Source organism: Pholis gunnellus (genome assembly GCF_910591455.1).
Source record: "Pholis gunnellus genome assembly, chromosome: 24".
Taxonomy (NCBI): Eukaryota; Metazoa; Chordata; class Actinopteri; order Perciformes; family Pholidae; genus Pholis; species Pholis gunnellus.
In genome coordinates, this window is record NC_136551.1 from 680,999 (window position 1) to 744,793 (window position 63,795).

The 63,795-nt window shown below is 45.1% G+C and overlaps 1 protein-coding gene across 1 annotated transcript; it reads left to right on the plus strand.

The window, feature by feature from the left end:
• Window positions 1-16,454: 16,454 nt before the first annotated feature.
• On the plus strand, window positions 16,455-53,632 carry LOC306715354 (zinc finger protein GLI2-like; the record flags this gene model as incomplete). Its single annotated transcript, XM_079185687.1, has 13 exons — window positions 16,455-16,536; window positions 32,740-32,845; window positions 39,730-39,932; window positions 40,838-41,029; window positions 43,858-44,059; window positions 44,559-44,748; window positions 45,118-45,228; window positions 46,354-46,494; window positions 48,455-48,604; window positions 49,129-49,293; window positions 49,401-49,679; window positions 51,107-51,455; window positions 51,645-53,632. The coding sequence occupies 13 exons, from the start codon at window positions 16,455-16,457 to the stop codon at window positions 53,630-53,632; spliced, it is 4,158 nt and encodes a 1,385-aa protein (XP_079041813.1).
• Window positions 53,633-63,795: the final 10,163 nt, after the last annotated feature.

A 63,795-nucleotide genomic window follows, 5' to 3' on the forward strand; every position in this document is an offset into this window, starting at 1 on the left:
TGACCTGAGCATTCATGTTCCCGTCTTCATCTCAGAGCCCAGGTTCAGTTTACAGAACTCTGGTTTTCAAGAGATGGATGTTCATCTTAGTTCTCGTACACTGTTGAAAAGTAAAGCACCAGAATTTGTCGATATCCCATAAAATCAATCGGTGTTAATTCCACGGAATAAACAAAGACGTATGAAGAGTTACAAAGGCCACGTCAGGAGGATAAACAACGTAGCTAAATAACATAACAACGTAGCGTCACAACGTAGCGTCACAACGTAGCGTCACAACGTAGCTAAATAACATAACAACGTAGCGTCACAACGTAGCGTCACAACGTAGCGTCACAACGTAGCTAAATAACATAACAACGTAGCGTCACAACGTAGCGTGACAAGCGTGACAACGTAGCGTAATAACGTAACAACGTAGCGTCACAACGTAGCGTGACAAGCGTGACAACGTAGCGTAATAACGTAACAACGTAGCGTCACAACGTAGCGTAACAAGCGTGACAACGTAGCTAATTAACGTAACAACGTACGTTGTGTGTTTGGCGGCGTGTACGTTATGCGTTTGGCGGCGTGTACGTTATGCGTTTGGCGGCGTGTACGTTATGCGTTTGGCGGCGTGTACGTTGTGCGTTTGGCGGCGTGTACGTTGTGTGTTTGGCGGCGTGTACGTTGTGTGTTTGGCGGCGTGTACGTTGTGTGTTTGGCGGCGTGTACGTTGTGTGTTTGGCGGCATGTACGTTGTGTGTTTGGCGGCATGTACGTTGTGTGTTTGGCGGCGTGTACGTTATGTGTTTGGCGGCGTGTACGTTGTGTGTTTGGCGGCATGTACGTTGTGTGTTTGGCGGCGTGTACGTTAAGTGTTTGGCGGCGTGTACGTTATGTGTTTGGCGGCGTGTACGTTGTGTGTTTGGCGGCGTGTACGTCAAGTGTTTGGCGGCGTGTACGTTATGTGTTTGGCGGCGTGTACGTTATGTGTTTGGCGGCGTGTACGTTGTGTGTTTGGCGGCGTGTACGTTGTGTGTTTGGCGGCGTGTACGTTGTGTGTTTGGCGGCGTGTACGTTAAGTGTTTGGCGGCGTGTACGTTATGTGTTTGGCGGCGTGTACGTTGTGTGTTTGGCGGCGTGTACGTTATGTGTTTGGCGGCGTGTACGTTGTGTGTTTGGCGGCGTGTACGTTGTGTGTTTGGCGGCGTGTACGTTAAGTGTTTGGCGGCGTGTACGTTAAGTGTTTGGCGGCGTGTACGTTGTGTGTTTGGCGGCGTGTACGTTATGTGTTTGGCGGCGTGTACGTTAAGTGTTTGGCGGCGTGTACGTTATGTGTTTGGCGGCGTGTACGTTGTGTGTTTGGCGGCGTGTACGTTATGTGTTTGGCGGCGTGTACGTTGTGTGTTTGGCGGCGTGTACGTTATGTGTTTGGCGGCGTGTACGTTGTGTGTTTGGCGGCGTGTACGTTATGTGTTTGGCGGCGTGTACGTTAAGTGTTTGGCGGCGTGTACGTTATGTGTTTGGCGGCGTGTACGTTAAGTGTTTGGCGGCGTGTACGTTATGTGTTTGGCGGCGTGTACGTTGTGTGTTTGGCGGCGTGTACGTTATGTGTTTGGCGGCGTGTACGTTAAGTGTTTGGCGGCGTGTACGTTATGTGTTTGGCGGCGTGTACGTTGTGTGTTTGGCGGCGTGTACGTTATGTGTTTGGCGGCGTGTACGTTATGTGTTTGGCGGCGTGTACGTTAAGTGTTTGGCGGCGTGTACGTTATGTGTTTGGCGGCGTGTACGTTAAGTGTTTGGCGGCGTGTACGTTATGTGTTTGGCGGCGTGTACGTTTTGTGTTTGGCGGCGTGTACGTTTTGTGTTTGGCGGCGTGTACGTTATGTGTTTGGCGGCGTGTACGTTTTGTGTTTGGCGGCGTGTACGTTATGTGTTTGGCGGCGTGTACGTTAAGTGTTTGGCGGCGTGTACGTTATGTGTTTGGCGGCGTGTACGTTATGTGTTTGGCGGCGTGTACGTTTTGTGTTTGGCGGCGTGTACGTTAAGTGTTTGGCGGCGTGTACGTTATGTGTTTGGCGGCGTGTACGTTATGTGTTTGGCGGCGTGTACGTTAAGTGTTTGGCGGCGTGTACGTTATGTGTTTGGCGGCGTGTACGTTATGTATTTGGCGGCGTGTACGTTGTGTGTTTGGCGGCGTGTACGTTATGCGTTTGGCGGCGTGTACGTTGTGTGTTTGGCGGCGTGTACGTTATGTGTTTGGCGGCGTGTACGTTATGTGTTTGGCGGCGTGTACGTTATGTGTTTGGCGGCGTGTACGTTATGTGTTTGGCGGCGTGTACGTTAAGTGTTTGGCGGCGTGTACGTTATGTGTTTGGCGGCGTGTACGTTGTGTGTTTGGCGGCGTGTACGTTAAGTGTTTGGCGGCGTGTACGTTATGTGTTTGGCGGCGTGTACGTTATGTGTTTGGCGGCGTGTACGTTGTGTGTTTGGCGGCGTGTACGTTATGTGTTTGGCGGCGTGTACGTTGTGTGTTTGGCGGCGTGTACGTTATGTGTTTGGCGGCGTGTACGTTATGGGACCCACAGTGTCTGAGGTGGTGAGGCGGCTCTTTCATCTCTGCACCTTTCATATCGTACGTCACAAAGCTCTGATAAGGTCACAGCAGCTCATCACGCCGCTGTGACCTTTCCCCCCCCCACGCTCACAGCCACCAATGAGGACGCTCCGGGGGCGGGGCTAGACGTCGATGACATGTCAGAGCGCCGCCTGTCATCAAATGCATCTGTCCGAGTTCAAAGTGACCGCTCGTGATTGTGATTCATCGCCGACCGCGGTGTGAGAACAGAGGAGGAGGAAACAAAGCTATACTGACCTTTACACACACACACACACACACACACACACACACACACACACACACACACACACACACACACACACACACACACACACACACACACACACACACACACACACACACACACACACACACACTTGATTTGATTTGTAGCTGATCAGAAGTGTTGATTCTTTATTTGCTCTGCGTCTCTCTGGAGGCAGCGCCGTGTTTATTATGGGCTGTTCCACCAGCGAGGCCTTAAAGTGACAGAGCGCGTCCGCCGATGTTTCCACACCTGAAGTCAGGAATGTGCACCGACTCGATGCTCGCTACATCCTCCCTGTAATGAAAAGTTGGGGGTGGGGGGGGCTCAGGAGGAAATGCCTTGATCTGCGAGGTCTGTGCTGAATTATTGGGGGCCGGCGTCGGACGCACCCGGAGCCCGAAACAGACGTCCAGATGGAGGCTGATGGTGATCCTCATCTCCTCACACACACATCTGCGCTGCACTTTATTGGACGACATTTTTCAGAGATTGCTCTCTTTATGGGCTGGAATGCTGAAGGAAGACGGAGCCGGAGCGCTAACGGGACGGCTGCTCGGGTCGAGTGTCCCCGGGTGAAGTCATGCGTCCCGGGGGGCCGACACACGTGTGGCGTGTGAATCCGATAATGAGCCGATCTGTTTGTAGCGTTGCTAATTATTCCCACGCTGATGTTCGCGCTGCGCTCTGAGCGGCAGTAAATCTTTTCCTCCGCTCGTCGTCTTTCTCCGTTTCTCCTCGCGGGTCGTTAGTCATCGGTCTGTCGGGGCTGCCGTGACCTTCGACCTCCGCAATCTTCCTACAAATGACTGCTAATGGATTTAAGCTTGTTCTGTGGTTTAACTGGAGAGGACTCAAAGACAAAGAGCTCCAGAACGTCTTGAGGCCTGTGGAGGATTCACAGAAGTCTGCATTCAAGTAGTTTATGAGACATAAACTGTAAAACAGGACAGCTGAAACATTAGGCATCATTACTTTCCAACACTATTGAAGATATTTATTTATTAACATTATGTGTAATATAACTTTATATTACTCTGAGTATCATCCACAAGATTACTTTTCTATGTCGGATCTTTTTGTATCTTTCTTGTTTTAGTCACTGCTTTCTAAAACAACCCGTATTTGCCGCCTCAGCATTCGAGGTTTTGATTTAAAGAACTTGTTATTGTTGTTGTTGTTGTTGTTTCTCAGTAACAGGAATGTTTGTGGAGCTTTAGAGGCCGTGATACTTCTTCCTCGCGTCTTCTGGACCAATCAGCAGGAGCGATGGGTTTGAGAAGCTGTGACGACTCGTCTCGTCCAAACAGCAGGTGAACACACCTGCAGCAGATCCTCCGTCCTCCTTCCTCCTCCAGTCATGTTACCGCGGAGACAAAGACCGGAGACGCCTTTGATCTCACGGCCGGACGAACAAAAAGCTGAAACTGAAACACGGCTGTGGGCGGAGCCAGTCGGAGCGACCTGTGACCTTCAGGGAGCGGAGGAGGCGTGGAACACCTCAGGCCTCGTTCAATAGAGATAAACTGATGTTTGAAAGATCTCCACCTTCCTAAATATTATTATATTAATATATATATATATATATATATATTAATATATATATATTAATATATATATATATATATATATATATATATTAATATATATATATTAATATATATATATATATATATATATATATATATATATATATTAATATATATATACACGTTCAAATAAGTGAATCCTCTCATTTAAAAAGCTTTCTGCACCAAAGACTGAAACAATAAACGGATCAACTGAACAGCTGTTGATTCATCGACGCCTCTCACGGCTAATTGTTAGCGATATGTAGCATTAATATTTAAACTTGATTAATAACTGGTCCAGTGGAGCTCCAGACTTCATGCAATAATACGCAGATTAAATGAGGATTTAAGAGAAACTCTCCTTCCTGTCCTCAGGTCTGAGTATCAGACTCGACCCCTGCAGGGTCACAGGGGTATCAGTTACACCCGCTGACCTCTGACCTCTGACCTCTCCTCTATTAGTTACCTGCTCCTTCAGGAACTGTATTTAAAATCGATCCGGGTCAACAGCGTGAATTAAAAGATCATTTTGACTCACGGCCGACAGATTTGATGAATTTTCTCCTAAATACTTAATGTGAGTGATGCACACACACACACACACACACACACACACACACACACACACACACACACACACACACACACACACACACACACACAGTGATGGATGAGGCAGTCATGTGATACACTGCCGGGGTGAAGGCTTCCCCTCCTCATCCTCAACCACACAAAAACATTCCTCTTCCAGCGCGAGACTCAAACAGTCGGATCTTTAGCTTTAAACACTGGAATAAAGGAGGAAACAGATAAAACAGCCGAGAGGAACCTCAGTCTGCACAAACAGCTTCTCTGAAGGATTTCCCTTCATGGATCTATTTTCTTCAATAAGAAGTCCTTTAAAGGTTCAGACGGACCCTTATTTGGGATGTCAGAGGACTGAGCATGAGTTCCCAGGATGCACTTCAAGTTCACCGTCCCACAGCTGGTTACTGACCTCTAGTGGCTGACAGCTGCCGGTGGTTTTGTTGAACTCACCGCCTCGTCCTGCAGAGCGTCACGCCGGATTAACAAAGCCGGGTTTTCACAGCGTAACAAAAAGCTTTAGGTCAACTTTAACTCGGAGGAAAAAGACAACATTGGAAACCGTCGAAAACAAACCTCAGCTTGTCCAGCTGGAGAAATAAGCAGCTTCCTCGAAGCCAAGGAGAAGAGGAATCTCTCTGATCGTTTAAAAGTTATCAGGAGACAAATAAAGTGACGTAGAGACCTGTCAATCACTGTGTAGCCCCGCCCTAAAGCATCCCCTGCTTTATGGTCTGTTTGACTCTAAATGGACCATCATTTACTAAATGAACATCATGCTGTATTGAAGAAGACTTGAAACTAGAGATTGAGACCATAAACTCATGTTTACAATGTTTACTGAGATAATAAATCAAGAGAGAAGTAGAGTCATTTTCTCATAGACTACTATACAACCAGAGGAGTCGCCCCCTGGTGGACACTAGAGAGAATGCAGCTTTAACACATGAAGCTTTATAGACTTCTATACGACCAGAGGAGTCGCCCCCTGGTGGTCACTAGAGAGAATGCAGCTTTAACACATGAAGCTTGATAGACTTCTATACGACCAGAGGAGTCGCCCCCTGGTGGTCACTAGAGAGAATGCAGCTTTAACACATGGAGCTTGATAGACTTCTATACAACCAGAGGAGTCGCCCCCTGGTGGACACTAGAGAGAATGCAGCTTTAACACATTAAGCTTTATAGACTTCTATACAACCAGAGGAGTCGCCCCCTGGTGGTCACTAGAGAGAATGCAGCTTTAACACATTAAGCTTTATAGACTTCTATACAACCAGAGGAGTCGCCCCCTGGTGGTCACTAGAGAGAATGCAGCTTTAACACATGGAGCTTTATAGACGTCTATACAACCAGAGGAGTCGCCCCCTGGTGGTCACTAGAGAGAATGCAGCTTTAACACATAGAGCTTTATAGACTTCTATACAACCAGAGGAGTCGCCCCCTGGTGGTCACTAGAGAGAATGCAGCTTTAACACATGAAGCTTTATAGACTTCTATACTAACAGAGGAGTCGCCCCCTGGTGGTCACAAGAGAGAATGCAGCTTTAACACATGGAGCTTTATAGACTTCAATACGACCAGAGGAGTCGCCCCCTGGTGGTCACAAGAGAGAATGCAGCTTTAACACGTGAAGCTTTATAGACTTCTATACAACCAGAGGAGTCGCCCCCTGGTGGACACTAGAGAGAATGCAGCTCTGGGGCCAATCAATTTAAATGATCCAATTAAAACACAATGCAGCAATTATATGAATGTGACACACACCCAGGTACCAACACACACACACACACGGAGTTCAGAGTCACAATGTGGACTCAGACAATGTGGTTTCTCAAAGCAAGGTCTGAGGGACCTGCAGGGGTCTTTTTAGGACTGAATGCTCTACGACATTTATTCTGATGAGTGAATCGTGTGAAACAGTCACTACATTTACATTTATTTGGTTTCGTGCTCAGCGACACCATTTGTCCAATTTATTTCCGTGTCATTACGCTACAAAACCAACGTTGGGTTTTGGAAAAAACTTAATTTCTAAACAAGACTTTTGGACGATTTTATGGTCCATAAATCTGAAACAAACTTCACTTCTTTTAAATCAAAGCTGAGGACTTTGGTTTTATTTAGTTTCTGTCTTATTCTATTTCAGCTTGTTTTAGCCTCTTAAATTACACGTTTCACATGAAAAGCTCTTTAAATAAACCAGTTTTTTGGACTTTAGAAAGTCTCTCTTTACATTTCCATCGGCGTAGTTTACAGTTAACACTGAATAATGAGCTCATGCACCTTTCTAGACTTTTTAAAGTCTTTTCTTTTTGCAGGAAATAACTCGAGTTGAATAATTTTTTGCACAGAGAACCGGTGTGAACCGACGGGACCGGTCACATGTGACGAGGACCTCCGCGAGGGGGACCTCCACGAGGGGGACCTCCTCCGCGAGGGGGACCCCACCACTTGACACTCATCTCCTCTCAGATCACTCGAGTGTGACTCTGGCCCAGCGTGGAGCCGGCGTGGAGCCTCGGCGCCGCCGCCGACGGGCATTGTTGGCGTGTCACCGGGTTTTTCTTTATTTCTTGGAGAGGGGGCCACGTGCGTCCAGCCGGCCGAGACAAGTGCTGCCACACATGATGTCAGACGTGAGGACGGACGGTCCAAGAGCCCGACGCACACAAAGAGACTTATCAGCTCAGGAGGCCCCGCCGCCGCCGGAGCTGCCGGAGAATGACGTCTTCCCCAAAAGCCAACGAGGAATTTACATCTTTGAGCGTTCTGCGTGGCCGACGCGCTCGCTCGTGAGCCGCTGGTGAAGGTTGAGTGCTTGAGAGCCCTTGAGCAAGAAAACAAAACAGAGAATCCTCAATGGTTCTTTGAGTGCAGGATAATCTGTGGAACCAGCGGGAAGATTAAGAAATCAGTTAAGAAACGTTAAAAGGTTGTTTTTACACTTTTGTTGTCATGTTTCTGCTGCAAATACAAGAAAACGAGTTTTCTTCTTTGCTGGAACCGTTTACATGAACAGAGTCCTGATGGGTCTCTAAGAGACTGACAGAGTCCTGATGGGTCTCTAAAGGACTGACAGAGTCCTAATGGGTCTCTAAGAGACTGACAGAGTCCTGATGGGTCTCTAAGAGACTGACAGAGTCCTGATGGGTCTCTAAGAGACTGACAGAGTCCTGATGGGTCTCTGAGAGACTGACAGAGTCCTGATGGGTCTCTGAGAGACTGACAGAGTCCTGATGGGTCTCTAAAGGACTGAGAGAGTCCTGATGGCCTGCAGCCAGCAGACAAACAAACATTTACATAAACCCAACCCAGCATGGGAACCTTTGGGGCGGCTGGTCCTGATGAATGGACGACGGAGGACAGATTGTCCAACTATCAGTGTCCCGTTAGTCTTAGTTTAAGGCAACACAAATACTTAGTTAGTTTTAGACAACAGAACTAGTCAGGTTTAGACATATATACTCTATGATGATGTGGATTAAACTCTGATTGATGTCGTTGGATATGAAAGAGTTAAATCACTTTCCGTAGCTATGATCTCTGCTTGAGCCCGGTCCCGGTACGTCTGAACCAGAGAACGTAGCCGGTCAACCTTCCCGTTTGCTCTGACGTCATGAATCTGCTCATATTAAGGTCAATAGAGCCGGTCAGTCACAGCAAACACAGCCGAGACGCTCTGAACCCATTTATTAGTAAAAGCTGGGGTCACGGAGGGTTAAGTGAGCGGTGGCGTGTTGTTCCTCCATTCAGCATATCTGATTTAATACGCATCGCAGCAGAGGGGGGGGGGGGGGGTCCCAAATAAACTCAGCGGATATTAAAGGTCAACGGGTCGTCCAACATGTGTTTTTTCTGAGACCGGAGCAGACGAGTCACATGTGGACCGAGTGTTTCCAGCGAGACTCGTTAAACGATTCCAGCAGCTTCTTAATGAGTTCAGAGGAGCTTCAGGTTAACACCTTCTGTCTCTTTATTTGCTTTGAACTACTTTTCTTAAACGTGTTGCTCTTTGTATTATGTTCATTTTTTAATAAATCCTTAATCGAACATTAAGCTCAATGTCTGACGCATTAAAGTTAACATTTTAGATCAAAACACGTTAATGTTTACAGCACATCTTAAAGATGTGGATGTTATGGAAGCCCTGAAAGGGAAGTGAGAAACAGAAATTCTCAATTTTCTAAGAATCTGAATGTTAAGTTTCTTGTAAATTGATGTTTTTGTTGTAATAAATACGACTAAAATAATTCATCATTTATTGACACCAATGTGCTAAAACACAATAATTTATGCACCTTGTGTTTAAACTCACCTGGAAGAAAACAGGAATTATTTGAGTTTTAGTTAAACATGAAGTCGAGGAGCTCTTCAGCCTCTTGTGGCCAGAATGAGAATTACAACAACAAACGCGCACAAACATCACCGCAGAACATTCAAGTTCAAATGTTATTTTTCCACTTTGAGATCAAAGCTTTCGCTCTAACGTTGAACAATAATACAGACGGATAATCCAGAGATCATGTGACCTACAACAGGCGGCATTCTGGGAAACGTAGTCAACCTTCTCACGTGACGGTGAGATAACACGTGACCCTGTGAGTGCCTTGCTCAGAGGCACAGCTGAGGCTCTGACGTAGTTCGGGGACGGACAGGAAGCAGCTCTGTGGAACTCATCAGTGTCACATTATTAATATTATTGTTGCTCAGAGGAACGATTGTTTCCATGTGTCAGCGTGAGACCATCGAGTGTTTCAACAGTTATGATTCATATTTTCATTTCACTGAGGATGAAGAAGATCAGATGAGGAAGAGTTTATACTCTTTAAAGTTTAAAGATATTTGAGTGCTTTTGCTGAAGCTTCATTGTTAGAGACTAAACAAGAACAGGAAGGTGTTAAATACACTTTTATTTATTTTAATATTTCAAAAATAAAATAAATGTTTTCATTGAAATATAAAATTATATATATATTTATAATATTGTAATATATTTTATAATATTATATTATTATATATATATTATTAAAACTGTCCCGACGTTAATCAATCACGTCGATCAATTTGTAAGAGAGTCAGTAAATAGTTTTGATGCTCGTACTTTATTTCTTTTTATAGTTTTGCTGTTTTCTACTTTTAAGGATCTTAATAATACTTCAATACTACAATAAATACTTTGTGTTCACCTCATTCACTGTTTACATTTTATATTTAGATAAAAACAAACATATTAATCATCTGTATGTTGTAGAAACGATCAATAAATCATAAAGTATTAATTCATTAATATTTGTGTTGTTGTCTCGTTTGTCCACAGGAGGGCGCTGTTTCCTCTTTCAACACATTGAATCTGAATTATTATTATCACGTTTCAATAACTTCACTTTTACTGCAAAGCAAACAGCTTCTGAGCTCATATTAATATATTAATATATATATAAATATATATATTATACATTTATATATATATTTATAGTAAAATAAGCAAAGATTGAGGTGTTTATTAGAAATAAAACAGATCTATAAAGGACTCATCTGATTCCCTTTTTAATACTTTGATATTATTATATTATTATAATAAATCTGACTTCTAGCTGTTTATTGAACAAACATCTGAACTTTAGACATAAACGTCTGTTATTAATAATCTGTTGCTGTTTGAGATTTACATGCAGTTCACTCAGACGACCACCAGGTGTCACTGTTTCATCGCAACATCCCATCAGACACACTGAGGTTATTGATCCGGGAATCAATGTTAACTGAACAACACACACTTCTTTATGATATTTAATCTACATTAAATACATTTAATTCTCCTTTAAATATTAATTAAACTAAATTAAAAAGGCTGTTAATACTCATAAATGTGCTTCATGTTTTTACATCGTTTTAAAAGCTCATCGTGTGTTTCTGCTGCGTTACTGACGTTTTCTATTCAAAGTTGATTAAATAGAATAATTATTAAACATTATTCTCTTTAATATATTTAGTGTATAAAGGGCAGGAGGAATACAATAATATTTATATTTGTACATTTGTGTGAATCATAATCAGTAAACTTTGCTCCTAAATATTAATTAATGTTTGATTAATTCAACCTTTATTTAAACAAAACGGTGCAAACAATTTGAATATTTAGCAAAACAATAAAATAAAAATAACTATAAATACGAGATAAAGATAAATACATAATAATAATTATTGTTAATATAAATGATATTAATGGATATTTGAAGCTGAATATTGAGATGATTAATAATCTGAATCGGTTAATTGATCCCAGATAAGTTATGATGGGGGGGGAGTCAGAGAGGAGGAGGAGGAGGAGGAGGAGGAGGAGGAGGAGGAGGAGGAGGAGGGCGCTGAAGAAGCTCCGCAGCATCCCGCTAAAGTTCCGTCTCCTCACTTGTTAAAAGTCTCCTCCGTGTTTCTTTGCGCTCCGGTGGATCCCGGAGAAAAACCCGGACCCGGTGCCCGCTGCGCCCTCGCTCTGATACGGACTAAGTGCTCCAGAGAAGCCGCGCGGAGCTCCTGCTGATGGACGTTGGTTCTCCTCATGAAGTTTGACTCCGAGAACAGAGAAGAAGTTTGAAGGAGGCCGAGGAGCCGAGAGCGGAGCAGCCGGCCGACGGGAGCCCAGGACGGGACACTCAGGGTGAGTTTGTCCGCCATGTGCTCCGCGCCACGTCTCCATCAGGCACCATGAAGTGGTGCTCACGTTCATATTCATATCTACTGATTCTACAGGCTGTAGAGTGAGAAGCGTTCTTCTTCTTCATTAATAAGTAGAAGTCATGATGTGCGGTTGTTTCTTGATAATAAATGAATAAATGATAAAGTAAAGACAGAGTCCTGCTCTTCATGCTGAGGCCGCTTCCTGCTGCTGCATCACAACTAAGTTCTGCTGCTTTAGTGCAGAATGAAGAGAGACTCAATGTGAGACTTTAAAGACTTTAAAGAATCAAAGTTAATTAAAGTCTCTCGTCCCACAAAGACAAGAACACTCATGTTATCATCAGTGTGGATTCATCTGCACATAAAATATGAAATGTTCAAGAAGAGATTCTCTCTAAACTCTGTTTTAAACAATTAACGTCTGAACTGTTTGTGTTTAGACTTCTTTAGACATGAGGAGCAGAAACAACAAAGATTCTTTAAAGTTGATCATTTCATCCCAATTATGAATTTAAAACTTAAATAAATAAATCAGGAATAAATACCAATTATTCTCTGATTTCATATTTATATTTATTTCAGACGACTTTGGTTTGAAGCCGTTTGCTTTGGTAACGAGGGGGGGGACACTTTAGAGTGAGACACGGAGGGGGGGGGGGGGACACTTTAGAGTGAGACACGTCAAACATGTTCTCTGGAAGTCGGCTCGATCTCAAACCGAGCAGAGATCTCACATGAAGGAGGCCGAGCATCACGGGAGACAATCAAAGGTCCGAGGGCCACTGGGGGGGGGGGGGGGGCCGTTAATGAACTCCTGGAGGGACGATCGGCTCTGACAGCCGCCGAGTCCTCGTGTGTGTGTGTGTGTGTGTGTGTGTGTGTGTGTGTGTGTGTGTGTGTGTGTGTGTGAGGGGGCTGGGTCGGTCATCCACCACAGAAGAAGAAGAAGACGCTCCTCGTTCTTGGCCCTCAGATTTATTCTAAATAATATTAATAAACGTGGAGGAATAAAACGTCCAGAAACAGTGAAGCCTCAGTCCAGACGGTGAGAGGCCCCGGGAGGCCCCCGGTCCTCTCACCAGGTGTGACGGAGAGGATTTAAAGGTGCTGCTGGACAGGAAGTCCGTGGTCCAAACTGTGGCTGTAAAACCAGCGAGAGGCCGGACCATTTGGTCCAGAGGGGGGGGGGGGGGGGGGGGGGGGATCAAAGAGAGCCGGAGGCAGATGGCCGAGGCTCCACTTTAACTGCAGGAGTCAAAACCTCCTCGTACCTGCAGTCTGACCCAGCTGAACCAGCTGAACCCAGACCCCTGACCTCTGACCTCCTGCTGAACCTCAGCGGAGGCTCAGCGTGAAGCGGTTTACGAGGGATTCAAACTACAGACCCGGAGAGATTCACGAGGACGAGCTGCTCCTCCTCAAGTTAAGAGAGTGAAGCGGGGATAAATTCAAACGTCTATTTGTTCATCCGCTGCTCGCCCAATAAACAACCCCCCCCCCCAGGATTCTATTTAAGACTCCTCCGACCTGGGCTCCTTTTACGGGAGCGCTATTATTCAGAGGAGAATAGGTGCAGGGGCCCGGCCATAAATTCCAGCAAGTGGCCCTTAAGAAAGAGGAGGAATTGACTGCGCGCGCTGTGATTTCTGTGACCTTTTGCAGCCGAGACAGACTCGTTTGTCGGGTTTGACAAGAGCGGCTCGAGTAATTCAGGAGGCGCCGGCTGCCGCTGATATCCGGTGATGAGCCCAACGGTAGCGCGACTGCAAAGACATTTGTTTTCCCCCGAACGCTGGAGGAGGGAATGCCCCTCTTACCGCGGGCCGCCGGGACCCTCCGGTGCATTTAGGCCGTGTCAGGAGGAGGTGTTAGGAGGAGGTGTTAGGAGGAGCACTACTATCACACTGCTTCTGATAAAACGTGTGATAAATCAGATTAATATGGTACAAATGATCAAATTCATGGAAAGAAAGTCAGAATTTAGAGCAAGTTAGTGCAAATAAATCTGCAAAAAACATCATTTTGTGATAATCTTGCAGGAAATATATGCTATAAATGTTTAAATTCTAGATGGAGATCATTTATTAGTGCAAGAAATGCTACAAAAAACAGATGAATTAGTGATAATTGTGCAGGAAAGAGACGGTTTAAATGGGGTAGGTTGTGCATGACCGTGGTGTGTAGATGTGTTCAGTCTGCGGTAACGTTGGTGAAAGTTAAACTCTCAGGTGAGTCCATGTTCCTCTGAAGTGTTGACTTAAGAGAAGAAACAGAATGAAGTGACAGAACAATTGATTTGAGCACAAAGAGAGAGAAAGGCTGTTGTTCCCTTAAATAGCTGCATTGTCGGCGTCTCTTTGTTGCCTATTCTCCTCCCGTGAGTCGCGGTGTGGCCCCTGAGGGGTCACCGGTGGGAGGGGACGCTTCATTACAGCTCTCACTGAGCTCTGCACTCGCTAACTGAGTTCATTCACTCATGTTTACTCTCTAACCGCTCTCACGTCTGTTCGTATTTACATATCTGATCATCAATAAAGTCGGATTTTATCTTAAATATAAACTTTAAAGTGAACAAACTCTCTTTGCATGTTATTTAAGGGAATCATTTGCAGCATTTTAACCTTTAATTGCTGTTAAAAACGTAGAATACACGCTAACATTTTAACATTGTGTGTGTTGTAGTTTAAATCTTCCTACAGTTGGCAACAGAAGCTAAGTTGCTAACGCCCTGTTTGCTAATTTAGCTAACTTTAGTGTTTTTGTGCTATTAAAAGCTACATTAGCAAACTTTATCAGAATATACTGTTGTTAAAAGGCTGCAAAGCTAACGTTAATCTTCAAGTCACTAGATGCTAACGGCTAACAAACTCCCTGTTTGCTATTTTGTGCTAAGCTAGCTAGCTAACTTATTACCAGTAGAACATATTGTTAAAAGCTTTTCTGAGGCTTCAAAGCTAACGTTAATGTTTAAGTCACTAGATGCTAACAGCTAACAAACTCCCTGTTTGCTAATTGTGCTAAGCTAGTTGTATTGACTCGATTAAGAAGTATTGCTTTTGCTTAATAAAATACTCACCAATTTAAATTTTCAGGAATATATTTTAAAAATATAACCAGTCGTAGAACGTATTGTTGCTAAAGCTAACAGCTAACAAGTGGCCTGTTTGCATTTGTGCTAAGCTAGCTAGCTAAATTACTCCCAGTAGAACATATTGTTAAAATGATGTTTATTAGTATTAAATAAACTCATTTTTAGGAGTAACTTTTTCAGCAATATATTTTAAATGATTACTAGTAATTAAAATAAAATGATATAATATATAATATTCTGAATTATTTTTTACTTTTGGTACTTTGTGCTACTAGTACTTTTAGTAGTAAATGTACACATTCTTTGAGGCTGCTAAATGCTGAGCCTGACTAATAATGATTTGTGAGGACAGATCAGAGGACCGCGAGCGTGAAAGGCCGCCATTATGGACCTCATATATCAGTGTGTGTGTGTGTGTGTGTGTGTGTGTGTGTGTGTGTTGGGGGGGGGTAGACTTCCCATGAGCCTTCACTCCGGGCCTCTCACACCTGTTGCACTGATTCATCCTCAGCAGTAAAGACACCAAACACACGCGTCAGTCAGACGCTCAGCGTTTGTTAAACTGCTGTTTTACTAACTGAGTGGACAAACAACCATCACTGCTGCTGTTACTACCGCTGTTATTACCGCTGTTACTACCGCTGTTATTACCGCTGTTATTACCGCTGTTACGACCGCTGTTACGACCGCTGTTACGACCGCTGTTACTGGGGCCGGCCTGAAAACCCAGAAGGTCACAGGTCCGGTTCCTGGGACCACCAGAGGGTCTAGTACCTGATCTGGACCGTTAAGGACGGACGGTTTCACCTGGAGGTCGTCTAGCAGCTCCTGAACTAATACTACAATCATGTACTAATACTGCACTAAAAGGAAAAGTACTGCATTAAAGAAGTTACTTCGATAAAAGTAGAAGTACTCCAAACATGTACGAATACAGATTGTTGGTCGTGGAGCCAACATGGAGGCCAGAGGAACGTCTCAGTCTTTGAAGATTCAGCCGTATTGTCCCGTCAGTTAGCGGCACAATGCCTTGGCTCAAAGGTCCACAGTCAAATAAACTCTGGTGACCTCAGACCCCCCCCCCCCCCCGGTCCCCTTTAACCCCTGATGGAGTCGCTTCTCAGAGGAAGAGTGTTTGCTGGAGGATCATCTGAGGAAGACCAGGAGACGTGGTCGAAAGCTCCCGTTTCTACGGTCAAGAACACTGAAAGAAATCATGTAGACATCCGGCCTGAAACTGTGTTTAGCCTCTTATAAAGAATTACATTAAATTAAATCAATAAAATATATTAGGAACGTTTTTCTGTATTTTGTCTCCAATAAATAAATATAATAAATAAATATATCAAATAAATAGTCAAAATATGAAATAAATAAAATAAATAAATAGCCAAGGTTTTTGTGGTTTGCCTCCAAAATTTAAATTAAATACATAAAATGAATTAAAAAAAGGCCAAGTATTTAATAAATAAAAACAATTATTTCTGTGTTTTGTCTCCAATAAATAAATAAAAAATAAAAGTATATATAAGTATTGAGATGTAAATATTTCCAGAGCACAAATAAGACTCCTCATCTCCTCATCTCCTCATCTCCTCCACTCGTTCTGCACTAACGCGTTTCCTCTTCGTGTTTCCTTGCAGAGCTCCCTTGGCGATGGAGACTTCCCCATCGAGAGAGAAGAGAGACGACATGGACGGCTTCTCCGAGCTCCAGAAGAAACCCTCGGAGACGAGAGGTAACGCTCTTCTTGTTAAATAAAGAAAGGCTGCTGGATGTGAACGTGTCCGGGGGGGCCAAAGGGGGCCACGAACGCGGTGATGAAATATACATTTTTAAAAGATAAGGTGTCATCTGGGGAGCCGGCTCCCCTCAGTCAGAGGTGACTTACAGTAGACGTGCGGTCGGAATCCTAAGCAGCCTTTAAAGAGCATCGCTAATGTGCGGAGGCCCCCGGAGGGTCCCGCGGAGCAGCGTGGCCCCGTAAACACGACGGACACGGAGAACACGACCGCGTTTGTGTTGTTGAACTAAATGAAGAGCGGCACCGAGCCGCTCGCTCTCTCTCGCGGGCAGAAAGAGAGGATCCGTGTTTTAAAGATGTCAGTGACGGCGTGATGAAAGCTCGGCATAATGAGGCTCAAAGACCTTGTTCTTACCTCCAGAGGATAAAGAAACGGACGACACGGCGCCGCAGAGAGTGAGCAGGACGCAGGCTGACGGGCCGGCTTTGAAATGGAAATTAAACGAGTGATTTAGTGACATTTCTACTCGTTAATGAAGGACTTGGTGGCCTGCCATTATAAAGAAACACTCATTAAATGATGAAGAAGGAGCAAAGCAGAAAACTACAACTAGCATCTCAAAGAGTCTCGTCCACAAACACCTGTTTTATTTTGAAGTGACTAAATAATGTGCACACAACTACAATAAATACGGTGGACGGAGCTTCTTTTCACCGGCCTGTAGTTTGTAGGAAATGTTTAGGAAGTCATGAGGAAGTGAGCTGTAAAACCAGGAAGTGGTTCTGTAAACTAACTTTCCTCCGACTTGGTTTTGTGATGAAAGCGGTCGTATTTTTCGATGCACTTAAAGAACACGAGCAACCTGCCGAGGTGATCTCGTGGCGAACGCCTCGGGAAGTGGAGGCGGGGAGGACATGTTGAAGGTGTCAGGGATGGCGTGATGAAAGCCGGGGATAATGAGGTTAAAAGACCCGGTTCTTACCTCCAGAGCTACTGGAGGACGACGTGGATGCAGAGTGAAGGGCCACTTTTGAAATGTTAATACAGCCGGTGAGCTAGTGACACTTCTTCTCTTTAATGAAGAGCTTGGTGGCCTGCCGTGATGAAGAAATCCAACATTAAATGTTGATTAGAGAATATCAATGTGGGGCAGTTTTACATGTGGAGCCGGTGTTTCTTCACATGGTCTCCTTTAATATTTGAACAAAGGATTAGAGAGACAGGCCTTCTACAGGCTCAGTGAACAGAATAACCTCCAGGATTTACAGCGTTGGAACGGCTTTTTACCATTTATAAAGGTTCTCAGCGTGAGAATCTTCTGCTCCTCTTTTGCTATAAACTGATATTTTTTTTGTTTTGTCACGTTTAACATGTAACTGCTAACATCAAAAGTGTAACGCCCTAACGTGTAACATGAAACGTGTAACGCCTAACGTGACACCTAACATCTAACGTGGAACACTTAACATGAAAGCCTAACATGTAACGCCTAACGTGTAACGCCTGACGTATAACGCCTAACGTGTAACGCCTAACGTGTAACATGTAACGCCTGACGTGTAACGCCCGACGTGTAACGTGTAACGCCTAACTTGTAACATGTAACGCCTGACGTGTAACGCCTGACGTGTAACGCCTGACGTGTAACATGTAACGCCTGACGTGTAACATGTAACGCCTGACGTGTAACGCCTGACGTACATTTAGTTGGTTAGTTTTCCTGTAAAACTCTCATGAAGTTGTGTTTCTGAGACTCTTTGATTCTAAAGCTCAACATCCGTTTGTATTTTCAGCCGCTGACTTTTTAAAACCTCCTCTCCCCTAAAACAAAGCCTCCATAACTCTTCCTCCCTATCGGTGCGCTCCTGTAAAGCCCACGCATTTTAATCTTAAACCAACAACAAGCACCGATTCCCGTCCGCCGCCTCGACCAATCAGATACCGGGTGCTAAAAACCACAACCGTCTGCCACTGTGTGGAGACAGAGCAATTACTTATGGGCGTAATATGCATTATTATTCCTGTTGCCGGGTCCTGATAAGTGAATATGCAGCATGAGAGGGAGGCAGATGAGACCAGGTCCTTGAACCTCGGAGCGTTTTTCTGAATATACTGCTGCTGCTTTTATTCCTCTGTTGGCTGCAGGATTCCTGTCACCTAAGTCATGCCACCTCCGTAACAGCCCGCCCTGTTTTATATTCCCGTCCCGCGTTATTTATTCACAACAATTTCCTCTCTATCAAAAGCACACGGCTAATGCCGAGTTTTAATATGTTATTTACACATAAAAAAACAAGCTATTTACAGCGTGCATGTGTGCAGAAGGCAGGAAAATGAATGGGCCCCGGCGCCCCTACTCCGATCTGTTATATCACAGTTTAACAATCTGGATTGCTAATAGAACCATTTATCACGGAGCGGTCATTTGTTTTATGTGAGCGGCCCCGGGGCCCCGTTCCCAGAGGCCTATGGAAATGTGGGAGCGTATAATGAAGCTCAAGTGAGAGTCACTTTGTTTAAAGAGTGGATCCGACACGCGGGGACTCAATTAGGACGGACGCAGGTGGCTCCGGTCGCCGCGCTCCGTCCACGCCGCCGCCGACGGAGGAGCTCCAACAGGAAATAAAAACCTCTGGCACGCCGTCTTTCTGGGATGTCAGCTCCCAAACAAAAGGGGGGACTCGGCTGGCGGGGCCCGCCACTCTGCTGCCCACTAAATAGATTCAAATGAGCGCTTGTATTTCCTGTGACAGCACGCATCTGTCTGCTCGTTCAGGCCCCGCTGGTAATAACCAAAGGTATTTAGAGTGGAGAGAGAATGATGCATGTGTCAAGGTCCCCTCTGTTTCTACACATAGAAAGACTTTTCTTTAAATCCGATTGGTTAAATGGAGAGTTATTGCTTTTTGCAGGAAACCCATCCTTCTCTTTCAGTCCAGGAGACTCCTTCCTGATTGGCTCCCGACGTTTCACGGATCAATCTGAACTGGAAATCCTCCAATTGGAAGCCAATCAGGGTCCAGTTTAGGGAGAAAATACCGACATTTATGAGCCAACAAAGCTGTTCTGGAGCTTTCGGCCGTGTCACATGCTCTTCATCAGCGGGGGAAGTTTATTTTTAAGATTTGTGGACTTTTATCTCTGAGCACCTCAAGGACCTCAAGGACCTTCAGAGTCCGTTTAGCAGCAGTTCTGGAGCGTTTAAAGCGCTGTGAGGAACAATTCCACGACGGCTCCGTCTCCTGATAACAGAGCTGGTGGTGAGATTATTTAGGCATTTAAAGAAACACAACGGTGAAATCCTTCCCCCGCTGCAGAGGAAGCTTGGTTCCGGCGGTAAACTAGGCCACAGGAAGCTACCGGCTGCTGCTAATGATTTGATTAACTGGCTGTGGAGGCTCATGACATACATCCAGCTCAGAGTGAGTTTGTCATTTCAGAGGGAGATTGATGTCCCTCCCTCATCCCGCATCCCTCCCAGGTCTTCCTGCTGAGTCTGGCTGGTCCGCAGGGACGGACCCCGAGTACTTAGCACCTCCTAGCTCTGTATGTGTGGGGGGGGGGGGGGGGGCAGACCTTAACAGGCTAAACAGACACACATCTGAGGCTACATCCACACTACTGCATTTCCTTTTTAAGGATATATATATATATATATATATATATATATTCTATACTAGCAGCTGTTGTGCAGTTAAATTCAGTTTTTTATAATTCTGCTGCCGACTTGCGGAGGAAGCAGCTGCTGTTGGAGCGATCAGGGAGCGCCGTGTACGAAGTCACGGTTTGAAGCTTTGACGAGGACGACGGACGCAAAGCGGAGGACTTTCCTTTTAATGCTTCTTCTGTTCTGCACGACTGTTGTGACGTTCACACAGAAACCGTAAAGGAACAAAAGCATGAAGCGGCTCCAGCAGAGCTACGAGTGAGGCGACAACGAAAACCCAGGAAACTAGTTTCTTGATCCGTAATCTAGTAAACTTTAATATGTGAACGTGTTCTGTTTGATGGAAGAAGAAGATAGAGGAAGATCTCATGCATCAAGCACAGAGTACTACGTACTGCGTTCTCGTAGAAGAACCTGCGATGATGTGTTCGGACTCTTTAACAAGCGTTCTGAGCGTAATGAGTCAGAGAGGAGCTGCCCGTCGAGGCCCGGCTGTGTGAATAGTGTTTCTCAGAGAGGTGAGCTGCTGATAAGGACGCAGTTCTTTATCTGCTGGACTCTGAGTAATTGATGCCGCCAGCCAGCGGGCTGCACTCAGGGGGTCAGGACGCTGGCAGAGAAAGATGTGACCGGAGAAAAAAAGGCTCAGCATCCAAACCTCCTACTCCTAAAGGACGGCCACTAATCTCCCTGAGAAGAGGAGGAGGAGGAGGAGGAGGAGGAGGAGGAGGAGGAGGAGGAGGCCTCTAAATGAGGCCCTGAACAGGGAGGAGCAGGAGAACAGACCCCTGACATGAGAACTTATTTATACTGATAAAAACACAATAAACATGTCTTCAAACATTTAGATAAATATTTAGCCGCCAAATCAAATTCAACCTTTGTGTCTTTACAACACATTTAATAGATCATAATCCCTCCTCTTCATACTCGTCTTCTTTGTTCGTCCTCTGGCGTGAAGGATCAGTTCGTCACATTTGACTCTAAACATCTATGAAGGTGTCAGACGACGTTGCTTCGTTCTCTCTGTACAGCTGTAACATGGATCGTTGGTCCATTTCTGTTCTCTGGGACTCGAACCGTCGGCAGCTGCAGCCTTCACTCACGAGACACGCGATGGTCCTTTGAGCCGGATTCTTCTAGAAGCACACGTTTAAAACCAGGATGAGGAATCACTGGAACACTGAGAGACCTTCTGGTTTGTGTCCAGCGTGTCGTCTCTGGTTCTTAGTTTAAAGGTGAGAAGCATTGAGCTCGTTTCTATCTCAGATGTGGACATTTTCTTGTTTCTACTCTATTTATAGACGCGCTGTAGATTACTGGATAAATACTCTGAGAAGAGTCATTAAGGAAACCACACATGGCCTAGATATTCCAAGAGAAACACAAGCTGAGAAGAGCTTTCTTTATTCCAAATGACCTCTAAGTGCTAATAAATCAGTCAGCGGGGTGAAAACACAAACTTTGGGAGTTTTGGTGCTTCGTTCTTCAGGAACATCATTTATTTTCTGGTTTAAAGCATCGACAGAAGATAGAAACAGATGCATTTCAACTCAGAAACCGACTTCTTCCTTCTCCTTAAAGTAAAGGTCGTGCTGCGTTTGTGCGTTTTAGTGACGCGCTGCAGGCATCGATCTCTCCCAGACGTTGAGGTTTCTCCAGAAACGACAGAACACATTCCTGGAGAGTCACAGCTGATAGCCTCTCAGCTCTACACATCAAATACACTTATTTCTGTCTCATAATAAACTCGCTGTAGTTTATTTCTGAGAACTTTAAGCACAATCTAACGATGACGTGTGACGGGAAGCTGCAGGAAATGCTTTAGTTAAAAATCTGCTGCTCTGTAGAACTTTTGGCTTTTCTAACAGCAACATGAAAGTTCTTCTGAACGTCTGAAGGCATATTTCCTAAACATGGAGGAGGAGGAGGAGGAGGAGGAGGAGGACAGACTGTAACTTCTTGTGTAAACAGTTCGGGGCGTGGGACACTCTGATGAAGACTCTGCTCAGATCTGACGTTAGGAGCTCAAACATCTGCACGAGTCTGAATGAAAACACTCCACATGTGGAAGTGCTGCATGTGTGTGTGTGTGTGTGTGTGTGTGTGTGTTAGCTTAGCTTGTGACCCATTAAGCAAACAGGGGATCAGTGTTGGTGTCACTGTGGAGGCGGATCAGCGTGTGTTAAGTAAACCACTTAAATAAACTGCTGGGCCCAGTTTAGATTGAAGTTTAACAGTTTTACACCACATTTGGTTTAAAACTTGGTATTAAATCAGCGCATCCTGAGCTGTAAAGGGAGTTAAAAGCCATAAACCTCAGCAGCTGCTCAGGTAATCTGTTGGTCCTGATCAACAACCTCATAAACCTTCAGATACTTCATGGTTCTTCCTGTAGTCTCACCTCTCTGATCTGGTCTGATCTGTGCATCCAGCGAGGCTCAGCACACAGAACCGCACCGACCCGTCAGCTTGACTAATTTTATGGCCACACTTGGTAGTGACTCAGACAAACAAGGATCCTTTGAAGCTCAGACAAATGAATTCTTTTGTGGTTTCAGCAGCTCGTTACGGTTGTGACCAGTAGAACCACAGTCTGCAGGGCCACCATGTTGTTACAGGACACGGAAAACTGTATTTTCAGATCCAGGCTCCCCCTCCTCCTCCTCTCTCTGCCAGCTGATGGAAATCCCCGGCGTCTGGTCCTCCAACTCAAATACCAAACCACAGAAAGTAAACACCCACATCTCCTCACATCAGCTCGTGTCACGTTAACTCTCACTGCTGCCGCTTTAAAGCCTCGAGTCTCCGTGTTATGAGACGAAGAGAAGAACCTTTGAGAGAGCTACGCTACTGCAAACCAGTCGACAGAAGAAATGTTGCCATAGAACGTTACTGCGTTGAATGTGGAATGAGCCAAAGATACATTTCATATCAGTCTCATATCGCGCTGGCAGAATGCCACGTGGTAACGTTGTGAAATGATTGGTTAGGTTTAGACAACAAAACAATGTAACGTAGCAACGTAACGCAACAACGCGATGTAATAACCAGAGCAACATGAAGTCAATAAATATCAACTCCCCTTAACATTAAGTAACAAGTGTAACAACACAGCGTAACAATGTAGCGTAACAACACAACGTAACAATGTAGCGTGCTGGTAATCAGGGTAACAACAACTGGTAACAACACAAAATAACAACACAGCGTAACAATGTAGCGTAACAACACAGCGTAACAACACAGTGTAACAATGTAGCGTAACAATGTAGTGTAACAACACAACGTAACAACACAGCGTAAAAATGTAGCGTAACAACACAGCGTAACAATATAGCGTAACAACACAGTGTAACAACACAGCGTAACAATGTAGCGTAACAACACAGCGTAACAACACAGCGTAACAATGTAGCGTAACAACACAGCGTAACAACACAGCGTAACAACACAGCGTAACAATGTAGCGTAACAACACAGCGTAACAACACAGTGTAACAATGTAGCGTAACAATGTAGTGTAACAACACAACGTAACAACACAGCGTAACAATGTAGCGTAACAACACAGCGTAACAATGTAGCGTAACAACACAGCGTAACAACACAGTGTAACAATGTAGCGTAACAATGTAGTGTAACAACACAACGTAACAACACAGCGTAACAATGTAGTGTAACAACACAGCGTAACAACACAGCGTAACAATGTAGCGTAACAACACAGCGTAACAATGTAGCGTAACAACACAACGTAACAATGTAACGTAAATACATAACTGCCCTGAGCCAACTTTCTTACCTAACAGTAACTAACAAGCGTAACAATGTAACGTAGCAACATAGCTTAACAACACAGTGTAATAATGTAGCGTAACAATGTAGTGTAACAACACAGCGTAACAATGTAGCGTAACAACACAGCGTAACAACACAGTGTAACAATGTAGCGTAACAATGTAGTGTAACAACACAACGTAACAACACAGCGTAACAATGTAGCGTAACAACACAGCGTAACAATGTAGCGTAACAACACAGCGTAACAACACAGTGTAACAATGTAGCGTAACAATGTAGTGTAACAACACAACGTAACAACACAGCGTAACAATGTAGCGTAACAACACAGCGTAACAACACAGCGTAACAATGTAGCGTAACAACACAGCGTAACAATGTAGCGTAACAACACAGCGTAACAATGTAGCGTAAATACATAACTGCCCTGAGCCAACTTTCTTACCTAACAGTAACTAACAAGCGTAACAATGTAACGTAGCAACATAGCTTAACAATGTAACAATTTAACGTCATGACACAACGAAACAACGTAATAATGTAACATAACAGTGTAACATAACAGCGTAATGTAACAACGAAATGTTACAGAGTAACGTAACCACATAATAATAGCCTAACAATATCTTACAGCTGTAACAACGTAGTGTAAATAAACACTAAACTGTAGTCTGTGTTCCTGGAGCTGACACAGTGTGAGGTGGAGTCGGGCCTGAAGCACACAGCTGCACCGCTCTTTACAAAGTTACAGTGAAATGAGAAGACGCACACTAATTGCCTTGTAAGTATTGCAGAAAGCAGCTGGAGATTAGCAATAACAGCTAATTAGCCCGACGACGGTGGAAATCAAAGCTCGCGCATGAGGATAAACACACAGTGTGGTGTTTGTCTGCCGATTATAAATCTTTATGAAGCGCCGGCTTGTCACGTTAGTGGATTTTAAAAGCTCCGGTCTGAGAGAGTGTTGTGTTTCAAACCCACGCCTGCATCACCAGCGGCCCTTAGCAACAGTTAAAACACTGTAAATATGACTTCCCTCTTTGCTTAATGCACCATTGAGGAATATTTTCCCTCATAAACAGTCTGAAGTACGAGGGTCCCCATTAGCTCCACACTCTGAGCCAATGAAAGTGATTAGAGCCTCAATAAAAGAGCTCTGGTTGGAGGAACCTTCACTGCATGACGCTGGACGGAGAGGATGACGTCCTGATGAAGATGCTCAGATTAATTCATTTAAAAGTATCACATCCATCTCTATCATTGAGGTTTACGTCATATAGTTAGTGTTGTAATATTGATTTAAACGATCGTGTTGGAGAGAATTTACAGTAAATATTATTGAGAACTTTTATATTTAGAAAGTATTTTTTCCTCAGCATACATTAGCCGTTTTTATATTAAATGTAAACTTCTCCGAACTTAGAGTCGTTTAATTTGCTTAACTTCAAACCTTTTATAAAGTGATGTTCACAGATTGATAGTTTTAGCTGATATCACAAAAAGACGCCTGAACCCTTCAGTCTTTTCTCCGGGTTTATTTTTCAGAATTTAAACTCTGCCGCCCTTTGTTACCGCAGCGACGCCCCATCAGGACCTCATAGGGCCTGAAAACACTGAACCCTCACAGGGTCACGACTTTGCATCCACTCCTCCCTCTCCGCCTGAGCGACCAACCAACCCAGGCTTTGTACCTCCAGAAAGAGGAGGAGGGGGGGGTCTGGATCTTCCTCACAATGTTCCCATCACCAGCTCTTCATCACACAGAGAGGCTTCTGGGAAAATGTAGTGTGAATAAATAACTGCTCTCAGTGGACTTTATAACCTAATGTTAAGTAACAATGTAACAACGCAACAATGTAACAACGCAACAATGTAACAACGCAACAATGTAACAACGCAACAATGTAACAACGCAACAATGTAACAACGCAACAACGTAACGCAACAACGTAACGCAACAACGTAACGGAATGCAACAACAAGTTAAGTTATCGTCCAACTTTGATTGAAAGCCACAAGATGTTATTCTGTTATCTCCAAAGAGATGAAACTTGATCATGTCTTCGGTACGGATTTATTCTTGTGTTTCCGAAGGAGCCACAGGAGAAGTACATTGCTGAAGAAATGAAGTCAGGGGTTGGGTTTTAGTCTCGGATGAGTCCAAACCACTTCATGGTGTTTTGGTGAAACCGATGACAATAAGACGGAATGAGAGAGGAGCTTCTGCAGAAGTTTTCTCTTTTTTTCCACGGAGGGCGTCTGGAGTTAAAGTTCAGAAATCAATCAGTTTCCACCTCCAGCTCCTGGAGCACGGAGCATGTAGACCGTGGGCGTAACGACGCGTCTCTGACTGCGGGAGAAACTCGATCACAGCTGGAACCGGTGGAAACACGAGCCGACGTGACGGCGAGTGCCAACAGGACGCCTCAGCAGGCGGCCGGCTGTCAGAGGTGGGAGGCTCTCCTTTCCTAATCAAGGGCCTCCCTCCCTGAGCTTTCTGCTGCCAGCTGCATGCAGCAGTGGGACGTGATAAAGGATTCAAAGAACACATTTCTCACATCTGTGATTATCCTGATACAAAGTTACTTCAGCGTGAAATACACGAGTAAATATGGTAAAATGTGGTGCTATTTATACGCCTCATGAGAAGAGGTCGACTCGTTTGCACATAAACAAAGTGCTAAAAACAACATGATAGATGCAAAGCATCGAGTGTATCTGTGTGTGTGTGTGCAGCTTCTCCGGTCACCGAGCTAATGGCTCTTTCAGACTAATTGTTGTCCTGATGTGCTTCGTCTTGGTGGTGTTTTGCACCAAATAATTAGCCACCGAACCAGGCCAGTCCTGAAACAAGGTCAGGAGAGATCTGCATATCAGAGCTGCTCCCGTTTGTTCCATCTCCTCCTCAATAAGTCCGCACAGCCGTCACGGGACGGTGCTTCGTCTCGTTAGCGAGGAACAAAGTTCAGATTTTATGTTTCTCTCTCTCGCTCTGAGATGAGGTGCGGCCTCTTCTTTTCGTCTTCTCAGCACTTTATCATCACACGGTGCTTTGTGGCCCTCTTCAGAGGCTGAATAGAGGGGTCAGAGGTGGAGGAGCCAGATCAACCCCACACATTGGGTGGTGTTACCAGAGTCCTGGTCCCGGTGTCTGTGGTCCATTTAAACCTGACGTTGAGGGCCGTTATTCACACGTCTAGCCGTTGTTTTCCTCACAAATTCTTTCACACAAAATGAGAAAAGTGACGTCATTTCTCTTCAGAATGAGGTCGATTGTTTTAGCTTATTAATAAAGTAATTTTACTTTATCACTCCTTTCAACCTTAACGGTAGAACAGACCAGATCCACTGCTTCCCTTCTAACCTTTCACAATAAAAGCCCAAGATAAATGATATTGGCAGGCGAGTATTTCACATTTTCCTGTTGTTTATTCGGCCTTTAATCACTTTTACCTGATAACTTTGTGGTCTGTCTGTCAGGCTTCTGTAAACTGGTGATCATTAGGAACCTGTGCTTAAACAAGTGGGCTGCTGAGTTCTTTGGATCTCTCTGGAGAACATTTTGGAAAAGTTTGAGGAAACTAATCACACCTCCAGTCCTCTCTTTGAACCTCGGTTTGTGTTTAGGTTGCCTCCGCTGGATTACAGGCCTGAGCAGCTTGTTTATGGGAGAGTTTTCATAACGTGTCATCTCGTCGAGGCGGAGATTCTGGTGGTGAAGGACGTCCAAACAAATCCAGATCCACGTCTTGTAATTTCAGCTCAGAGCGATGGGAGCTCTGCTCCTCATAAACTCCTGGTTTTAGGACGTTCTCGCAGTAAAAGCACATTGCATACTTCTACATAATGAGTATTTAAAGTGTCTTTAGGCATGCCGACCTGCAGCACATCAGGGACAACAACAGAAAGTGCTAATCAGGATTAGAAAGTCAATCTCCTCTCTATTGTTTTTCTCCTCTGGTTCAAGGAAAGTTTGAAGTGTGTGAAGAGGGTTCCGTGAGGAGGCGGGAGTCTGAGGAACATGACGGGTCTCTGGCTGCGTTTCTGGGAATTTCTTTGAGTCATTCTTAGAACAAACAATGTTCCCGACTTATTTATGTCGTGAGTTTCTAAAATCAGCCGTATGAATGTGAAAAACTGAGATACTGGGAGGAGGACAAAGTATGTTGACAGAGTAAAAGTTCTTAAAACTAGGATTCAGGATACGTCAGAACCACGAGGCAACCTCCGGTTCTTTAAAGTTCTATCAAAGCTGCATTCTCTCTAGTGTCCACCAGGGGGCGACTCCTCTGGTTGTATAGAAGTCTATGAGAAAATGACTCTACTTCTCTCTTGATTTATTACCTCAGTAAACATTGTAAACATGAGTTTATGGTCTCAATCTCTAGTTTCAAGTCTTCTTCAATACAGCATGATGTTCATTTAGTAAATGATGGTCCATTTAGAGTCACACAGACCATAAAGCAGGGGATGCTTTAGGGGCGGGGCTACACAGTGATTGACAGGTCTCTACGTCAGTTTAAATATGGTCACTTGTGCAGTTTTTTTGGGACAAATGTAGGTTTTTAGTCGGCTCATAAAGGAGAAGACACTTTTAATTTGAAGGCTTCAGACTGGAAGTCTAGCCAAACAGCAACTAGTCCTTTCAGAAAACTGTATTTAAAGAGTAAAGCTCCTCGACCTCCACAGCTGCTTTTGAGGGACTTCATTCCTCATGCGGGGTCAGAGATTTGAAACAAAGCTTCTTGAGGTTTGAAACCATTTATCCGAGCCGGAAGAGGACCGAGGGAGTCCTCCAGAGGACGGCTCTCCATCATGCTCGCCGGCAACATGTCAAGACTACGGTAAAATAAAAGCCGGTTAGGACGGCGGAGCCAGGGGAGCAGCCGGGGTCAAAAAATAGAGACAGTCCTGCTTCAGCAGATTGTGTGAGGCGCGCAGCGGAGCGTTTATCGACACGGGAGGCGGCCGACTGCTGACGCCACAGCGCCGACCTCCGTCTATTTCTGGAGATCGAAACCGGAGGTCCGGGGCCTCCCCCGGTGACGATCGGGGGAAAAAGACGGCTTCCACCTGCGATGCATTCATCAAACCCAAGAAGAAGAAGAAGAAGAAGAAGAAGAAGAAGAAGAGGAGGAAGAGGTGCATCAGTCAAAAAGAGTCCCCTGTGTTCCCTTCTCCCGCCTCATTAAGACATCACAAGCCTCCACAGCGAATGTGTGAGACTGGGATTCCTCAGCAGAACTGGGTCTTTGTTTCATTTACAGATGGCCCTTTGGAGTAATTTCCCACTCCGCTGCTCCACCAGTCCGGGGCCAGGCTGAATCCCCGGCGCCCCCCTAGCGAGGGTGCCAGCGGGGTAATATGGATGTTAGCTGGGGAGCACGCTGACAGCCCCAGAGGCGACTGTTTAATTCATTGTGTTTTAATTATCGCCCTCCTTCAGCGGCTACGAGCCCTCTCTGTGGCTGCTCTCTGACAGCGAGCCTTTATCACGCGGCCGTCCAACAAGATAATAAACTTTTGCTTTAAGGTAATTACTTAATCTGGACAAACCTGTGTGTTAAGCAGCGCTATTAAGCGAGGGGGCGATAAATCAGCCGTGCATTGGAGGTGGGTGATTACTCGACGGTGCAATCAGTCTTTGGACCCTCGCAGTCTTTTAAGTACCTAAATTGCACAAACAGCATGCTAACAACACGCCGCTCGCGGCTCCGGGAGCGGAGCCTCGTTTGGTTAATGTCGGCCGCCGCGCGCTCACCTTCAGCCCGCTGATGCATGGAGGTTATTAGCACGCGGCCTCGGCCCAGCTGTCCAAGGCTGATAAGTGACTCTTCCTCCTGGGGGTTTGTCAGCGGGGCCCACAGGGGCCACGAGGGCCACAGGGGCCACCTCGCTACAGCCACACAGAGGTTTGTGGACGGATTTTAGGTGGATGGACAAACGGACGGATGAACCGACAGACGGCCGGACAAATGGATGAATTGATGGATTTTAATTTTGGGTAAAAACGGACCAAATGAAAGCAAAGACTGCGTGGAGACATTCCACTGGAGCAACGCTTCCCAACCCGGGGGTCTGGGTCCCCCAAAGAGGTCACGAGATAAATCTGAGGGGTCATGAAACGTCTCAGGAAGTGATGCACGTCCTGGTTTTCTTCTTCTACGTTTGGTCAAACAGCCAGAAGAACCGCCGTCATGAGTGTTCAGGACTGGAGGCAACTTTTGTTTTAATGCTGTAATTTCCTGCCAAGACCTTCAACATTCCTTCGTAGTGGAGTGAGGAAGACGAGGAAGAAGACTTCACAGATGAAGTCTGGTTGTTCCAGGAAACGCAAGGACAGTCTGAGAATCGCTGGCCGGATGAGGAATGTAGAATAACGTCAAAGATCTGATCTCTGCTCCCCCAATGAGGCCAACGAGAAACTCTCTCAAACACGCAGCAGCTCGAGGTCACAACCACACGCACCAACCTCTCAGATCTAACACAGTGTTTCTGCAGCGGGCGCTGACGATGAGAAAGTGTGAAACAAATGTTATCAAGCAAAGACTAATAGATGGCTGGAAGCCTAAGCGGGGGCCGAACGCCCCGGGGGGATCGGGGGGGGGGCCCCGGTGAAATCAGGTAAATGTGCCTCTTGAACTCTCGTGAGCGCTCGCCTTTTGTTCTTTCCGTGGCGGCAGAACAATGGGAGCTGTCCGGGTGATGGAATAAGCCGGCCGGGACGGGAGGAAGGACTCTGGAGGACCTGTCGGGCATCCAGCCGGTCCCCCTTCAGGTCCAACGAGTCCGAACAGGAAGAGGAATCTGAGCCTCGGATTCGCCGTAACGAGACGAAACTAAATATTTAACTCTGAACGCGTCGCTGTATTTAGTTTTCCTTATTCTTCTTCCTTCTCTCCTTTTGTTCTGTTGTTTGAATCCTTTTATTTTAAGCACTAATGTTTATTATAATCTTTATTAATGTAAACAAACGTCGTCTGAAAATGATCGGAACGGGAGAAATTAAAGAGTACTTTGAGTACTTTGCATACTTTGCCGTGTACTTGTACTGCAGTATTTTACTTGAGAACGGTTTGAAGGTTTCTTCCTCTCTTCGTCACGTTCTACTGACCCAGATTTAGCGGCTCTTTGTCTCCCACCTTCTCCTCCCCCCAAAAACTCCCCCCAAAAACTCCCCCCGACTGTTATGAATGGTGTTTTAACTAAAGCTGATCTTTGAATGGAGCCCTTTAGGAGGCAAAGGGAAGGAAGCAAGGAAGGATACAGAGAGCAATAGATAGAGATTAAAGGACACTGATGAACAGATTGTAACCCTCTGCCTCAGTCTGGTAGTTAGGGATCCTCTAAAACCTGGTTCTAAAAGAGTAGAACCTGTTCGTATTGATGCGGTCCAGAGATATCGGTTCATGGAAGACTTTGTTTAATAAAGAAATGTGGATTCTTTTCTTAATTAATTGTCTCGAGTATGGATAAGAGTCCTGGTTTTTCTCACTGGTTTTGAGGATTTTCGTCTGCAGAGATCTTCCAGACTGAACGGTCCCGTCAGGCCTCACTGCCGTTCTGCAGACCCAAAGCGGAGTAAAGAGGTCTATTTCTACCGGGTCCTGTCCGTCATTCTGTCAGGGTGCAGAGTGAGAGGAATGGACCTGGACTGCTGACTCACTCAGGTTCCAGGGGCCCCCTAGGAGCCCCCGAGAGGCCCCCCTCCCAGCGGTGGGACCCGGGGCAGATAATGATCCGTAACCCTGACCCCTAACTCCCAAACTCCCCGGTCACCCTGCAGAGAAATCCCGCCAGACGGCAGCGTCGTGTGACACCAGAAGAATTTTAATGCGATCCAGAGATCAGCTGGCTCACCTTCCTCCTCCTCCTCCTCCTCCTCCTCCTCCTCCTCCTCCTCGTCTTCCTCTCGCCGTCTCCCGGAGACGACACACACCCGGTTACAATTAACGGGATCTGAAAGAGACGAAGAGTGTTGAGAAATGTTAACGAGAACCATAAAGAGCGCAGAGGGGGCTCCTTTAACGTTAACGCTAAAATAAAGACTTCTTCTTCTGTGGTTTTTTGTTTGTTTGTTATCGCAGCAGATAATTAGTCGCGATGTTTCGGGTAAACTTCCTGGAGCTTTAAAAGGAAAATAGAAAAAGGATGCACGATGACACGAACCTCTTGAAAACAGGCCTCAATGAAACACGAGATGATCTCACGTTACTGTAGTCTGTGTTCATGAGAATAAATATTCTAAAAGAACTCTTAACGTCAGACGTTGCTGCTGGTGTTCTTTCATTTAACGTGAGATAAATTAAGTGCTTTTGGTACGAAAACAAGACTTTGCATCAGGAGTTGATCATTAATGAAGAGGAACAGACGGTTTGGAGTCATTTTAAATCAGTTTGAATAATGAAGTCTGAACGTCTGCGGTCTCATGAACGGATCCCACAACCGTCTGAAGGTGACGAGAGGAGGTTTCTTGTGATTTCCTCACCTAGAAACTCAAACGGTCACGTTAGGAAGCAGGAAATAGGAAGCAGGCCACGAGAGCTCGGCTGGAGATCTTTTATGTGGGAGATGTCGGGCTTCTTAGGCCCACTTTGATTATTTATTTATCCCACAGAACCAATATATGTTGCACCAAAGCGCTCGGCTCGCTCTCGACGTTCATGTTGCTTTATTGTTTTTCCTTTGAAACGTCTTCTTATGAAGTTCTTCTTCTTCTCTGCAGCCCCCCACCACATGTTCCCCACCTTCCACACACCGATCCCCATCGACATGCGGCACCACGAGGGACGCTACCACTACGACCCCCACGCGCTGCACGCCATGCACGGGTAAGTGGCCTCTTCTTCTTCTTCTTCTTCTTCTTCTTCTTCTTCTTCTTCTTCTTCTTCTTCTTCTTCTTCTTCTTCTTCTTCTTCTTCTTCTTCTTCTGCTTCACGCGGTAGTATTCGGGCTGATCTTAATTTCCCGCTCAGCTCAGAGCTCTGAGGGTTTGCTCGTGGGCAGCGTGTTATCCGGCGCTGATGAGAGCGGAGCGTTCGCCAAGTTCAATATCAAAAGCAGACGACGACGTCGCTGACTCGCAGAGTGAATAATGGATGCTGGCTCTGCTCTCTGATACGAGCTGATTATGATGTTTGGCTGCTAAAAAGAAAAAACACTCTGATGCTTTGAGGAGTCTGAAGTTTGATGATCTACTGAGGAGCCTCTGAGCCTTTGAGCAAGGCAGCTGATGCTGTGTGTGAACGAGAGGAAGCAGACGTTTGAGCAAAGACCAGTACCAAGGTCCCCCTAAGGCCTCAAACCCTGAACCCTCAGGGACCTAACGGACACAATAATAATAATCTTTGTAGCTCAAAGTTCTGTTCGTTTATAAATGAATTCATAAAAACAGAAAACCTTCATTTTACAGACATAAATAAAATAAAATGTATTTTGCTTTCAGGTTTAAAGTGTAATTTAAAGAATTTTAACAGATGAAGAAGAGCTGGAAATAATTTACATTTAAATAAAAAGATAAATAAATTTAATTATTTTATTAAATAAGTGTTCGAGGCTTAGAAAGGTTATTTATTTCATATTTTTTACTCTCTTCGTGCGTTTACCTTTTTTCTTTTTGTCACTGGTAACATGTGTTTAACGTCACAACGCTATGAATTGTGGGTAATTCACTCAGGCAAAGTCTGGAGAAATGTGGACTCACAGAACGCGTTCACACAGGAATCAAACACTCGATGGTTTGATGGTGAGACGGGTCCGACTGATACGATCTGCACGAACGCGTCGTATAAACACCGACTGATGAAGTCTGATCCTGCAGAAGTTCATCAGCCGAGAGTAAAGAAGCATAAAGTAAAGCAGAAGTATCTGCAGATCAGACGTGCTCGGCTACCTTCCACCTCTCCTCCTGGATAATAAAGACACATAAATCTCTGCCAGTCGCCTCGTATCAACCTGCAGCTCGCTCCATTAGCGGCGATCGGCAGGGCCGGATCCATCACCGATGACATAATACACCCGACCGCCACCTCTTTATATTCATTAATGGCTTGTTGTGGAGCTAATCTGTGTGGTGCAGGCCGCTCTGCCCCCGAGCCAGCGCCGTAATTAAACTCCCCGAGTAGAGAGGTCACGGAGCAGGCTGCACCGCGCTGGTGGCGAGTCCCACCGCAGAAACACAGCCCATTTATAGTCCTCAGGGATCCTCAACACACACACACACACACACACACACACACACACACACACACACACACACACACACACACACACACACACACACACACACACACACACACACACACACACACACACGGCTAAACACTGCTTTACACTTCTGCTGTTTGTATCTGGAAGCTGAGACATCACCTTCTAGATGTTGTTGTGTTTCAGGAGAGGATCTTAAAAAAGAAATTGTGCATTCTGCGTTTTTATTTTGTGCTCAGACAAATTGTTTTTGCAAATATAAGATTTTGTTGCAGGTTTACGGTGCGTTTCGGTGTCAAATGAGGGCGAGAACTCAAGACAACGTGCATGTTCAGCGTCAGTTTGATATGAAATCGTTAAATTCAGAAGTCGAGGAGATAAACTCTTTAGGTCTTTCTAAGAGCGTGTCTGTTGGGGAAACTATTTTCAAAGATCTGGAGCCAAAGTTTAAACGATGCGTCATATTTTATGAAATCTTATTCTGCAAAGTAACTTGTATCATCAGGAATTTAAATGTTTGTTTCTGGGTCTAAACCAATGCAAACATCTTCCTCCACAATGTAAAAACTCCCGCAGGACTTTAAAGTTACTTTATCACGAGAGAAGAAAAAAAAGAAATAAACTGGCGCCGGGACCAAAAAAAAAAAAAGTCAATAGAATTCTCCAAATAGTCCTCTTACATTTAGATTCACAGATTTGATGGTGATGCATACTTCGCGCCTGGCGGAAGCAGGGCTATTCATCACGGCGGCTGGGAGGAGGCGGGGGAGTCGGGGGAGGGGGGGGGGGGGAGGCTGTCCGCGCGCTCGGCCACCTTGATTAATGTGATTTGATCTTGACAGTGGACCCCTAATTCATCAAGACCTTGATCTAGCTGTCGCTCCCCCTTGCCTGTGCCAAATTCACCTAATTACAGGAACATTGCGCAGCAAATTAAGTGCGGTGTCATTTGTCGCCCGGCGCGGCACTTTATTACGGGCTCGTGGCAGCGTGTCAGAGGTCCCCTCCTTGATTGTCTAACATGACATCCCGCCGCCGTCCTCTTCATCATTGTTTGCATATCCCGTAATGAGAGGGCTGCTTATTTTGTCAAGCCTGTCATAAAAAAGCTGGCTTCTTTTTTTCTTCTCCGGTTTCTTCCCTCGCCAGCCAATGACAGAGAGGCTCGGGGGGGGGGGGGGGGGGGGGGGGGGGGGGGGGCACTGAGCTGGGCTGCAACATGTGAGATGTAAAACTTTACCAGCCTGCAGCTCTAAAAGCATCTCCTGTTAACGCCGCCTGAGCCACAGCTTCACTTTCAACACCTTTACAACCGGCTGCACGGTGCAAAGACCTGCTAATGGACACAATACTGCAGCTTTGCTGTAGTTTAATTAAACCAGGCTGCTCTCCGTAGCTATACCTACGGAATATAATGCACCAAAACTCACAGATATCCCACAAAATTATGTTGTATGTTATCCACGTACTCTTGAACAACACAGGACGGGATGAGACCAACAAGCAGATATTTAATCCACGAGACCGCCGTTCGTTCTGCACATAAAACAAGAAGACCAATGTTGATTTATTTGTCAATTAACTTCCGTACTTCAGTAACGACACTTCTCTAGCTACTATAACCCAAACCACCAACTTTTCCTAAACCTAACTAAGTAGTTGACGGTCTTTTCTAAAAACTAAGTAGTTTAGTTGTGTAAACCTAACTAGTTTAGTTGTGTAAACCTAACTCGTTTAGTTGTGTAAATCTAACTTGTTTAGTTGTGTAAACCTAACTAGTTTAGTTGTGTAAACCTAACTAGTTTAGTTGTGTAAACCTAACTCGTTTAGTTGTGTAAATCTAACTCGTTTAGTTGTGTAAACCTAACTAGTTTAGTTGTGTAAACCTAACTAGTTTAGTTGTGTAAACCTAACTAGTTTAGTTGTGTAAACCTAACTAGTTTAGTTGTGTAAACCTAACTAGTTTAGTTGGGTAAACCTAACTCGTTTAGTTGTGTAAATCTAACTCTTTTAGTTGTGTAAATCTAACTTGTTTAGTTGTGTAAACCTAACTCGTTTAGTTGTGTAAACCTAACTAGTTTAGTTGGGTAAACCTAACTCGTTTAGTTGTGTAAATCTAACTCTTTTAGTTGTGTAAATCTAACTTGTTTAGTTGTGTAAACCTAACTCGTTTAGTTGCTCAAGTCGACTTTAGTAGCAAAACACTGAATTAAACCTCCACAGATCAGTTGATCCACATCAGACCTGAAGCCTCACAAACTCTCTGCTCCTCATACATTCATTTGTATTTCATGGTTCCATATTTTAACAAAGCGAAATATCTCCGTCCGGCTTTGAGGACGGAACGAAGTGCAGGACGAGATGATGAAATGACTTTTTAAGGAGGCCATGATTTGCGGCACTGTGATGTGTTTGTTTGTATGTAGGTCATACATACGGGGGGGGGGGGGGGGGGGGGTTGCCTGTTAAGTTTGAGGCGTCCGCTTCACGCAGCAGCAGCAGACTCATAAACCTACAGAGGGAGTTTATTCAGCCGCTCGCTGGACGGCGTGATTTATCTAAATCAGAGAGCTCCCTGAGCCCGACACCGGAGACGAAACTCACTGTCACACTGTAATTCATCTCTGGTGTCACCAACACACACACACACACACACACACACAGCAGGTAGAAACAGAGAGAAACACACTTCCGATGCATGCAGAGGAATGACCTGCACACATACAACTTTTACTGAACGATTCATCTTTTTAACAGATTCATCTCTTCATATGCAACATTTTAAAGCTTCTCTAATGTGATTATTTGAAGCTTTTCTATTGTTTTAAATCTTTAGAAACTGAATCTGTGTTTTTGATTTTTGTTCTGATAAAATAAGCCGTTGAAAGAGGTTTTTTTTTTTAGAAAAACATTTAAATTGCATTCTACATAAAGACTCCTGCTGCCAGTCAGACCAGTAAGTGCCCCAGTAGAACATAATGGTTTCAGGTTTCAGTGTCAAACACCAGAACACAATTGCTGTTTATTTAATTCAGGTCGTGGTGCTTCCTGACTGGATTACATGAGTAACTGAATTCCAGGAAGTCTAGGAAACAATTATTACGTAACACTTTTAATAACTGAACTGATGACAACCAACACTACACTGACGGTGTGTTTTAACAAGTCACACACCTCTTCAATGTTAAACTATGTTAAATGTTCAAACTAACAGGAGAATAAGGTCATGTCTGCCAGGAGGTGTGAGAGCTTTTAAATGAAAGTGTTGGAGACACGTCAGCTACACCTGGTTCCACTGAAGCAACAATACGTTTACATATAGAGGGGAGTGTGTGTTAATCAGCTGGTCTCCAGACTGAACTGGACGGGAAATGTGCCGTTAAAACACAACTAGGAGGTAGAAGAGGCACCTTTAACGTTGGGTATCTGTGGACATTTTCTCATAGACTTCTATACAACCAGAGGAGTCGCCCCCCGGTGGACATTAGAGAGAATGCAGCTTTAACACGTGAAGCTTTGACTCTTGGAGAGACGGAAATGAACCCCCCACCCTCCCTCTGTCTGTCTGGTCTCTGCTGCCCGGCGCCGGACCAAGATACGCTCCAAAGGCCGAGCATTGTGTTCAACCAGACGCCCGTAAAACTCACCCGCACGCAGCCAGACGCTCTCTGAATATCTGAATATTACATGACTTATTCACAACGATCAGCTCTTATTCAGCCTCTCCTTTATGGCGCAGAGACATATTTATACCGCTCAGGCTGCGATTGTTGGAGGAGCTTGTTATCTCAGCAAACAAAGCCTGCGATGCTGGATTCACCTGCTGGCTCTTACATGATGAGAGCATTCATATTTCACTCGGACTTCGGGGCTGATTATGTTTTTTTAACAATCGGAGAGAAAAAGAAACACATTGCTTCACTTGTGATGCAATCCAGCAATGTGTCTGCGAGGCGGTGAAGTCTTTGTTGGGTGGATGATGATGGGGGATGGGTATTTTTAATGAAGTAGTTAGAAATCATGTGGAAAACACTCAGATTTACGACCTGTTGGTTTAGAGAGACTGTTTTATTTTATAGATGTATTAGAATACTGTTAAACCTCAGGAGAAAGTCAACTTCATGAAAGATCACTTTACCAGAAGGCAGACAGACAAAAGGTGTCAGCTAACGTTTCTCCATCACACTCATCTTCCAAAAACTCACAACGATAACGAGGGATTATTGTGAGCTCACAGATAAGCGACACCGACCGACGCCCCGAGGGGGGAAGCGTCACCTGCAGCTGTGGCTGCTTCCTCGTCTACTCGCGTCTCTGACCCCGATCTCACCCCTTCCTCTGAGGAGCGTTAGGCGTGATCTCACTCTCAACGAAGGGGGGGGGGGGGCACCAGGATCAGGTTTACAGGTGGATCACTCAGGCATGTGAGGCAGCTTCAGGTGGTCAAAGCGTGCTTCATGCTGATGGAGCAGCATTTAAAGTCTGCAGGTTTTCAGTGTATCAGAGCGCCAATAAAACACATCGATGAGCAAAGAGACACAAAGAGGCTCAAAACCACTACAAAGAGACACTAAACTACCACAGAGAGACACTAAACTACCACAGAGAGACACTAAACTACCACAAAGAGACACTAAACCACTACAAAGAGACACTAAACTACTACAAAGAGACACTAAACTACTACAAAGAGACACTAAACTACTACAAAGAGACACTAAACTACTACAAAGAGACACTAAACTACTACAGAGACACTAAACTACTACAAAGAGACACTAAACTACTACAAAGAGACACTAAACTACTACAGAGACACTAAACTACTACAGAGACACTAAACTACCACAGAGAGACACTAAACTACCACAGAGAGACACTAAACTACCACAAAGAGACACTAAACCACTACAAAGAGACACTAAACTACTACAAAGAGACACTAAACCACTACAAAGAGACACTAAACTACCACAAAGAGACACTAAACTACTACAGAGAGACACTAAACTACTACAAAGAGACACTAAACTACCACAAAGAGACACTAAACTACCACAGAGACACTAAACTACCACAAAGAGACACTAAACTACTACAAAGAGACACTAAACTACTACAGAGACACTAAACTACTACAGAGAGACACTAAACTACTACAAAGAGACACTAAACTACTACATAGAGACACTAAACTACTACAAAGAGACACTAAACTACCACAAAGAGACACTAAACTACCACAGAGACACTAAACTACCACAAAGAGACACTAAACTACTACAAAGACACACTAAACTACCACAAAGAGACACTAAACTACCACAAAGAGACACTAAACTACTACACAGAGACACAAGAGAGTCTAACGGACTACAGAAAGAGGCTCAACAACTGTAAACGCTGTGTATCACATGTAGGAGAGCTGGAGGGCCTCTTGCATGTCTTCAGGGCTCCATTGTCTCCAACAAATGCACACCTGAAACTAAACGTCTGTCTCTTTTTTCAGGCCTGCAGGTTTGGCCGGCGGCCCCGTGATCTCCGACATCTCCCTGATCCGCCTCTCGCCCGCCGCCGTGTCGACGGGCGACTCCCCCTTCAGCCCGCCTCACCCGTACGTCAACCCCCACATGGAGCACTACCTGCGCTCGGTGCACGGCAGCCCCACCCTGTCCATGATCTCAGCGGCCAGAGGACTCAGCCCGGCCGACCGTGAGTTCTTCTCACGCCGATCATTTCTGACCCAGAGCGCACCGTGAACGTCTCCGTGTCGGTTCAGTTGAAATGACAGATTATTTCATCTGAGAAAACATTTAAAACAAATGTCAAATGTGCACTTCTCACATGTTTTTCACGGCTGTAGTCTCTTCTTGCCGTAAGTTAGCGGCGGTGATGACGGCTCTTTCCTCCTGGATTACAATAACAGATTGCTGAATAAATCTTCTTTTACAGTCTGTCGGCGGTAATGTGGCAACGCTCTTACAGTTAAGTAAGAGATGTGGCCGTGATAGAACGGGCGGAGGGAATGCAAAGAGACTTTTATGTTCCAGGTGACCTCTGATGAAGAGGAAGCCTCTGGCCTTCATCTTCCTCCAGTTGTTTAAAGGTGGAATGTGATCCCGTAAGGACGCGGCTCCTTCAGCAAACGTCTGCTCTGTTTCAGGCCGGGACCCTTAACGAGGTCTGAAAGATCACTTAGGGGGCGAGGGCCTGAGCTAGAACGAGGGGGGGGCCGGCGTCTCCAGAGGAAAGGGGGGGGGGGGTGATTCTCAGGCTACAACAATATACAATATATATAATTAATATATATATGTGTGTGTATATATGTCAGGAATACTTTCATACTGGGGACCATCGAGGCTTTTGTTCCTTTACAGTTTCTGTGTGAACTTCACAGTAGTTGTGCAGAACAAGAGCAGCGTTGAAGCGAACAGCGATGCTGTTTTCCTCTGAAGGAGGAACCAGAGGCCCTGAGGAGGGGGAGGGGAGGGATCACCTCCACGGGCCGCTGCACATCCGTGACCCCCCCCCCCTCACCCCTCTCCCTTTCAGCTGTTAACTCCTTCCCTGCATCCTTTCCCTCGCTCACTCCCCCTCCTCTTCCTCTCCCCCCTCAGTGGCCCACGAGCATCTGAAAGAGCGCGGCCTCTTCGGCCTCCATCCTCCTCCTCCTCCTCCTCCCGGGGCGAGCCCGGCCGAGTATTACCACCTGATGGCCAGCCACCGGAGCCCCTACAGCGAGCTGTTCATGCAGGGGGCCGGGGCCGCCGCCGGGGCCCACCTGTCCGACTACATCACCCCCGTCGACGGTGAGTGACTCCGGGAACAAACCGGGACGTCTGTGGTCTCTCTTAGTTCTCCTCCATTGCTTTCATTGTTGTTGAGCTTTGATTAATCTATAAACATCACAGAACGTCCATGATGATCTTTTTAATTGCTCATTAAAGATATTTACTGTGGTAATGTTCTGTAATTACTCCACTCGTGGTTACAGCTTCATCGCTGCGCTGACGAGGAGAGCTTTGCTGTGTTTCAGTCACTTTTATTTGCTGTAGTTTGTCGGAACGGTGCGAGAAAGAGAAACGTTCTCTGCAGAGGACGACGAGCTGCCTTCACACTGATTAAGCATCAACCTCAGGTGAAGAGATGATGAAACAGAGATCACAGGAGGAGAAGGAGCCTGCATACATTTTTCATGTCAAACATCTTCAAACGGCCGACCCCGAGCCGGCGCCTTCACATCGACGCTCAGGACTTCTGGTGACGCCGACGCCGAGCTTCGTGTTCCAACAAATAGCGACTTTGATCCGGCGCCCTTAAGAAGGGAAGCCACGTCCGAGGGGAACTCCTGCTGATGAACACCAGAGAGAGGAACGTCATCCAGTGACGGGACACTTCCTGTCCAGGGCTGAGATCGGCCTTCTGCTTTAAGAAACACAAAGATTTGAATCCAATGTTTCGACGTGTCGGCCTCTGTGAGAACAGATCCAAGAGGTCTCAGCCTGGAACGAGGAGGTTAAAAAGCCTCCTTTGTAGTCCAGAGACGGGACAGCAGCCGGCTCACGGGCTCGACTCCTCCCTGCAGCTCGGGGCCGAGAAGGAGCCAACAAACCGTCTCAGCGAAGCTGTCGGGACTCTCCGGACGCTGTGCAGGCGCCGAGGCCAACGCTAACGGGAAGCACGCTTTGGCTCCGGCTCTGCAGGAATGTCATTGTTAAGTTATTCAGCGAAGCTGTGAGAAGAAACATCACTTCATCTGCCAAGAACATTTGACTCCTCTGCTCACCCAGAGGACAGGAAGTACAACCCGACTCACCAACAGAACAACTTCACAGAGAACCTTTTACTTTCTATCAGAGTGAGTTAAGTCACCTCAACAACAACACACAGCTGCAAGAAAGTGCTTTGAATTATCGAACTTTTATTTGCAGGAAAGACATCAGCTCAGAGATAAAGTAAACGTCCGTCATGCACGTTGTTCCTGACTACATGTACGACACACACACACACACACACACACACACACAGTCATGGTCCTTTAAGAGCTTTGCTCTGCAGGACGGAGCTGCTCTTCTTCTTCTTCTTCTTCTTCAGTGTTTCCCAGCAGCTGTGGCATCGTTTGAACCGGCAACCTTCTGGTTTCTAACAGTCCGGTTACAGACGGACCACAGTGGCACCGAGAGCCTCGGGGGCTGCAGCGCACACACACACACACACACACACACACACACACACACACACACACGATAGGATATAAATCACAAAGGAGGAGGAGGAGGAAGAGGAGGGGCGGCGAGCGAGTGCAGCGGAGCTTCTCCATTGGTCCATTTATCAGAGGAAGTGGCACATTAATAAACACATCTCCCCAGAGGTGAGAGGAGGTAACAGAGATGAATACGGCTGCTACAGGAAACACACACCTGATCCTCTACCCCCCCCCCATCACCCCCCCTCTAACGCCACCGTCACCGTCAGCCGGAGCTTCGTCTCAACTTTAGCTGCTTAAATCTCCAAATTAGCGTCCCATGACACCGGGGGAAGAGCGGGAACGTCCCGGGACGGAGCGTTTAGGAACACGAGTTGCCCCCCCCCCCCCCCCCCCCGCAAACACATCAGAACTACTTGATAATAACGTCTTCATGAAAGCATGAGCAGCAGTCTGTGGACAGGAAGTCCTCTGATCCACGTTCACTCATCGATCGCTCTGCGTCTCCTCAGCTGAGGATCAATTCTCTGTAAATTGCTCTCATTAAACACCGTGAGGCACAAAGCCGGTGATGTTTATCTCAGCTGAAGAGATTCGTTAACGTCTGAGGCTGAATGGAGGTCACCACACGTGGACCCACGTGGACCCACGTGGACCAGAGGCTGGAGGGAGGATGCTGGTTTTTACTGTATCGAGTCATTTTTATTGCATTTGCTGCCTTCCTCCTAAAGAAACGACTATAATGTAGTTTTTGGGAGATTTATTGTATGTTTTGCAATAATAATAATCAGAGAAAACTTCCTTTATTTAAAGAAAGTTTAACTTTTCTTTTATGACAACACTTTATGATTCTCTCAAAATACCTTTTGTGTCTTTAATGTCTATTTTTTTATTGTAATATTTCTTATTTTTTCCATTTTAAATGTTGAAATTCTTTAAAAAATGTAAAAGCCCACAACTCATGCTTTGTTCCCAAAGTTTCTGTTTTTATTGGTTTTTAAATACACTAATTATAACAATTAAATATAATAATATTTGATATATTTGTATTTATTTTATTATATTATTATATATATTATTACTATTACAATAATTATTATTATTATTATTATTATTATTATATTATTATTTTACTATATTATTATATTATTATTATTATATTATTATTATTATTATTATTATATTATTATTATTATTATTATATTATTATAATATTATTATTATTATTATATTATTATTATTATATTATTATTATTATATTATTATTATTATATTATTATTATTATATTATTATTGTTTTCATGATGATGGATGAAGAGTGTTTAGAGTCGCACCAGACAGGAAGTAGTCCCTTTATTTGGGACTACTTTCAGCGGCGGACTGATCCTGGTGGTCCACTCACCTGTGTGTGTGTGTGTCCCGTCCCCTCAGTGTCCCGGTTCTCCGGCCCCAGACTGCCCCCCCGGCTCAACAGGAAGCGCTCTCTGTCCGTGTCTCCGCTGTCGGACGCCAGCATCGACCTGCAGACGATGATCCGGACGTCGCCCAGCTCGCTGGTCGCCTACATCAACAGCTCGCGCTGCGGCTCGGCCGCCGGCGGCTCCTACGGTCACCTGTCGGTGGGGGGGCTCAGGTAGCTCGCCTGAGGAGACTTCACAGCCTCCTCCTGCTTCCTTTCCTCCCTCTGTCCTTTGCTAGCTCCTTGTGTTTTCCTTTCCTTCTCTCTCTCCTCCATTCCTTTCCTTCTCTCCTTCCCTTTTCCCTCCTCTTTAGGTTTCCTCGTTTCCCCCCTACATCCTAACTACCTTCCTTTCCTCTTCCATATCTCCGACTTTCTTTACCTTCCCTACTTCCTTATTTCCTTTCCTACAGCCTAATTTCCCTCCCTAGCCTCTTCCTTTCCTCCAAATCTCCTACTTCTCTTCTTTTCATCATCTCTTCTTCATCTCCTCATTCCCTTTCATACCTCCTAATTTAATTCCTTACCATCTAATTTCCTTACTACTTATTTCCTTTCCTCTTCCTTTCTTCCATACCTCCTACTGTCTCCCTTCCTTCCCTCCTTCCTTACGTACCTTGCCCATGCAGGTGACTTGACTTTAATGCCTCCTCGTCTCCTCGTCTCCTTGCAGCCCGTCCTTCCCCTTCCCTCACCCCCTGAACCCGATGGCGTACCAGCAGCTTCTCTCGCAGCAGCGCGGCCTCAGCGCCTTCGGACACACTCCGCCTCTCATCCAGGCTCCGCCCACTTTCTGCGGCCGCCAGCCGGGTCTCGGCCTATCGGTGTCGTCCTCGGTCCTCAACGGCGACCTGCAGTCAAAAGTAAACAAACACTTTATTATATTAATATTATATTCATCAACGCTTCTCTAAATCTAACCTTTGATTTATACTGGGATTTAAAAAATACATGAAATAAATAAAAAGTAAAAAATAATGAGAAGAAATCTAATAAAATATATTAAATTACATAAATAAATTATATAAATTAAGTTAAATTATAAATAAATAAATTATAAAAATACATAAATATATATTAATAAAAATATAAATGAAAACAATAAAAATAAAAACAGTAATTCCGCTGAGTTTTTCTGAAGGAGACCTGCAGGTATTTCCCACTAGAAAGGATCTTCAGCTGTGACTCTTTTCATTGGTTACCGTGTGATCATCGGTGACTCTTCCTCTCAGAACCACGCCGGAGACTCGTTGGTCAGCAGCACCGTCGACCCCTCCGTCACCAAGAGGTCCAAGGTGAAGATGGAGGCCGAGGGCCTGAGGCCGATGTCCCCTTGTTCACCGGTACGGAGATAAAAACTTCCCTCTGCGTTTAGTTCTGGTCTGTTAAAGGAGTCCGGTGAGAGACTTCAGACCTCAGGTGCTTTTAGAAGGTGCTTTTACAGGTGTTTCTAAAGTCACGGGGACGTGAGGACATTTTGAAACAAGTCATTCTAAAAAGTGGAAACATCGTCTCAAGAGAGGACAGTTTAAGACATTTGGTAAGAAAGTACCGTGGTGACCCCCGGGTGCACCGTGGTGACCCCCAGGTGCCCCGCGGTGACCCCCCGTTGACCGTCCCGTAAACAGACGTCTGGGAGACAGCACCGTCGCGGTGATAACAGCTCCCCCCCCCCTCTCTCTCTCCTGCTTTCTGTAAACTGTGCCAGAGCACTTCATTTTCATGAAATATCGGCCGGGCTTCGTCTGAGGAGCCTTTTTCTTTCTTTTGACAAATTTGCGGCGCCCCTCCGATAGCGAGGCAGGTCCGGGCGTGATGCATGGGGACGGCGGAGCGCGCCGGCGTCTTGGGGCCACCAGAATTGATGAAGATAGCGAGCGTGGGGCCGAGACAAACATGCTGCAGTCAGCACGTTGTAGGGGTGTGTGTGTGTGTGTGTGTGTGTGTGTGTGTGTGTGTGTGTGTGTGTGTGTGTGTGTGTGTGTGTGTGTGTGTGTGTGTGTGTGTGGAGGCGTACAGGAAGCCGGCTGTGTGTCAGTTTGTGTCTCACACATGCAAACATGTTTAAATACAACCGTCTCTGTGAGCGCGAGGACGTTTCTTTCATATTAAATAAAAAGGGGAATTTTTAAGAAAGTGAGGACATTTTGGGATGTCAGGACAACTCGGAACGTTTGGACATTTGAGTCAATTTTTTTGTATTTCTAGACTTTTTAAAGCCGATCTGTCTTTTTCGTGACGTTGAGTGTGATCTCTCTGATCCAGAAACACAAAGATCACGTTGTGGGATCGTCGGGGTTCTTAATTACAAAGAGAACCAGGAGTCTTAAACACAAAGTCCCAGGTTGTCAAACAAATGTTTAACTGCAGTGAAGCATGACGGACTTCAGTCTGTAATTTAATGTTCACGTCAGGTGAAACATGTGTAAACGGTTCCACATGTTCCTTTTGATCCGCGCTCTCCACAGATCCACCGCGGCAGCCTGCCGGACCCGAAGGACGACGTGGACCGGGACGAGTGCAAGCAGGAGCCCGAGGTCGTCTACGAGACCAACTGCCACTGGGACGGCTGCAGCAAAGAGTACGACACGCAGGAGCAGCTGGTCCACGTGAGTGTGTGTTCGTCCGCCAAACAGATACACACTCGCTCGTCAGCGGGACGTCCTGGAGATCTGGAGACGTTCTCAAACACGACGATGTAGCAGAAAATACACGACAACACATGATCCAACCGGAAGTTCTTGATGCAGCTTCTGAGTTTTATGAATAAAGATTTATGATGTACCCTGTGCAGAACAAGCAACGCTGTTTCCAAATAAAGTCAGCCTAATTTTACACGTAAAATCAAATTAATGCTTCAAGTAAAATCAACATAAATTTTTTCAAATAAAGAAACTTCATTTTTTCAAGTAAAAGTAAGTTAAATTTACTAGCAAAATGTAAGTTGACTTCACATGAAACATGTAGTTGACTTAACTTAAAAAATGTAGTTGATTTAACTTAAAAAATGTAGTTGAGTTAACTTAAAAAATGTAGTTGACTTAAATGTATTTCTCACGTACAAAAAAATTAAATTTTCGTGCATAAGAAAAGATTAATGGATCACTATTTTGATTTCTATTGTTTCATCAGAAGAGAAACTGTTGTGGTGTTAAGCAGGTTTACATCGTTCAGGAGTGAAATGTAACTCTGCATTAAGAAAACCGGACCTGTGTCAGAGCTTGAGGAAGTTTATTTGTTGTAAACTCTTCTTCTTGAATCTCACCAGGAAAATCAGAAACAAAATTATTTATCTTTGATGAGAAAATAAAAATGTTTTGAATGTGCGTTCAAAGATAAACCTTTCTGTCCGTTTCTAGGAAGTTGAGTTAAGATTACTTCCTCAAACTTTTGTCCAAAAGGTGGAGACTGAAGTCTGATAAGAAAGCCTCTGAACTCTGTTTAATATTTGATGTTTGGAGGTTTTTGGGGGATTTCTCTTCACAACAAGCAGAGTCTTGGTTAAAAAGGGTCTGAAGCATTCCTCACTTCCAGTGAAGCAGAGAGAAAAGAGGGAGGAGGGGGAGGGATTAGTGAGGGGGACACCTCGGACCGTTTCATCATTCTGATGCTTTGAACCGATTCCTGTAAACAAATGAGAGCGTGGTGGAGATCGTGGCCGTCAGCGTCGTTACAGTTTGTTTGCTCTCAAATGAAAACCACGTTTCACATAAACTTTACTTCCTCTGGAATCTCGAGATGTAAAGATAAACATCTCACAGATGTGTTTGTTCTGGAGGAACAGCGCCCTCTTCTTCCTCTTCCTCTTCTTCTTCTGGTGCTTTAAAGCGATGCAACATGCAGAGTAGGAAGTTTTAGCGGTTGCCAGGTTTGGTGCCATTAAGCGTCTGCAGAAAGCAAAACCTGTGCTCACAGATTACATCTGCAGTTCAGTGCTGGGCGGATTGATACGACAAGAAATAGTCCCAGAATGTGACTCCCCTTTTTCTGTTCGTCTCTGAATTAAAGATGTGATTTAACCACAACCACGGCTAACAGTTTCCCTCTGCTTCCAGTCTTTATGCTAAGCTAAGCTAAACGTCCAGAGTCTCAGAAAGAAAGTGCACATTTCCCAAAATGTTCCTTTAGAAAGTAGAGACTTCAGGACAGAAATGACACCATGAGAGGGAGATCGTTTAGTTTTTAAATATCTAATAATCTTTGTTTAAAATAGAGTCCTATAAACTACAAAGTAGTCAGAAAAATAAACTTTAGAAAATAGTTGAAATATTTGGACTTCGCTGGCGGAAAAGAAAACGTTCCTGATGAATCAGATTTCTATTTATTGTGGAGAATATTTGGATTTCACTGTAAAACCCGACTCGTGTAAAAGAAGCTACGCCGTCCTAATTAGTGTAACGGCTTCTCTGCTGCAGCGTCCCTTTGAGATTCACCCGGATAAGATGGATTTCTGCAGAGAACAACATGAGAGCCTCTTAGTGGACAACTCTCTGCAGAAAACCTCTCACTTCTGTGTGTGTGTGTGTGTGTGTGTGTGTGTGTGTGTGTGTGTGTGTGTGCGTCCCACAGCACATCAATAATGACCACATCCACGGAGAGAAGAAGGAGTTCGTGTGCCGCTGGGAGGAGTGTTCGCGGGAGCAGAAGCCCTTCAAAGCTCAGTACATGCTGGTGGTTCACATGCGCCGACACACGGGGGAGAAACCACACAAGTGCACGGTGGGTAACGGATGGCCTCGGCTGCCCCCGGAGGGCGACCGCTCTCGCTCTCTAAACACCGTACATGTTTCTGCACACACACACACACACACACACACACACACACACACACACTGTCGGTAAACACACTCTTACACTCCTGGGAAGGCAGGAAAGAAGATCTCTTTGTTTGTGTCAATAAAAGCTCAAACAGCTTAGAAATATTTTTACTGCGGCGGATGTTTAACGGGATTCTTTAGATTACAGATGAAAGAGTTCTCCACCAAAATGACCCACATCATCTGTTGATGATGTGGGTTTAGAGATTTAATAAGAAAAGGTTCATTTTAAAGTTAAGTTTTAAAGTTTCAAGTTAATTAGTTGATTATTTGGTCTACAAATAGTTTGTTTTTTGCTTATTAATTCAACTGTTAATTTGTGAGGATGCGTTCTCTACATGATTCTAAAATATTGTCAAAACAAAAAGCGTCTCTTTGTGATGTTTAAAACCCCGATAAGTTAACGTGAAACATTTTCTTCTGCAGTTTGAGGGCTGCTCGAAGGCCTACTCCCGTCTGGAGAACCTCAAAACTCATCTGCGCTCGCACACCGGAGAGAAACCGTACGTCTGCGAGCACGAAGGCTGCAACAAGGCCTTCTCCAACGCATCGGACCGAGCCAAGCACCAGAACCGGACGCACTCCAACGAGGTGCCTTTGACTCACTGAAACCTCACACACAGACTCTTAATGATTGATCATAATAAACAGCAGACACGACCTTTAACCCCTATCCGTGCGTTTCTTGGTCTGCGTAGAAACCCTACGTCTGTAAGATCCCCGGTTGTACGAAGCGCTACACGGATCCCAGCTCCCTCAGGAAGCACGTGAAGACGGTCCACGGCCCCGAGGCCCACGTCACCAAGAAGCAGCGCGGCGACCTGCCGCCGAGGCCGCCGGCGCCGAGGGAGAACGGCGAGAACGAGGCGGGGAACCGAGACCGGATCCACAGGGAGGACAAGATGTCGGACAACAGCTCCCCCAGAGGCGTGGAGGACTACCTGCACGTCAAATCCATCAAGACGGAGACCTCTGTGGTGAGATGGAGTACCAACAGTAATCTGTTCATGGAGTGTCTACTTGTAGTCCATCTGTCCTCTTAACACTCCTCTTAACTTTTACTCTGCTTGCTGCTTGATGATCTTCACTTCTCTCCTTTTTCTGACTTTCCTAACGGACAGACTTTGTTAAGGTGAGCTCACCTGTGGCTTATTATCACATCTTTTCACCATCTTTTTGCCATTTTACTCCATCAAAATAAACCATTTCAAGGAGATACTGACCAAGAAACAAAACAAGGAAGGACTTGAATCTGGAAGCTTCCAAAACACAACAACGCGAATAAAGTCCTCAGAACAGTGATGGTTTTAGTGGGAGTCAATTTCCTTTCTTGTATTCAACATCAGATAATGAAGCCGACACATTCGAGCAGTAAATTTACAATAAAATCTAAAAATCATGTTTACTTATGAATTACTGAGCGTCAGCTATTGTATAACAAGCTGTCCTTGTAGGTGTGGAGGGCGGAAACAAATAAATACATGACCTTATAAATAAATCAATATGCCTCCATATGCATGAAACCACTTCTTCATTTCATCATCAGCTGCTGCTGCAGGATTTGGTCCAATTTGTTTGTCCAGATTCCTTTTTAAAGAATATTTATATGATTATAACTGTATTCACATGTTTATTTTTTCTTTAACAACACAAAATACATTTTTAAATCATCCTGAACGGAGGTTTATCTCGTTATTATACCTATAAAACACTCGCGGTGCATGAAGTCTACGGCACCGTGTGCGTCCCTTTTCCTTCACACAGGCAGTTTAAACCTACAGTAGAGACCTATCAAACACCTGTCAGAGATAAAAGACACTCCAGGATTAATATTCAAACACTGGGAATTGGTTGCGGCGCTCAGCGCAGACGGAGCCGGCTATCACGCCGTGATCAAGACAGCTTTTATCAGTGAATACATTAGAGTCTAAGAGAGAAACATGTAACCGTCATTGTCCCGAGGAGAGAGATACGGGAGGTTTATTCATAGTGTTCAACAATATATAACAAATTAACTCCCATTTGCACCGGTGTGTTATTAAGGACTGCAGGAAATATGTTAAGTACATGATAAAAAAACGGCTTTTTACTGTAAACCTAAACAAGTCAGCGTGACAAGCAGAGCGTCTAGTTCACCTAAAGGAGAAACGTGATCACGTCTAGTGATGATTGGCCTTGGCGCTCTGGCTCGGGATCCGGCAGCCTTTCATCCTGCTTATTTCTAATTCACAGACAGACTAAGACAGCCTGTAATCTGTGGTGCACCCCCCCAAAAAACACTCGTTATTTACAATTAAGCTGGGGGAGGATAAAAGATTCACTGCTCCACTTCTGTTCTGAAAACTGTATATGTAGGACGAACCCTTATCTTTCTGCATTTCCTCCATCCACACCCTCCTCGTAGATGTATCAGTCCAGCCCTGGCGGTCAGTCATCATGTAGCAGCGAACCATCACCACTTGGCAGTGCCACCAACAATGACAGTGGAGTAGAGATGGCGGCGCACAGCGGGGGAAGCTTGGGGGACCTCAGCGCCCTGGACGACCCGCCCTTCGCGGAGTCCTCTGGGTGGGACGAATCCACCGGCGGGGGCGCGGCGGTGGGTCTCCACTTCCGAAAGCGGTTCGGCATCAGCCGGCGCCTGGAGCATCTGAAGAAGGAGAGGCTGAAGACGGTGAGGGACTCGTGTCGGTGGGCCGGCAACCCGACGGCCCCGGTCCTCGGCACCAAGCTCCCACCCATACCGGCAAACGGTGAGTTGGAAAGCGGGACAGCGGTCGACTTTTAGCTCTGCTTTGGTCTCCACCGACGATTCTTTAGCTGCTAGATGTTCCATTTTGTCCGCCAGCTAGTTGCTAAGTTGTCTGAAAGCTGATCAGGAGTCTAAAAGGCCCCGATGACACTGAGACACTGGTCTAACATTTTCATCTGTTCCTTCACAGGGTCCCTCCTCGAGAGTATGGGTGGTGGTCCGGTGTCCTTCCCTGGTTCCGGCTTTGGTGATCTGAGCTCCGGTAAAACGACTCTGCTGGAAACTCTTTCAACGCGCCGCGACAGCACCTCCAGCACCCTGAGCTCAGTTTACACCCTCAGCCGCCGCTCCTCAGGCATCTCCCCTTGCTACTCTAGTCGGCGCTCGAGCCAGGCCTCGCAGTTCAGCGCCAACCGCCCCAGCAACCTCAGCTCCGCCGACTCCTACGACCCCATCTCTGCCGACATGTCCCGGCGCTCCAGTCAGACCAGCCAGTGCGGCGGAGGAACGGGAGGGTACGGAGGAGGGGGCTTCCCCGGCCCTCTCAGCCTGACCCCGGCACAGCACTACCGTCTCAAGGCCAAATACGCCGCCGCCACTGGAGGTGCACCACCTACGCCCCTTCCATACATGGACCGGATGTGTTTGAAGACCCACACGGCACTGTGTGGGGACTACCAGAAGTCCTCCGCCTCCAGGCAGTACAGCAGCTACACCACGCGGAGCCTGATGCCCCATGAGGTCCCGTCGTCTAACATCGCCCGCCGAGCAAGTGACCCTGTGAGACCTTCGGCCATTGATTATTCCAGCCAGCCACAAATGCAGCGCTACAACAGCATGGGCAGGCTAAGTGGTGGAGTGACCTTGCACCCCCATCCGCCTCCCGCGGTAGATAGCCGACTGCAAGGCTGCCTGAGACCGGATGCGAGCCCCCACCGCTACCCTTACATCCAGCGACCACCCAGCATTTCGGAGAACATCTCCATGGGGATGATAACGGGTGACATCCCTGAAGAAGACCTGATCCTGCCTGACGACAGAGACACAACCAACAGAGTGTCGACAAATCAGGAAGACCTCCATCATCAGGCGTACTATCAGAGAAGGATGGCTGCCGTGAATCTGCCCGATCAGGTTGTGGCCACGTCCAGCATGAGTCCAGGGCATCAACGGCCGATGGGTCCATCGGACAGTAACTTACCAGCTCAGTTGAACGACGCCGGCCAGCACTACTCCAACCTCCAGGTCCGAGGGAACCTGGCTGTCCTCCAGCAGAACCAGAACTTTGGATCTTTTCACAACAACCTCAGCTCCAACCAGCCGACGATTAAAACCCTCAACACAACGCAGCAGAGGTGCAAACAGCCAGATACCGAACCAGGAGCAAACTGCGTCCGGCAGCAGAGGTTCCAGCCGTCGTCAAATCTCAACGAAGCACTTGGCTCTCAGTACAGGTTCAACAACAGCATCAGTCCCTGTGATAAGAACGGTAACACCACTTATCCCCTGTGTAGCAATACTACCGATGCTAACGCTAGCGTGTTAAGCACCACCTGCAAACAGGAGCCAGTTGACATGGAGACCGCGGACGTGCACTTTGCTAGATTTCAGCCCGTGCAAGTTAAAATTGAAGACTGTGACGGGTCAATTATGATTTCTGATCAGCAGACTTGCAACCTGAATCCCTTGCAAACGGGGAATCAGCCAACGCCCCCAACAGAACCTAGATCTCTAAACAGGAACCTTTCAGGGCCAATAGGGATGCAGCAGACAAGACACCTGAGTGGAGTTTTCTCTGACGACAACGCCTTGTACTACACAGGGCAGATTCAAGTATTTGAGTCCAACGGGAACTTGGACCACCGTGTTTCTCTTGTGGTGGATGTACCTCCTTTTGAAAACTCCAGGACTGTGGACCGTAACGTGGCGCTGGAGGAGGCGCAGATAGACTTTGACAGCATGCTGGACGACGGGGATCACTCCAGCCTCGTGTCGGGGACCCTGAGTCCCGGTCTGCTCCAGAGCTTGTCCCGGAGTTCCTCTCGCCTGACGACGCCCAGGAACTCGGTGACGTTGCCGCCGGTGCCGGCAGGGACGGGCAACATGGCCATCGGGGACATGAGCTCGTTGCTGACCGCTCTGGTGGAAGAGAGCAAGTTCCTCAACTTGATGTCGTAGCAAACGGTTTACAAACTCCTGACGCACAGACTTACAATTAATTATTGTGACGCTTGTTTTCTTGTACAGTCTCGTTTGTTAATTATTTAAAAATGGCAATTTTCTGTCTTTTTGGAAAGCCATATATCTTGTTTTTTTGCATACGGTAGTAAATATGACAGACTTCTTTCAGTTGCTGTACAGGTCTGCAGTAAGATCGGTTTACTAAGTGCCTGGCTCCGCCAAAATTACATTTAAAATGTGTAAATGCAAGCAGGTAAATGATCCGATACCTGCGTGTTTGGAATGTCACCACCGACTTGTTCTACACTGTGCTGAACTTTACAGTCCTCAGTGAGCCACTATTTGATTGCTGCTTTGCTGCTGAGATTAACTGTGACATCTCAGCGTCGGACATCAGAGACTTGATTATGAACCCATGAATCCGTTGAGCTCTCGCAGAGCATGAGGAGAGAGAATTTATTTCTTTTGTACATTGTTGTACCAGTTTGTTTTCGCTGCTTGAATGTAAATATCATTTGTACGTTTTTAAGAAATACAATATTGACATTGATTTTTTTAAACAAACGCTGTTTGTGTTGTCCTTCATGCAGATGTTATTGAACAGGATCAGAGTTTCCTGACCTACCGAACGTTTCAATAAGGATTATTATGAACGTATACGTCTCTGGTAGAGACCTGTCAATCATTGTGTAGCCCCGCCCCTAAAGCATCCCCTGCTTTATGGTCTGTTTGACTCTAAATGGACCATCATGTACTAAATGAACATCATGCTGTATTGAAGAAGACTTGAAACTAGAGATTGAGACCATAAACTCATGTTTACAATGTTTACTGAGGTAATAAATCAAGAGAGAAGTAGAGTCATTTTCTCATAGACTTCTATACAACCAGAGGAGTCGCCCCCTGGTGGACACTAGAGAGAATGCAGCTTTAACACATGAAGCAGGTTGTCTCCTGGGTTAGGATCAGTTTTTGTCTTTCAATGGGATCATTTCGCAATAAAATCAAATATTGTGATGCACAATTACGTCGTCTAAATTGATAACTAGCTCAGACTAAAATATCTGATTATTTTGCACTAAAGTTTTTAATTAAATGAGAAAATTAAAGTATTTGTATTCACACAAGAGTAAAGAAAACAGAAAACATGCTCTCTTGTGATATATATATAAATTGAGATATAAAATGTTTTATATCGTGATAGATGACTTTTTGTTATATCGTTCAGCTCTCATCGGACGACAGAGAAGTTATCAGCAGCTATTTTGGTAATAGATTAATCATTAAATGCCACATCTTTGGCTTTTAGACAACATTTGATGAAAATCGTACAAAACACCTCTGAAGTTTTAGAGGAAATAATCTGAAGTCGCAGCCCCACTCATGAACCGGAACCTGAAGTCTTCTCCTGCTGCTGGTTGTGATTATTAGTATTCATCAGTCCGTCCCTTCGTTGCCTCGTGGAGGAGAAGGAGTGTTGATCGCTTCAATAATTCAACAACAAAACTTCAGTCTTTGAAGCAACATTCCTGCAAAACTTTGCAGACAACGCATTTCCTCAAACGTCGGACCGAGAGCTCCTCACGACCTCTTTGAAATAACTTCCCCTGACCTCGTCCTACCTCGCCGCTGAGAGCGGGCCTGACATAATGTAAATCCTCCTGATGAAACGGGACGCTAACAGGAGGGGAAAAGGCGAGACTCTGCTGCCGCTGCAGTGTACTTCAATATTAGCTCTGACAGAGCGGCCCAGAGGACGCCGCTGCTGAAACCACATAAAACACAAAGCAGCTGAGAGCAACGCAGCGCTGAGAGGAACAAATGATTTTAGTCTGTCAGGGAATCCAGCCGAGGATACGTTTGATCTGGAGCTTGTGATTGCTTTTGCCGCTGGAATTCCTTATTCTCTCAGAGATGTGAAGTGGGAGGGAAAACAGCCCCGGGCTGTGAAATCCAACCGCGAACCAGAGGTGGAGATAAGAGTTGTAGAAATCCTGCTTCACCGCGGAGACCAGAGACTCGGCCAATAAATCCATGTCTTGTATACGCAAGTACAGTTTTTAGAGGAGCTGCAGAAAGGCTTCTTAAAATCAGGAAACAACTCATTTCATTCCATCTTTGTGCAGCTCGAGTTAGGTGTTTAACTCTTTCATGAGGTATTTAGTAAAGTAAGAGCAGCAGAAGTCACAAACTCTTTAGTCATTAAAAGCTTTGGAGTCATTTTATTTATATACAAAGTCATAAATTAGCTTTAAGGGGCTTTAAACCTCACTCTTCTTGTTTTATAAAATAACGCCAATAAACTTCAGTGTTCAGTCAATGCAAAGTCTCAATAAATCTCTGAGAAACAACCTCCTGTATGTCAGTAAACAGATGAATACACCATGCCATCGTCATTTATTTTAAATGTGTTAGTATTTCTGCAGATACTCCTAGAAGACAGAAGTTATGTTATTAAGTACTAAAGCAGGACCTTTATTGCACAATGTCCCTGTTATACTTTCATCTATCGAATAATATTAGATGTTAAACACTAACTAGAGCACATTATCTGCACAAGATCCAGAATAAAGTCTCTCTTTCTCTGAAGTTACAGTAATTATTCCCCAAAGGTTTCTCAGACTGAACCTCAACACACACAATCTGATCTGGAGACGACTTTAAAACAACAGCTCAAATGAATCAAAGCACACTTGTTAAGGTGCACTTTTTTGTCCCATTTAAAGCCTTCAGTCCACCTTTTAATGCAAAGCACTAAAGAAGAACATGTTGATGTAAAACAGAGAAGGTGAATCTATAGACGCGCTTTGATCAATGTCTATCAGGGCGTTTGTGTATTCCATACACAGACATGTTTGTACAGAAACGTATTTTATGTATTTTAAAGTTGTTGTCTCTGCGTTCTGTGCGGTCAGAAGCCAAAGTCGCCGTCGCCGACACGGTCGCACTGACGATATGAAAAGTGACGACCGGGCCGACTCCATTACAGTTTGTGACAACAGGACGCAGTCTGACGTGAAGGAGACCGTCGGCTCTCTGCTCTGACCTCCAGCAGCCTCCGATGACACTGCGTCACATTACCGCCGCTCGGCATTATGGGCGTTATTATCACACATCATGTGACAAGTGTGACAGAGTCTAACAATCCGTCCTCCGGCTCCCGGTGTCACAGCGGATGATGGATAGCGCTCTGCAGTCATTCGTTTCTATTAGACTAATATGTAAATCCCCTCCAGAGCTCGGCCTCGGCCTCCTGGAGCTGAATATTCATTTAAGAATCAATTTCAGAAGCTTCTGGTCAAACTGGCAGATAAGGAGTCTGTCTGTCTCCATTTGTCTCCGGCTGCAGACGATTCCAATCATCAGAAACACCAACAGCCCAAAGCTTCTAAACACTAAACTAACAGAATCAACTGAACTACACCGTTAACAGAGAATCAACTAAACTACACCATTAACGGAGAATCAACTGAACTACACCGTTAACAGAGAATTAACTAAACTACACCGTTAACAGAGAATCAACTAAACTACACCGTTAACGGAGAATCAACTGAACTACACCGTTAACAGAGAATTAACTAAACTACACCGTTAACAGAGAATCAACTAAACTACACCGTTAACAGAGAATCAACTAAACTACACCGTTAACGGAGAATCAACTAAACTACACCGTTAACGGAGAATCAACTAAACTACACCGTTAACGGAGAATCAACTAAACTACACCGTTAACGGAGAATCAACTAAACTACACCGTTAACGGAGAATCAACTAAACTACACCGTTAACGGAGAATCAACTAAACTACACCGTTAACGGAGAATCAACTAAACTACACCGTTAACGGAGAATCAACTAAACTACACCGTTAACGGAGAATCAACTAAACTACACCGTTAACGGAGAATCAACTAAACTACACCGTTAACGGAGAATCAACTAAACTACACCGTTAACAGAGAATCAACTAAACTACACCTTTAACGGAGAATCAACTAAACTACACCGTTAACAGAGAATCAACTAAACTACACCGTTAACGGAGAATCAACTAAACGTAGAACTGCAAAGTTTATGATACACATAAAACTAAAGTAGTACACAGTGTTTACTCATTACATGCATAGTGTATTTTCAAAATAAGCATATGTGTTCACAGGAAACAGTTTCCACTCATTACATAGTGTATTTTCAAAATAAACCTCCACGTTTACAGGAAACGTAGTTTCCTTGTGTTACATGCTTTTCTAAATAACCGTAAAGTAGGTGCAATTAGTTTTTAGGTTTACTTACGCAAATACAAGTGTTGGTTAGGTTTAGGAGAAGATTGTAGTTTGGGTACATTAAAGTATATTTAAAGATACTTTTTTCTTTGCACGGTGGCCCCTGAGGGACAAATGTATTATTAAGCCGCGGCTCCTCTCATTTCAATAGGGCCACCTCACCGCCGAGAGCCTCCCAGTCACCGGCTGCTTAATATTAACGAAGGCCCTCTGAATAATCTCCATCCTCAGGAACCGGGAGGTCAATGCCGCATCGGGTCTTAAAGGACAAAAAAATGAAAACCAGCGGTTTGGTCCTTTAACAAGACATCCGGTGCTGAGCCTTGAATGTTTAATGGAGAGAGGGAGAGGTAACCGACACGCTGACCCGAGACCAGGAAGGGACCGGCAACGATGGAAGAGCGGTTTTTAAGGAGTCTGAGGTCCAGCAGACGGAAGTTCAGCCTGGATTCTTATCGTACTTACACTATATGAAGATACGCTACATTACAGTTTATTAGCATGGAGCTTCTGTTATTTCATTTGGCTTTACTTTTATTTTTCCAAGCAAAAATATGAAGATTTCCTGCTTTTTCTCCGTTTCATTTTATTGTTAATTGAATATTTTAACTACAAAACATAAAAAAACAAACATTTTATAGATGAATCAAATTAATTGATATGAATTTTGAATACTTTCATTTTGTCCTTTCTGGACATTAAAGAAACGTCCGCAGGTTGATGAGTTGAGAGCCGGCCAATCAGCAGCGAGGCCGTCGGTGTCATGAACTAATGAAGCATGAATATTCATGATATGTTTCTATGCAAAATAACATCTGTTTTCCAACAACATGCCATCTGTTTGAGGGACTTTGTGATATTAAAACGCTGAGAGCTTTTTAAAAAACACTTGTGGTGGTCACAACGTGTGGCGCAGAAGTGTATATGTACATATATATATGTATATAATATTATATATGAAATAAACACCCTGTTTTAAAGAAGAATCCACGTTTAAACCTAAATAACTTATTTTCCTTTATTGATATTAGTCATTATTTGGCTTCCGTACTCGTTTCCCCGCTGGACAAAAGTTCTGTTTTTCGCTCCTCACACAGGAAGTTGCAGCAGACTTTCAAACTAAAGTTTGAACGCTTGAATCGGGGACCAGAAGGGGAGGAAGAGGAGGAAGAGGAGCCGAAGGGGTGTCGGAGGTTTCAGCTGAGGGAGGTCAGCGCCACCGCCTCGCTGCTCGCGGGGTCCTCCAGGTCTCGGCTCTCCGGAGGTTTGAGGATGGAGGTCCTCATTAAAACTCCGCCCCCATCGCTCTCCTCCTCCTCCTCCTCTTCATCACCCCACCTCCACCTTCTCGGAGGATTCACACCGTGAACGTGTCCAGGTGTCTGCTGACGGCTGCAGGGTTCTGATTAGAAACCGGGTTTATCTTTAACTGTAGTTTACCGTCATTCATTTGTTCTATTTTGTGATATTAATATGCAAAGTGACTAAAGCTGTCAGATAAATGTAGAATTATGAAGTAGCATAAAATATAAATATTCAAGTAAAGTACAAGTACCTCAAAAGTGTAAAGTTTGTTTCTGAAAACTGAATGTCGATGGTTTTTGACGTGTTATGATAACCAGATTAAGAGGTGAGAAAGTTCACTAAAGACGGTCAAACTAACAGACTTTCACTCAGGAGACCCGTGTTCGTGTCCCGTGTGACACAGAGTAAACATCGTCTTTACTGTTGGAGGAAAAGTCTGCTGAAGGCGAACATTGCTTATTTACGCTAAAGAACGTCAACTATTTACGATAGTTATGTTTCTTTGTTACGTTGAATTGTTACGCTTGTTTCTTAACAGTTCGTAAGAACGTCAGCTCGGGTATTTATTCATGGTTGTCACATTGCGTTGTCTGGTTGCATTGTCACGTTGCGTTGCTACGTTGCGATGTTTGGCTGCGTGGTTTGGTTGCATTGCCGCGTTATTATTTGAACACAAACCTCTTTTTCTCGAAGTCGCTTTGTTCCCTAAAGCTCGTTTCATCGCTCAATAAAAAGTCTTCAGCTAAGAAACACGGTTTTACTCTAATACTCATTTATAAAAGACCGTTAGTGCAAAACAATCAGATTTCAGTCACATGATCCATCGACAGACGATGAATCATATCGCTCTAAAGATTAATCAGAGTTCATAAAGTGATGAAGACGTCTGAACACCTGAAGCTTTAAATATCCACGTTACACACGGGAGACAACAAACCCTCCGTCAGGAACACCTGAACCTGACGGGCCGCCATCCTTGATCCAGCACAACAGCCCTGGACAGGAGGAGGAGGAGGAGGAGGAGGAGGAGGAGGAGGAGGAGGAGGAGGTGTTTGAGGAGAATCCCGTTGAGGTCTTACAGAAAGAAAACAGGTTCTCCTGGAGGGGAGTTCATCTCTCACTCGCCGGTTCAAAGACGGAAAAGCTTAAAAAGACGAAGAACAAAGACCGGAGTGTTTGTGTCTCAATATTTAACCCTCCTCCTCCTCCTCCTCCTCCTCCTCCTCCTCCTCCTCCTCCTCCATCATTATTATTTCACAGCCCGTGGAAACAGAGACGTCTTTATGAATCATAAATAGCAGATTTCTCCTCAGTAGAGCGATCAGAGTGAGGAAAGTTGCTGCACCTTCCTCACAGAAGTGGAGCCGAGTTGCTGCAGTTGCTGCAACGCTGATTTAAACTTGATGAAATAAACCTCTGTGAGCCGGTCTGCTTCCGGCTCCACAGGAGGACTTAACGGGCTCCGGGTGCAGGTCTCGCCTCAGAGTTCTGAGTCCTCATGATGTCATCCTTAGAGAGCCAAAGTTTACAGAGCCCCCCCCCCCCCGTCACCCGTTTATGCAAAGCGGCGCCCGGCCTGTCGCCGGCTAATCACGGCGACGATGATCGATGGTGTTTATTTCTGCGGTGATGGAACGTAACCCCCCCGCCTGATGATAATTGTAATAAAAAGGACAGATCAGGCCGGAGAAGTTATTAAATTATCAAGAGCATAATCTGCATTAATGCTGCAGAGATGCATGGGGGGGGGGGGGGGGGGGGGCTTGTTAGAGGCAGAGTCGACCTTGAAAAGACGCCTGTGCCCCCCCCCCGATGACACGCCGTCACATGACAGGAGACGGACATGAAGAGCTCTCTACTGTAGATTTACATATTTATGAATAATTTAGCTTTAATAGACGTCATTATGTTTTATGATCTTCTCTCATATTAGTTTATATCTCAATGCTTCAGACGTTCATCAGCAGTTTCATCAGAACGTCGTCCTTTAACAACAGTTTGCTTTTCCAGCATTATATTTATATTATATTTATATTATATTTAAACAGCTCACCTCGTATTTATGAACTAAAACACTTTCACTAAAAGACAGAAGAACGTTTGTTTGTAAGGTGCAAGAGATGGAATATTTTATGACAGAATATATTGATATATATCGTGACTTCATCTAATAATAAATAAAACTCTTCTTCTGGGACCAGAGAGAAGAACTTCACAACTTGGATTGTTTTGGTTGAACTATGAGAGCAACTTTAAATGGAATTAAAACTATTTATTTAATTTAATTAAAAACAGATAACTAAACGCTGCGGTGATGAGAGGCAGCAGTGTGTTCTGTGTTCTGTCTGCATGTCCAGTTATTTTAATAGTTTTAGAAACTCAACCGTCGAACTCTCTGAACACAAAGAGAAACTAATAAAAATACAGATTTAGCTGAAGAGGAATCACTTTCTATTTCACATCAAACAGATCGATCAAGCTCTCAACCGTCATCAGGTTTAAGATGAGTTAGACAGGAAGTCAGTCAAAAGAGCAGGAAGTGGCCCTTTAATGGGGACTAACGTGATCCAGAAGACATGAACAAATGTTTTCATCATTTAAATCCAGAGAAAATGTTCCTCTGATGAAGAAGAAGAAGAAGAAGAAGAAGAAGAAGAAGAAGAAGAAGAAGAAGAAGAAGAAGAAGAAGAAGAAGAAGAAGAAGAAGAGAGCGCCCCCTGGAGGACCTGTTTAAACTGACTTCCTGTCCATCAGGAGGACGTTAGTGTCTCACTGCAGCTCTGAAGCTCCCTCTGCTGGAGACAAACGGTCCTGCATACACATTACATATATATACACATATGTATATATATATGTATGTCCTTTTTACCTAAGTACTACAGGTTTTAATGGAGTATATTTAATTTATTTTTATAAAATATTTTTTATTATAAATATTATTTATTTTATTTGTATTATTTAATTTATTTTTATAAAATATTATTTATTATAAACATTTATTATATTTTTGTATTTGTGTGTGTGAGACGTTTAATTTGTGTTTAAAAGGAAAAGTGAAATATTCAGATTAAAGACAAACAATCTGTATATATATATATATATATATATATAAACTAAATGATGAACATTTAATATGAATGAATAATATTAGCTGGAGGAGACTCACAGGTTGTAAAACGTGTAGTTATGAGACTTCTGTTAAATAATCATGATGAATGATGAAGCTGTGAGCGGGTCTCGGGGGGGGGGGGGGGGGGGGGGGGGGGGGGGGGGGTGTCTCCATATTAAACAGGCGGATCGAGGACCTCCGGGGTCCAGGTCCAGGTCTCATCAGGTGAGTCCTCCCTCACACCTCCTCCTCCTCCTCCTCCTCCTCCTCCTCCTGGAACCTGGAACTGACCCCCGGCGCTTCCTGCCAGAGGCTTTAAACCCCGCCCCCCCCCTTTTTTTCCCATCATGCACAGGGGCACGCAGCCAGCTCCCACGAGCCCCCCGGCTCGCTGCCCTGCCATCTGCCGTGATTTATAGAAACCGGCCGATGATTTATGAGCCAGTCATCTCACAATGAAGTCGCTCTCTTTCATTTACACAACCTCGCGACCTCCACGCCACTCCCAGCCAGGTTTAGAGGGGGGGGGGGGGGCTTCACACAGGAGCAGCTTTAATGAAATTAACTTTTAACAGCGTGTGCATGCTGATCAGGCTGAGACCACCGCTGAGAGACGACTCAAGGTCCGACTGGTCCAAACCGCCCCGCCCTGGTGCACCAATCAAACGCCCCGTTAGGAGCCAGTGAACCGGGGACGCATTCCAACATTTAATTATTCATCGTGGACGAGATTTAAGACCAACGTGGTCCAATCGGCAGAGACGTACTCACCTGAGTCTTCATGTAGTCACCAGAGTGTCTCCTTGTCTCCTCATAGTCACCTGAATCTTCATGTAGTCACAAGAGTGTCTCCTTGTCTCCTCATAGTCACCTGAGTGTCTCCTCACAGTCACCAGAGTGTTTCCTTGTCTCCTCAGTCACCAGAGTGTCTCCTCATAGTCACCAGGGTGTTTCCTTATAGTCACCAGAGTGTCTCCTTGTCTCCTTATAGTCCCCAGAGTGTCTCCTTATAGTCACCAGGGTGTCTCCTTATAGTCACCATTGTCTCCTTGTCTCCTCATAGTCACCAGTGTCTCCTTGTCTCCTTATAGTCCCCAGTGTGTCTCCTCATAGTCACCAGAGTGTCTCCTCATAGTCACCAGGGTGTTTCCTTATAGTCACCAGAGTGTCTCCTTGTCTCCTTATAGTCCCCAGAGTGTCTCCTTATAGTCACCAGGGTGTCTCCTTATAGTCACCAGTGTCTCCTTGTCTCCTCATAGTCACCAGTGTGTCTCCTTATAGTCCCCAGAGTGTCTCCTCATAGTCACCAGTGTCTCCTTATAGTCCCCAGAGTGTTTCCTCACAGTCCCCAGAGTGTCTCCTTGTCTCCTCACAGTCACCAGTGTCTCCTTGTCTCCTTATAGTCCCCAGAGTGTTTCCTCACAGTCCCCAGAGTGTCTCCTTGTCTCCTCATAGGA